The sequence below is a fragment of the Medicago sativa genome, chromosome 8 (assembly GCF_051527215.1).
Source record: "Medicago sativa cultivar Bolivia chromosome 8, Bolivia_mono, whole genome shotgun sequence".
NCBI lineage: Eukaryota > Viridiplantae > Streptophyta > Magnoliopsida > Fabales > Fabaceae > Medicago > Medicago sativa.
The window spans coordinates 53,418,686-53,490,774 of record NC_140756.1 but is presented as its reverse complement, the minus strand read 5'-3'; the positions used below and the strand labels follow the sequence as shown (position 1 = coordinate 53,490,774).

The window sequence follows — 72,089 nt, the reverse complement described above, 5'->3', positions numbered from 1 at the left end:
ACCATGTGTAACTAAATCTTTTTACGTTAGAGTTCTAAGACGAACCTCTGTTTATTTTTGTTGGATATTAATTTAATTTAATGTCGTTTATATTTTATTTATTTTTCGTTCGCTATTAAGTTTTATTTAGTTATTTATTTCAAAGGAGTGTAACCCTAGATTAGGTACTTAGGTTGTGACAGGGCCTAACATTGCTATTACTATCCTGCTGCTTATATCTTGATATTTATAGCATTATACTAGTAACTATCTGTCTAGGAAGTAATTAGTTAGTAACTAACGAAAGATACCGAAAGTGAGTTGACCCTGGTAGTAGAGCTGTCAAAACGGGCCGGGCCGGGCCGAAAAAGCCCGAAAAATGAAGGGCTTGGACATAAAATTTTTGGTCCGTTTAAAACCGGGCCTTTTTAGCCCGAGCCCGTTGCGGGCTAGCCCGACCGGGCCGAGGGTAGCCCGTTTATTTTATAATAATTTTTTAAGATTAATTTTCTACGGCCCAGCCCAGCTCATGCACCAGGAAAAAAAAATTATGTTTGGCTAAAGGCTAAAGCGGCCCAACCCAAAATCCCACAAACAAGGAAACCAATTAATTCACTTCATTCTCTCTCTCGTCTACCACGTACGATGACGTTCACAAAGAAAAGAAAAGAAAGAAAACCACGTTGAAGTTGAACCCTAGATCTGCTGTTACTCCTCCACCGCCGCCGCACATCACTCCTCCACCGTAGATCTGCTGTCGCGCCACCATCCTCAACCACCACACCACATCGCAAGTTTCATCATCTTCAGTTCTTTGGTGAGCCATCAGTTCTTTGGTTTATTCATGTTTGTTTTTAGAGGTCTAAACATGTTTTTTGATTGTTAGCTTTCTGATTTTAAATTGCATGTCCTTTTTCAAGTTTTTTCTTAGTAACCTTGTGAAGAAAAAAAACACGACAGTTTAATGTGAGTAGTATGATGATGTTTACTTTAAATTTAACATATCTGTGACTGTTGTCTTACAATCAATAAACTTGTAAACTCATGTTAGGTTTGACTTTTCACTTTAATCTAGAATATTTCAGATTGATATTAGATTCGATTATGTAGATTTACAAGTTTTTTTATCTGTTTGACTAAATAACTCAGAACATGTTAAGGATTAAGATGCAAGAATATGTGTAAGTTGTTCGCTCTTTTGTGAAATTTGCAGAAAGTAGCTTCTTTCAATATGAATGCTCGTGGTAATGGAAAACGTGTGGTGCCGGATGATGATGATGATGATCTTCAAATCCTTGAAACCCCTCCACTACAAGTTAATCAACCTCAACTACAAGTTAATCAACCTCAAGAGGCCAGCACAGAAGATAACACTAACACACCGGTGGAAAAGAAGACGAGGGCCTTAACATCTGATGTGTTGAACGACCTTGTAAAGATTGGTCTCGGTGCTGATGGAAAAGAGAAATGTAAATGCAAGGGTTGTGGGAAAGAATTGAGTTGTCGGTCTAGAGATGGAACTACACATTTACTTCGTCATACAAAAAGTTGTATGTTCCTTAAAGGTAAATTTGGTGATGTGGGTGATATGCACATTGTGAAGGTGAGAAAAACACAAGAAGGGGGGGTTGAATTGTGTTTTGAAAAATTCTTCGTTTCTCCTAAAAACTGAACACACTGATCAGAAGCTAAGTGAGACAGCTTCTGAAGTGATAATCAAAATCTAAATGCAGCGGAATAAAACAGAGAGAGAGAGAAGAAGAACGACACAAAGCAATTATACTGGTTCCTTCCACAATCCGGAAGTAGTCCAGTCCCCCTTGCACTTCCAAGGAGATTTCACTAAGAGTAATATCTGATTACAATTGCTCAAGCACACAAGCAAGAGACTTCCTTTGCTCAAGCACACAAGCTAGAGACTTCCTTTGCTCAAGAACACAATCAAGAGACTTCCTGCTCAAGCACAACTGCAAGAGACTTCCTAACTAAACAAAATTACACATAAAATTGTTTAAGGTTGACCACTTGATATACAATCAGAGGTGCTCACAATACAAATCAGATACAGACTCAATGGACTTAAGAATTTCTAAGATATGACTTTGAGACACAGAAATTCTAAGTGAATGCAGAACAATTTCAGTAGAGATTTGGCACTAGTAAAAGTATTGAGAGTCTGTTGTTCAGCATTACAAAATCTCTAGGTCTTCACTCCTTTATATAGAGGTGTGAAAGAGACGTTGTGAAATTGTCAGCACCCAAAGAGTCGTTGCTGAAGCTTGATCTTTCACCTTTGATCTTTTGCCTGATTTGGTTGTTGTCCTATGAAGAACTAATTTGAAATCCATTCCTTATCTAAAGGAACATCTATGCAGGCGAAGCCGTATTCTGGAGCTGTTTTCTTGTCTTGTAGCGTGGACACAAAACAGAGTAGTGGAGAACGTGGTTGTACAATTCGTACAAATGTCAACGCTTTCGTCCAAATTGCAAGCACATGCCTTCAAACACCTTTGAAATGACCGTTGCAAAATTCCACTAATCCTTTGTAGCATTTTCGAATCCAATAGACAGCTTTTGCAGTGATAATTCTTCAATTCTTGAATCTTTGCAAATCCAGTTGATATTCAGCTTCTGGTGAAATAGCTTCTGATGAGGCAGCTTCTGATGATGCAGCTTCTGATGATATGACTTCTGCAGCTTCTGATGATGCAGCTTCTGATGATATGACTTCTGGACCTCTTGTCTTCAGGAGCACTATTCTTACTTCAGAAGCGACTTAACTTCAGGAGCACGTTGCCTTCAGGAGCGTCCAAGCTTCAATTATGTTGTTTCCTTTGCTCTTTATTTGCTCATTCAGAACCAATGATGATGTAACTTTTTAATTATGGTCCTGTACACTTGAACAAATATTAGCTAGTCCAATTTACAATTTTTAATACCTTGTTATCATCAAAACTCTTTAAGGTTCATTGTTAAACACATTTTGTTCCAACAATCTCCCCCTTTTTAATGATGACAAACAAAAGTATTTAAAAATTGATCAATTGTTGTTAATCTAATTAACAAGTTGACTTTGGGGTTCTGAGGTTTGTAAGCTCAGAATCTGAGGTTTGTAAGCTCAAACTCCCCCTGAGTCTGATAGTCTTTAAGGTGAGGTTTGTAAGCTCCCCCTAAGTTCTATCCAGGTTAATTAAATTCATTTTTCGCACAATAAAATTATCAAAGCTTTAAAAAATGAATCATTGAAAGAATTAATTTAGAGATAAGAAGAATGGTTCAATTAATTTTACTTGAATTTTGATACTCCTTCTTTCGTTCATAGCTTATACCAATAAGGTAAAAAATGATAGAAGTTTTTCAAAAATTTCAAATGCCCTTAATGGGGCTCAGAGCCTTTAAATACTTGTCACATATACTCCCCCTTTTGTCATTATCAAAAAAATAGGCATAAAAGACAAAAAGATTTGAGAAAAAACTCAAACATGAAGAGAGTATAATAGGAAAATAACTAAGTCAATCAGAGCAATGTAAATGAACAAGAATATCCAGGCATTATACATAAATCAGAAGTAGCTAAGCAGTCAGAACCATTAAGCATTCAGAAGCATAGAGAAATAAAACAAGATGGTTTCAGAAGCAAGGACTAAGAATTTAAAACAAACAACAAACAAAAGATAACACTAAGGTGTGCAACTAAGGGTTGGTTTGTTGTTGTTTCTTCATCTTCTCCATTTCTTCAATTTTCTTCTGCAACTGTTCTTCAAGAAATTGTTGCCTTTGGAGAAGAGCCTGTTCCCTTTCTCTAGCCTCTTGCTGCTGTTGTGCCATCTGTTTCTTCAGAAGCTTACACAACCTTGCTTCTCTGGTCAAGTAGTCCATTTCTAAGAAGAAAGGCTGGTTTGCCAGGAGCAGTGTAGGATTTCTAACTCTGAGACTCTGATTCAGATTTTCCATAAGCCTTCTGACTGAAGCTTGCTTGACTCTGATGCACTTAGCCTTTATGTTTTCAATAAGCTCAGTTGCCCGGTTTTGAAGTGATGCCCAGGAGTCTTCATATGCGTTGGTGAGATCAATTGTCCTCCTTTGATCCACCAGATTATGCATTTGAGAGAGAATAGAGAGTAGCTCAGCATCAATATATTCAGATTCCATGGTGTTTGTGGGTGGTTGTTCAAGAATTTCAGGATCAGAATCACTAAGTTCAAGGTCTTGAACAGGGCTAGAAATTGGAATGGTGATGTGTTGAGTTGGGGTTGAGGTTGATGGCTGGTCAGAAGCAATGTGTGCGGTAGAGGTTAGGTCTTGGACATTGACTTGAGAGTTGTCAATATCCATGGGAGTTGGTTGGGGTTCAATGTGCTCTGGTTGGGTTTCAGTTTCAGTTGGTGGTTGTTGTGGTGAAGTTGATGTTTGAGTGTTGAGTTGGGGGTCAATGGTAGCTGTTGGTGATTGTGGGGGTGTTGTGGGTTTATGTGGTTCAGGTGTTTGTTGATGGGGGTTTTCTGAAACAACATTTTCAGAAGCAGCTGCTTCTGGAGTTGTTTCACAGGCTTTTTCTGAGGTAGATTTGTCTATAGGTAACTCACCTGAGTAGTGGAGAGCAAGACTGTCTAAGATAGAAGTGTCTTCTTCTTGCTCAGTTGCTTGTGGTGAAAGGGGTGAAATGGGGGTAGAGGTGACTGGAATCTGACATACCTTGACTGAAGAGCCAGCTACTGAAGTGGTAGCACTAGGTGCTTTCAGAACCGCTTCTGAAGCTTTAACAGCCACTTCCTTGACTTCTTCAGACTTCTTCTTGAAGAATTCATCACAATTCTCCAGTCCTGAAGCCTTGAGCCTTTGATCCCTTTCCAGATTGTGCTGAGCTTCTTTCCTTTTTATCTCAGCTAGCATCTGAACAGCTTGCTCATCAGCTTCTTTCTCCATATCAGAAGTCACTACAACCATTGGAGTGAAGGTTAGTTCAGATGCCTTCTCCTTATGCTCATTTCCCTTTATCCCATCAAAAGCTTTGTTCAGATGCTCTTCTGTGATGATGGACTTTGATCTGCCCTTACTTCTTTTCTCGGGAATAGAAGCAGCCCTAATTCTCTTCTTCTCCTGTAAATCTGCTAACTTAAAAGCAGCAATTTCCTTAGCCATTCTGGCCTTGGCAGGAGTCAGCTCAACCATAGAGCTTTTTATATCAACAGGTGTCTTTTTCTTCTTCAGCTTGGGCTCAGCTTCCTCTTTTTCTATTACATCCAAAGCTTCATCCAGTTTTTCCTTGTGATAAACTGTTTCAGCTTTCCCCCTCTTTCTTTTAACATCCTTCTTTTGCTTGCCATTATCAGTAGCTGCTTCTGATGCAGTAGCACTCTTAACCTTCTTCACTTTAGCAGGAACAGCTTCCTCCTGAGTGCTTGCATCTTCTTCCAAGACATACTCAGCTACTGATTTAGCCAAGATTTCAGGATTACTTTCCTCAAAGATTGAAGGAAAGTTCCTGATAATCTCAGTTTCTTCTGTGGTCATCTCCAACCACTTTTCATCTTCAGGAGCCTTCTTGATAAACTTCATAGAGAATAAGCTCCTGCTACTGATAGTCCTTTCAGCAGTAGACACTTCGAAGCAATTATCAGAAGCACTCCTTGTATTTCTCAAGAAATCCAGCACTCTTCCTTGATGAAAGATCTCAGACAATAATCTTCCATAAGGCACTTGCTTCCTTCCTCTGATAGTGCTTTCATTTATAGCCCAGCAGAGATGATCCATTACATATCTTGGGAAGTTTATCTTTTCCAGAATAGCCATGAAGTAAATTGCTAGCTTCTGTTGGTTGTTAGGTTGATCAGACCCTCCTGCTCTTTGAAAGAAGCAATCATTACTGAATTTCACCAACATCCTGTTGTGAATCTCCATTTCAGAAGGCTTGGCATCTTTCTTCCCACCCAGAAGAGTGTTGTAGTAACCTTGTAGTAGGACATCTTCCTTCTTGACTATTTCTTGGAATCTTCCCTCTGCATTCATTCTACAAGCTTTAGCTATAACGTCTTCAGTGATGGTTATAGGAATGCCCATCACTTCAGACCTTATTTCTAAGCTATCAAATGATGTAGGATTCATATCCATGGTCATTTTCCCTTTCTTTGACCCAGCTTGTCTGCTTACGACTTTTGCAGGCTTTTCATTGTACACTTCAGCTCTTAACCAAAAGTCCTTGACCAAGTTCACATACGTTGGCCCATTTAGCATCTTGAAATACTCAGACAGCTTCTGAGTTTCTATCAATCCTTCCATTTTCACTTCGTACTTCTTGAGTGAAGCAAAGTCCACCGGTGACTCTACTTGAACTATTAAGGATTTCCATGGAATATCCATAGTCTTTTCTTTGTAGACTGACCCAGATTCCGGTGCGCTTTGCATGTTTGATGTAGATTCTGAAACTTTTGAGCTTGATGATGCCATTTGATGATTGACGAAGATTTGAAGAAGATGAAGATTTTAGGGTTCTAAGGTTGAGAGAATGCACTTACTTCGCAAGAGGTTTGAGAGCAAATGTGTTTGTTGTGAGTGAGTAGTGTGTGAATTGACAAAGTGTTAAAAGTAAAACGATTGCAATTCAAAAGAGACAAACAAACATAACATTAATGACAAAATTGGGGGCGCGTGAAAAGTACTTTCAAAGCTATTAAATCATCATTGCCCTTTTAGTTATACACCAATACATACAGGCCGCGTCAGAAGTTCACAGAGTAACTACCAAGTTAGTGGGCCAGAAGTTACTTTTAAAAGGTAACTCCCAACGTTTCCACTAATTCAACTATTCAGAAGCAATAAATCCAGCTTCTGGACTTCAGATGCTGACGTCATCATCAGAAGCGAGTTTTCCTCAGAACCTCAATAAAGAGCTTCTGATGGACTACTGCTTCTGAACTAACTTCAGAACCTAAAATCCTATTCAGGAGCAAGCAAACATCTAATCAGACACGTAGTGCATGTTCAAATTTTTCTTTATAAAATCAAATCTTTCAACAGTTAAAGGCTTAGTAAATATATCAGCCCATTGATTTTCAGTATCAATGAATTGTATATCTAAAATTCCTTTTTGAACATAATCTCTGATAAAATGATGTTTGATTTCAATGTGCTTAGCTCTTGAATGCAAAATTGGATTTTTAGACAAACAAATAGCAGCAGTATTATCACAATAAATGGGAATACTGTTAGCAGTTATCTGATAATCTTCCAACTGATGTTTCATCCAAAGTAGTTGTGTACAACAACTTGCAGCCGAAATGTATTCTGCTTCAGCTGTAGACATAGCAATAGTTGTTTGTCTTTTGCTAGCCCAGGATATAAGATTATCACCCAGAAATTGACAATTGCCACTGGTTGACTTTCTTTCAATCCTATCACCAGCATAATCAGCATCACAGAATCCAATTAGCTTATAATCTAAGGATTTCCTATAAAGGAGTCCAAGATTGGTTGTTCCTTTCAAATACCTGAAGATTCTCTTGACAGCAGTCATATGAGATTCTCTAGGATCTGATTGGAATCTTGCACACAAGCATACACTGAATAAAATATCTGGCCTAGATGCAGTGAGGTATAACAAAGAACCAATCATACCTCTATACAGCTTCTGATCTACTTTAGCTCCTTCATCTTCTTTGCTTAAGGTGCAAGTAGGGTGCATTGGAGTGTTCATCACTTTACAATCTTCAAGTTTGAATTTCTTCAGAAGCTCCTTTGTATACTTAGACTGATGAACGTAGACTCCATCTTTGCATTGATTGATTTGAATGCCAAGGAAGAACTTCAGCTCTCCTATCATGCTCATTTCAAATTCATCCTGCATTAACTCAGAAAATTCCTTGCAAAGAGATGCATTAGTAGAACCAAATATTATATCATCAACATATATTTGCACAACAAGAATATCTTTCCCAAGGGTCCTTCTGAAGAGTGTAGTATCAACCTGTCCTCTTTTAAAATCATTCTTGATTAAGAAATTACTTAGTCTATCATACCAAGCTCTGGGAGCTTGTTTCAAGCCATATAGTGATTTCTTCAGTTTAAAAACATGGTCAGGATATTTAATATCCTCAAATCCAGGAGGTTGCTTGACATACACTTCTTCTTCTATGACACCATTTAGAAATGCACTCTTGACATCCATTTGATATAATATTATGCCATGATTAACTGCATAGGAAAGAAGTAACCTGATTGCTTCCAATCTTGCAACTGGAGCAAACGTTTCAGTGTAATCAATGCTTTCTTGTTGACTATACCCTTGTGCAACAAGTCTGGCTTTGTTTCTTGTTACTTCACCTTGCTCATTCAGCTTGTTTCTGAATACCCATTTTGTTCCTACAATGTTCTTGTGCTGAGGTTTGGGTACCAGATCCCACACATCATTTCTTTGAAATTGATTCAACTCTTCTTGCATAGCTAGGATCCATCCATCATCTGAAAGTGCTTCATCAACTGTTGTAGGTTCAATCATTGAGATTTGTCCAATCATTGACTCTACTTGTCTGAAATGTGATCTTGTCCTTCTTGGACTATCTTTGTTTCCAATGATTAGCTCCTCAGGATGTGAAGACTTGTGTTTGAAAATGTGTTTCTGGGAGGATCTTCTTGATGTGAGCCATCTTGTGCTTCATCAGAAGCAGCTTCATCCTGCGCTTCTGATGTGGGTTCAGCTTCTGGACTATCTTCAGATTCAGCTATCTGATCAGGTTCTGGAGTAACTTCAGGAACCTGTATCTCTGCAAAACTTTCATCTTGCTTTGAAGTTTTATCTTCAAGCTCCTTGTCATCAAATTTAACGTGCATAGATTCTTCAACACAGAGTGTTTCTGAATTATACACTCTGTATGCCTTTGACCTTTCAGAGTAACCTAAAAAGATTCCTCTTTGGGCCTTGGCATCAAATTTCTTTAGGTAGAGCTTGTTGTTCAGAATGTAACATGTACATCCAAATTGATGAAAGTAAGAGATATTGGGTTTTCTTCCTTTAAAGAGTTCATATGCTGTTTTCTCCAAAATAGGTCTGATATAGATCCTGTTTTGAACATAGCATGCCGTATTCACTGCTTCTGCCCAAAAATGTTTTGGTAAATTGTTTTCATGAATCATGGTTCTGGCCATTTCTTGTAAAGTTCTATTCTTTCTCTCTACAACCCTATTTTGTTGTGGTGTTCTAGGAGAAGAGAATTCATGGAAAATTCCATGTTTTTCACAAAAAGCTTCAAATGGCTCATTTTCAAATTCTCCACCATGATCACTTCTGACTTTCAAAATTTTTGATTCTTTTTCAGATTGAATTTGAGTGCAGAAGCTACTGAATACATCACACGCAACATCTTTACTCTTTATGAATTTCACCCAAGTCCATCTGCTGTAATCATCAACAATGACTAATCCATATTTACTTCCATATAAGGATGCAGTACTCACTGGTCCAAATAAATCAATATGGAGTAATTCTAAAGGTCTTGAGGTTGAAACGATGTCTTTGGTTTTAAAAGATGATTTCACAATTTTCCCTCTCTGACATGCACCACAGAGTGCATCTGAATGATAGTCAATGTCTGGTAGCCCTTTCACAAGTTGTAACTTACTAAGCTTAGAGATTAACCTCCAGTTAGCATGTCCCAACCTTCTGTGCCACATCCATTTCTTATCATTCACTGATAGTAGGCAAAACACCTTCTGATCAGCCAGTTCAGAAAAATTGATTTTATAGACATTGTCAACTCTCTTTCCTTTGAACACAATGCATTTGTCTTCCTTGTTGATTACTGTACAGTTGGGTTTTTCAAAAAGCACATCATAACCATTATCACAAAATTGACTAATGCTCAAAAGGTTATGTTCAAGACCATCTACCAACCATACATTATTAATTGAGGTAGAGGAATTACCAATAGTTCTTGTACCTATGATCTTGCCTGACTGGTTGCCTCCAAATTTCACATTTCCTCCCTCTTTCATTGTTAGGCTGAGGAACATGGACTTGTCTCCTGTCATGTGTCTTGAGCAATCGCTGTCTAGGTACCATGATCTTTGCTTTGGCACTGCTCTTAGACATACCTGCATCATTGACATTTTTAGATTTAGGTACCCATTGTTCTATGTGTCCTGGAAGGTTAGTACTTAAGGCTTTACTCTTCACTTCTTGTACCTTGTGCTGTGAGTTGGGTTGCTTCTGATTAACCATCACCTTAGGTTTTGGTACTTCAGAAGCAGTAACTGTCTTCTTCTGAAACTTAGACTTTAGAACCCCAGATTTTGGTTTCACCAGACTCTGAGGAATAGGTTCTGATCTTTTCAGGATCCTAACCTTTGAAGTCTTGGAATCAGATTTGATCATAGCCTTTGACTTAGAGTTCTTTGGCTTTGAAGTAATCTTAGCCTTAGAACTAGAAGCTTCAGGTTCTGATTGAACAACAGTTTCCAACTCAGCCCCTTCTGGTACAAAGAAGGTTTTCAGACCTTCCTTGATGCATTCACAACAAGATTTTAGATTGGTTTTCTCAAGTTTCACTTCTGGAAAACCAATTCCTCTGCCATTGTTCTTGTAAATGCTATAAATCATAGAAGCTACTCTGCTTCTGTCAATGCCAGATATAATAAAATCTTCAAGAGCAATTTCATGGTTACTTAAAGGTTTTTCATTACACTTTTCTTGTAGCTTCTGACATAAGAACCTGAGCTGATTTTCATATGTTTTACACATGAAGTCAAAGCCCCTAAGTCCTTGTTCAGAAGCTTTCAGATCCAATAGAGTTGATTTTTGCTGTTGTACCAACTCAGCATATTTTTCTTTTAAATCCTTCAACTCATTGGTTCTTACTTCAAAATGTGTAAGAAGTTCTTTAAGTGACTCAACAAGTTCATCTCTGGGAATTTTGGAATATACCTCGTTTTCATCTTCTGAGTCTGAATCTGATCCAGCTTCTGAAGTTGCTGTTGCTACCAACCCAACAGCAAACTTTGCATCTTCATCAGCTTCCTCTTTATCAGATCCAGATTCACTACCCAAATCATCCCAGGTTGCCATTAAACTCTGCTTAATCTGCTTCTTGAATTTGCTTGGTTTGAATGTAGACCTCTTTGACTTGTCCTTTGACTTTTCTCTTTGAAGATCAGGGCATTCAGCAATGAAGTGTCCCGGCTTCTTACAGTTGAAGCATCCCTTCTGATCTTCTTTCTTTGAGCTTCCGGAGTTACCCCTTCTGGAGAGAAACTTTCTGTTCTTCTTGGCCAGATATTGAAGTCTGTTTGAGAGCATGGCCATTTCAGCAGCATCTGGTTCAGAATCTGAACTTGACTGTTCTTCCTCTTCAGGTTCAACCACTTTGAGAGCTTTTGATGACTTGCCTTTGGATGGAAGAGCTATTGATTTACTCTTCTTAGTAGACTCATGTTCATTAAGACTTAACTCATGAACTTTGAGAGAACTAACAAGATCTTCAACACTTAAAGTGTTTAAATCTTTAGCTTCCTCAATGGCAGTCACCTTTGGTCTCCATCTGGCAGGTAAGCTTCTGAGTATCTTGCTTACATGATCAGAAGCAACATAGCTCTTCTTTAGAATCTGTAGCCCAGAAACTAAGGTTTGAAACCTTGAGTACATCTCCTCAATAGTTTCATCATCATTCATCTTGAATAACTCATACTGATGTACAAGCAGGAGAGCCTTTGCTTCTTTGACCTTCTTGCTCCCTTCATAATTTGAACAGAGAGAAGCAAACATAGCTTTAGCAGTGGATTTGTCACTCATCTTCATGTATTTTGCTTTGGGTATGGCAGTGACAAGGGCTCCTCTGATAATATGATGCTTCTTGTAGAGTGTCCTCAGTTCTGGAGTATGTTTCTTTCTATCCACAGCAGCTCCTTCTTCATCAAGGACTAAATCACCAACACCATCTTCCAGAATATCCCATAATTCTTCATCTAGGCTCATGATGTAACTGTAAAAGTTTCTCTTCCACCAAGAGAATTCTTCAGCATCTCCATTGAATTTTGGAATCTTTCCAACACTGGATTTCTTACTATCACTATAATCATGTGAGACATGTTTATAACTAGTATCACTAGAACCAGCAGGAGGAGGAGGAGTAGACATGTTTTTCTCAGATCTTTGACTGTTGCACGGTTAAGTGTTACACAACAGACCAAGGCTCTAGATACCAATTGAAGGTGAGAAAAACACAAGAAGGGGGGGTTGAATTGTGTTTTGAAAAATTCTTCGTTTCTCCTAAAAACTGAACACACTGATCAGAAGCTAAGTGAGACAGCTTCTGAAGTGATAATCAGAATCTAAATGCAGCGGAATAAAACAGAGAGAGAGAAGAAGAACGACACAAAGCAATTATACTGGTTCCTTCCACAATCCGGAAGTAGTCCAGTCCCCCTTGCACTTCCAAGGAGATTTCACTAAGAGTAATATCTGATTACAATTGCTCAAGCACACAAGCAAGAGACTTCCTTTGCTCAAGCACACAAGCTAGAGACTTCCTTTGCTCAAGAACACAATCAAGAGACTTCCTGCTCAAGCACAACTGCAAGAGACTTCCTAACTAAACAAAATTACACAGAAAATTGTTTAAGGTTGACCACTTGATATACAATCAGAGGTGCTCACAATACAAATCAGATACAGACTCAATGGACTTAAGAATTTCTAAGATATGACTTTGAGACACAGAAATTCTAAGTGAATGCAGAACAATTTCAGCAGAGATTTGGCACTAGTAAAAGTATTGAGAGTCTGTTGTTCAGCATTACAAAATCTCTAGGTCTTCACTCCTTTATATAGAGGTGTGAAAGAGACGTTGTGAAATTGTCAGCACCCAAAGAGTCGTTGCTGAAGCTTGATCTTTCACCTTTGATCTTTTGCCTGATTTGGTTGTTGTCCTATGAAGAACTAATTTGAAATCCATTCCTTATCTAAAGGAACATCTATGCAGGCGAAGCCGTATTCTGGAGCTGTTTTCTTGTCTTGTAGCGTGGACACAAAACAGAGTAGTGGAGAACGTGGTTGTACAATTCGTACAAATGTCAACGCTTTCGTCCAAATTGCAAGCACATGCCTTCAAACACCTTTGAAATGACCGTTGCAAAATTCCACTAATCCTTTGTAGCATTTTCGAATCCAATAGACAGCTTTTGCAGTGATAATTCTTCAATTCTTGAATCTTTGCAAATCCAGTTGATATTCAGCTTCTAGTGAAATAGCTTCTGATGAGGCAGCTTCTGATGATGCAGCTTCTGATGATATGACTTCTGCAGCTTCTGATGATGCAGCTTCTGATGATATGACTTCTGGACCTCTTGTCTTCAGGAGCACTATTCTTACTTCAGAAGCGACTTAACTTCAGGAGCACGTTGCCTTCAGGAGCGTCCAAGCTTCAATTATGTTGTTTCCTTTGCTCTTTATTTGCTCATTCAGAACCAATGATGATGTAACTTTTTAATTATGGTCCTGTACACTTGAACAAATATTAGCTAGTCCAATTTACAATTTTTAATACCTTGTTATCATCAAAACTCTTTAAGGTTCATTGTTAAACACATTTTGTTCCAACACATTGATGTTGAAGGAAAACTGAAAAGAAAAAAGTTTGATCAGAAGGCTAATCGTGAAATTATAGCCGAAATGATAATTACACATGGTGCACCATTTAATATAGTTGAGTGGAAGGTCTTCAGAAAATATCAGAAGTTTATGAACGAGGAATGTAAGTGGATTTCTAGAAATACCATTAAAGCTGATGTAATGGAAATTTACAAGGTTGAGAAAGAAAAGTTAAAGTCGCAATTGGCCCAAATTCCTGGGAGAGTATGTCTCACTTCTGATTGTTGGACTTCCTGCACAAATAATGGCTACATTTCTTTAACTGCTCACTTTGTTGATGTGAATTGGAAGTTGAATAGTAAGATTCTTGCATTTTCTCATTTAAAACCCCCACATTTGGGATCCCAACTAGCATTGAAGGTTATGGAACTTTTACGAGAATGGGGCATAGATAAAAAAGTTTTTTCTCTCACTTTGGATAATGCTTCTGCAAATGATAACATGCAAAACTATTTGAAAGAACACTTAGGACTGTCAAATAGTTTGTTGCTTAAGGGAGAGTTCTTTCATATCAGATGCTGCGCTCACATCTTGAACCTCATTGTTCAAGATGGATTGAAGTTAGCAAGTGATGCATTGCAAAAAATTAGGCAAAGTGTTAATTATGTGAGGGCATCAGAAAGTAGAACAATTCAATTTCTTAATTGTGTTAACAATGTTGAAGGGATTGATACATCAATTGGATTGAGGACGGATACACCAACTCGATGGAACTCAACATTTATAATGCTTGAGAGTGCTCTTAATTATCAACGGGCATTTTATAGCTTAAGTTTGTGTGATCCAAATTACAAGTTCTATCCAAGTAGTGTTGAGTGGGATAGAGCTGAAGTAATGTGTGACTTTTTGAGGCCATTCTACAATATTACAAACTTAATATCTGGTTCTTCCTACCCTACATCAAATTTGTATGTAAGAGAAATATGGAAGATAGAGGCTCTTTTGAGTTCAACTATGGCAAGTGAAGATGTTGTGATCCAGAAAATGGCCACAAAAATGAAAGACAAATATGACAAGTATTGGAGTGATTATAGCATGGTGTTGAAATTTGGGGCTGCACTAGATCCAACAAAGAAGCTCAATTTCTTGTCATTTGCGTATAAACAAACTGATCCATTGCACGTTGAAGAGAAGGTGAAAGTTGTGAGGGATAATTTGACCAGGTTGTATGGCGAGTATGTTAAAAATGGCAGTCATTCCGATTCTGATGCAAGACATTCAAATCAAGCACAATCTTCATTTAGAGGAGGCAAGGCAAAGATGACAAAGTCATTGTATGTATGCGATGTAAGTTGTGTTTAGTTTCATTTTTTCAATTTACAATGTTCTTAATTCATTTGCATTTTTATTTGTCAATTTACACGATTCTTAACTCAATTGCTTTTTTATTTGGTAAGAGTTTGAAGAGCATGAAAGCCAAGCGGTTACGGTTGCGGGAACATCTGAACTTGATATTTATTTATCCGAGCAAAGACTTCCACCATCAATTGGTTTTGATATATTAGCTTATTGGAAGGAGAGAAGTCGTAGATGCCTTGATCTTGCAAAGATGGCTTGTGATGTACTAAGCATTCCAATAACAACTGTGGCCTCTGAATCCGCTTTTAGCATTGGTGCTCGAGTTTTGAACAAATATAGAAGCTCTTTGAAAGATGAAATAGTTCAGGCTCTCATGTGTGCACGTAGTTGGCTGCATGGTTTTGATGGTATGGTTTTAATTCAAGAATAACTATTTGCAATTAAATAATTATTTATATTACAAGTTATGATATACTACCATTTTTTTTTTGTAGAATATGATAGTGATAGTGATGAAGAAGAAGATAAGGAGGAAGTCATCATACAAGAAAATATGGATTTTTCACAAGAAGGAACAAGCCATTAGCTCCCTGTTATGAATTTTGATGGTATGTTGTGTAAATTCATATATTTTGTTCCACTTTTAGAAGCCTGTTGCGGTGCTGTTTTGTTTCTGTCAATTGTGGTCTGTTGTGTGACTGTGAGGTGCGGCTGGTGCCTTCTGGTGTGTTTAGCAGCTTCTGCCTTCTGCTGTGTTCTGGTGTGTTTAGCAGCTTTTGCTGTGTTCTGGTGTGTTTAGCTTCTGCCTGTTTTTTAGCAGCTTCTGGAGACAATTTATGTTGCACTTTATAGCAGTTTTTTAGCTTCTGCCTGTTTTAAACTTTATGTTGCACTTTTGATTGTATTATTGTGGATTTGAATGTAATTTGCTGACAATGTCTACTTTAATATGTAATATTTGGCACCTGACAAATTAACATTGGTAAATTGGGAAAGTTTAGCATTGATTTGTATTTTTTAGTGTAATTTTTTAATTAAACGATTTAAGTAACCGGCTGGCCCGAAAGCCCGTTGCCCGTAAAGGGCCGGGCTTGGACAAATATTTTTGAGCCCGATTATCTTCCGGGCCTTTTTGGCCCGGCCCGTCAAAGCCCGAGCCCGTCATGGACAGGCCCGACGCGGGCCGGGCAGCCCGTTTTGACAGCTCTACCTGGTAGTAAGTACTTAGGAGGTGACATTACTAGGACTGAGTAGTAACTCTGTTGAACCTAAAATGTAACTGGTTAGTAATTAAGGAAACAAGCGTCTTCGGGAAATAAACCTAGATAGAACGATTCTCTTAAGAACCTTAGTAAGGTAGACGAGATATGGATGCCCGTTTGTAGAACTACTAAGAGCGGAGAGATTGTGTGCTATGAGTGTCATAAGATTCATAAATGAACACTCCGTGTCCGTCTTTCCGCTCTTTTTTATTGCGTTAACGTTTGAAAATTATGAACGCTGTTTTTTTATGAAATTTTAATTTAGATTAAAAGTAAAAATATAAATGTTTTTTGTTTTCAAAGTACAGCAAATCAAACTAACTATGATTTTCTATTTCAATGAAACAACAATATAACAAAAAATATATAATCTAAATGTTTTTTTTTAATGACACGAACAACAATCTCTATCATAAAAAAAGTTGTTGTTTAAGGGTATAATTGGGATAATGAAAAAATAAGTATAGATACAATCATATAGTTTGTTACACTTTTTAAATGATAAAGGAAAAAACTGGACATTTGTGTTTGTTACACTTCTATTTTAATATTTAAATATTTAAATTTATTCTTATCTATTTGTTAGTGTTTGTATTAAAAATCAAGGGCATTTTTTAAAAGAAAAAATCCAACGCAAAAGTGCTGAAAGGTGTAGTTTTCTTTATATATAGTATAGATATAAGAGTTTGTTGACATAAACCACGAGAATTAAAAAAGTTGATAACAATATTAAATCTGTTAACAATTTTTGTTGATATAATTATGGGTATACTAGTAAAACAAAATAACAAGTTTGAAAATTTAAAAATGGTTTTATAGTAAAAAGTTTGAGCGAGAAAAAAAAAAAAAAAGAGATCTTATATTTAAGAACAGAGAGTATTGCATAAACTTTGGTAAAAAAAAAATTGCTTACACTCTGATATGAACTTTTAAACAATAAAGTAATTATTCAAAAAAAAAAAAACAATAAAATAATTGAATGGCTGTGACTACTTTTCTGTTTTCTGTAACTGAAAAAATTAACAAAAGCATAATGCCAAAAAAAGAGAGGGATGACAAAATGGTCAGAATCAATGACTGCGTTTAAAACATGGAACCCCTGCCAAAGTAACTGCCAAGCAACGCTCTTATGATCAAAAGGACCACATTTTTGTAACATACTTGGTAATGTCACCCTTATAAAAGCCACTCCCACTACTATGATTTGCAACATAAATTGATCAACACAAATATCTTGTGAACATTCGATAGATATAGGCAACAACAAATGAAAATGGCATTGAAATCGACAATCTCATTCACATTTTTCTCTTTACTCGTGTTAGCACTAGCGAATGGTTCTAATGCAGGCAAAATTGCAATCTACTGGGGCCAGAACGGAAACGAGGGCACGTTAGCTGAGGCTTGTGCCACAGGCAACTATGAATATGTGATCATAGCCTTCTTACCGACTTTCGGAGACGGCCAAACTCCAATGATTAATCTAGCTGGCCATTGTGATCCATACAGTAATGGATGCACTGGCTTAAGCTCAGACATCAAGTCATGTCAATCCAAAGGCATCAAAGTATTGTTGTCAATAGGAGGAGGTGCTGGAAGCTACTCAATTGCATCCACAAAAGATGCAAACAGTGTAGCAACTTACCTTTGGAATAACTTCTTGGGTGGAAAATCTTCGTCTCGCCCTCTTGGTCCTGCTGTTCTTGATGGCATTGATTTTGATATTGAAGGAGGATCAAGCCAACATTGGGGTGATCTGGCCAGGTACCTTAAAGGGTACAACAAGAAAGTTTACATAACTGCAGCTCCTCAATGTCCATTTCCTGATGCTTGGATAGGAAATGCACTTACAACAGGACTTTTTGATTATGTTTGGGTACAATTCTACATCAACCCTCCTTGTCAATACAACCCTGATGCATTTACGAACTTCGAAGATGCGTGGAAGCAGTGGACATCAGGTATCCCTGCAAACAAGATATTCTTGGGGTTACCTGCTTCTCCAACGGCTGCAGGAAGTGGCTTTATTTCTGCAGATGATCTTACTTCTACTGTACTTCCAGTTATTAAAGGTTCTTCCAAATATGGTGGTGTTATGTTGTGGTCTAGGTATGATGATGTTCAGAGTGGTTATAGCTCCTCCATCAAGAGCCATGTGTGAAATCTAAATTTATGTGGTAGTTATGTATATGTAATACGTGATATTTATTTGTGTCCTGGTTGGTGTATGTTCAAATATCTATGTCTATATAATATGAAGATGTTTTGTTAAAATGAATTCTAATGTTGAACCAAGTTCTGGTCATCTACACGATTTTAACAACTATTTTGAAGGACTGGAAACTCAAACAATAATAATTATAAAAAAATATGTCATTAATATTTTCCAATTCAATTGCTATGAATCAAAGTAGTTAATTTCTTTGATAGGGGACAAGTTACAAAAGGAAAATTCCTCATTGACCAAAAACTTACAGCACTAAGCCACTAACCAATAACCTCTACTTTTGACTGAGCGAATGGAGGACCTGTTACATCTTACGTGAATAGGAAAGGTAAACTAACCTCACATGTTATCAAAATCATATTCTCCTCCATACTTAACGCAAAAAACGAGGAAGCTGAACAAACTAAAACATTGATCAACTTGCCCTTCGCTCACAAGGTCTTCCATTGAACCCCATAACAGAGTTAAATTCTTCGTGACAATATTGCACAGGCAATTACATTTTAACCAAAGACACAAGATCCGGAAACCGCCTTTGCTACAGTTGTGTTTGTCTCTCTTTGGACCAGCTAGTCAAGCCAGAAGTGATGTCAAATAAGGATTACCTCTCCCTTCCCTGTACATCCCTCCACGTATCATGTTATGTCAAGTCAGGAGCTTGGAACTGTTTAAGCAGTCCCTGGCGGAGATGGAACTGCCCTGTGCCGGAATAGCTTCACCAATGCTCTACGTTCACAATCCTGCATAGATTGAAGACGGACATTTTTCGTTAAATACCAATATATTCATTCAGCGATAAGGTAGTTTATTAGTGATTAATACGCCTTTTGATGGAGATCACATAAAACATGAAGAATAGTATATATGCATGATATTAACACACACAGCACGCGCACACAGAGCGAGGGAGAGAGATGGTGTAAAAATTCACCTTGAACATATATAGCTGTAATGGTCTATCGGGATTCATTCTCCTGAGTTTCAAATAAGTATAAGCAAAGCTTAGTTGATCACGGGATGTAAATCGATCAACTTCATTGAACCAAAGACATGAAAATAAATTTGACATTGGTGTGTGTGCCCTGACTATAAAGGAACCCTCGGGAACATCTGCAACATGAAAGACTCAGTAGTTGGAATCGGAATCGTATTATGCACAAGTAGAGCCAACAAAAATCCATAATGAACAAAGAAGTGAAGGATACACACAGCTCGGAAGAGGATTGTGGTTTGATGGTTCAAACTTGGGGAGGCCATCAGACTCGTAAAAGTTAAACTGTTCATCAATTGCTGTGTGGTTGTACTTATTTAACCGCTTATTCTGAAGTACCTCCTCCCAGACACTGTGACGATCATAATGATTTGAAATGGCATATTCTGCCTTCCTTCGCCACAAAAAATATTCAATAATTAGCATAGGGTCAGAATTGAGTCGCATCTTGCTGTCAAGCCAAATTGAATACCTGCCAAACAAGTATTTTCAAACAATATTAAAGTTGAGAACAGAATTGAAGAAATTTGGATGCTAGAACAAATTGTTAGACCTACCTAGAATTTGGGAAGAGGCGGTGTGATAAAAATTTTGGCACCTTGCCAGTTCTTCGCATGTCCTCATACGGCAAATTTTCTACAACAACTACTTTCCACAGGCCAATGTAACCTCTTTCATCAGGAGGGTTTCCTTCTGATGAAAGTTTGGACAGTGTTTGATCATCCAAGAACATAACAAAACAAACATTGTCCTTTGAATATTGACTGATCTGTGGCAAAGAGGCATACATTAAATTTTATATATAATATAATTAAAATATGCTTTATTTATAAATTAAAGATGTAATGCATCAATGATTAATCTTCCAATTAAGTATTATAATCACATAATCCAAGTGGATATTTAAGTTCCACTACAACATTTTTATGACAGGAAGATCCACTACAGCATAGCATGTAATAATATTGTAAAGTTGCTGTCATGTGACTACGGGTTCAAGCCCTAGAAACAGCCTCTTGTGTAAAAAAATCAGGGTAAGGCTTCGTACAATACACCAAATGGTGGGACCCCTTCCCGGACCCTGCGTATGCGGGAGCTTTGTGCACCGTGCTTCCGTTTATATGTAATCAAAACTTAATAGTAAAACTTGCAAACAAATATATTTTATGAAAACTAAATCTATTGAAATGGAAATTTTTTGAAGTGAATATTTGTTTGAGAGATTAAAATCTGCATTCTGCAAGATTCTCCTCTTTCTTATTAGTTTCTTGTAACATAGATAATCTGACTCAATATCTTCTACATGCATATTACTTTTCTGACTCTAATAATTGGAAGATTTGTAACTAATAGGACTTTTTGATTCCATTTCAGCATCTTAATCTCAAACAAAGCCTTGACTTAAACTTTTGCTTTTTGTATCGATAATGCAAAAAACAGAAACGAAAAAAAAAATAGCTGAGTTACCAGTCTACTTGTAGGCCTCCGAAGAAAATCAGAGCTTCCAAAAATGCATGAAGAAACTGCAACCTTACAGCTCGACATGTATGCTCTATCTTTTTCATCTAAATCAAATCCAGTGCTTGGATATCCCGGTGGCCCCTTGACAAAACCACAATGAATTGTCTGGTTTTTCACATAAAATGAATTTTCTCTTTCCTCTAGAGTTGGATGCCCTCCAAATCGAGGTTCAAATAAATCATTTTCCATTGTTTTTTCTTCACGGTCAACATAGTCTAGAGAAAACCATGTGAAGTTTATATAATTTTTAGGTTCAACAAGGCCATCGACTGATTGCAGAAGTCCAACTTCACAAGGAAAATCTGAAAGAATTGAGTTTAAGGAAATTATTGGAGGCAAGGAATATAGTTAATACTGAGCCAGCTTAGTTAGGAACATAAATTCAAATAATCAGGATAGATTATAGACAATGTTGATTTACTCAACAAAACTCTAGAATCAGAAGTGATGTAACCATGAAGTTAAAAATCTCAGGTTTTAGCTTTGTTCATTTTCATTTGGAAAACACCACTTGCGATTAACATATACTAGTAATCAACATATACAGAAGCACACATCATTATCAAAATGCTAAAAATTATGATGTCAAGGAAAGTATCAAGGACAGATGCATAATCATGTTTTGTCGGCATCATGTGATTATGTAACACAGTATTTTGCATTTTGTCTTGACTATAAGAGAAGTATAACTATCACAGTCCTAAAAGTGCTCCACTGTCTGAATGGTTATTTTTTTTCCAATTTTTTGTTTTTATAGTTGCAACAGTTTGATAGCTTCTCATTTATTTATGACTTTGAAAATAATGCAAATAACTCATCTATTATCCAATGTTTCAGTACTTTCTTTCACAAACATTTTTCGTACAATGGATATCTCAATAAATCATCATTTTAGGAAGAAACCAGGGAAGTGGAAACTACATTTGGTGGCAAAGATAGGATACATATAAATAGGACAAGAGAGTTCAAAAAGACTGAGATAGGATATGAGCCGGATAAGCTTTAATCGTATCCAATATTTGATAAGCATCAGATAATTTATAAACAGTATTATGTTATCATATTCGCACATTTGAGGTGGAACGCAAACGACAAAATTATCCTTTCGACTAGTAGGCAAAGATGGGGGTGAAGTATCGGGAAAACAGAATCAGGAAAGTGTCGGATGGTGGCGGCGGTGATGTAGGATGTCAGGTGGCAACGAGCGAGGTCTTGGGTGGAGGTGGGTGAGGATGTCGGGAGGCAGAGGTGGTGGTAGAGGCTGGAGAGTATAGGTTGATAGGTGGTGCCATGGGGAAAGAGAAAGAACAAGAAAGAACAGAGGATCACAGATAAGGGTGGAAAAAAATCACTATTCTATCTTGTTTATTCTAACCCAGCTACCATTTAGGATAAAATTTACACTAATGAGTAGTATAGAATAAGCCTACATGATAAGCTTATCATTTTCCATTGCCTCAACAAACCCTAGATGATAATAGGATAAAATAGGCGTTCGTTCAACTTTAAATTCACAAAACATAATATAATGATAAATAAGTTGCAAAGCATGGCTCTTACGCTTCCGACGCTTGCTTTTAGGTGGCTTTTCAAAGTTGTCTAAAATATTATCCTCTTGTAGGTTACGTTCTCCCGGAAGATCACGTGATATTGAGAATCTAGATTCAATTTTAGCTGCAACAAAACCATTGGAAGAAACACAAGTGAAAATTCAGCTAGTTGAATTTTTCAAACACATATCTGACAGTATTTGTATATAAGCTTACAAAATATCAGGAAGAAATTCCCATGTCTCTGTCCTCACCTTGTACAAATTTTTTCAGTCCATAAATAGTTAAAAATATTGAAAAGAGTGCCAGGAGGAGGAAAATCCATCGCAAAAGTCGGTGTTTAGTGATGATCCTTCCAAACCTTCTACCACGACGTGAAACTTTAGAGCCATGATCACTTTTACCAAAAGAATTGAAAGCTGCGTCAATGATGATTCTTCTCTCTGGAAATAATTCACCATAATTTCTCAGAAGAGCCATGCCAGAGCATATTCCAAAATTCAGACATAGACCAAAATATCTGCGAAACAAGCAAACAAAAAAAAAAAAAAGCTTAAAATTCAACAAAAAAAATGATAACAAACAACAATCAATCACCTATGTTGACCATCCATAATCAGTGTATACTAAACTCATACAATACAACAACACAAATCTATGTAGCACTGACACTTCAAATGTGATTACATCAATTAATTCATTTTTTTCAAATTTTTACTTGTGTCACATGCTATGAAGCATATATACGGACACGGACACCAGATACGACACAGACACCGACACGCCAACAACGCTAATAATTTGGAATCACATAATTCAGTGTAATTATATGTGTCCGGTGTCGTGTCAGTGTCAGGACACGTGTCCGACACGTCTCATTCGAAGAGTGTCCATGCTTCATAGGTCACATGTCAATGTTGTTGGTATTTAACACCTAGAACACAATACCCTCTAACAACACAACGAGAGGTCTACAATAAAATCAATGTATCTATGAAGCTCAAAATTTCTAAACCAACAACCATCCTGATCCTTCTAGCCCTTCAAAGCAGGTAACAATGGCATGAAATTAAAAACATCAATGCAAAATGCCACTAACTCATATCAAAACCAAATTAAAAAATGAAACTTTTGCAATAACTATCACAAAAATTCCATTTTTTTTCATTAATACACACAAATTTTCATCCATTCCGCAAGAATCACTGGATTATACATTGAAATTATAAAATAAAATAAAATAAAACATCACATTTTAAAAATAAAAAAATAGCATTCATTCCCTCACATTAGATAAAAAAAAACAGAATGATAAAGACAAAGAAAAAGGTTAAATTGAATGAGTAAAAAAAGAAGGAAGAAAAACTTACCAATGCAGAACATTGAAAATCATCCGAATGAAGAAGGTGTATGATGGGGTGATGTAGCGGCAGAACATAGAATAAAAATGAGGGTGAATCGAATAATAATATCACGATCCCAACTTTATTAAAAAAAAAGTTTATAATTTTTGGTTTTTTTTCGCAGATGTTGATCTTTTACGGAGCTTTTTATTTGATTTGGTTTCTGACACCGACAGTGGAAAGCAGCGTTAATTGTGGGTTGGGTAGTTACTCACTGTCGACGCGTCGGTGATTTCTTTTTGGGTAAAATATGTTTTTCGTCCCTGCAATTATAGGTCATTTGAATTTTCGTCCCTGAGCTTACTAATCCTCCCATTTCGTCCCTGTAAAAGTTAATCACTTGAAATTTCGTCCCTCTCCCCTTTTAATCACTGCCACGTCAGCAAATTACCAAAATGGCATGTGAATTGACGAAAATACCCCTGGCTTATTTTTTTTGTTTTTTTCCTTCAAAAATTTTTTTCCCAGCTTTTTCCCGAATTTTTTTTACGATTTTTTCTCCGAAAAATTTCAGTTTTTTCAGTTTTAATTTTAATATTTTTTTCCGAATTTTTTAATTATTTTTTCAGATTTTTTTAATTTAAAAAAAGAATTTTCAAAATTTTGAAATTTTTTTTAAGGAAAAAAATAAGCCAGGGGTATTTTCGTCAATTATCATGCCATTTTGGTAGTTTGCTGACGTGGCAGTGATTAAAATGGGAGAGGGACGAAATTTCAAGTGATTAACTTTTACATGGACGAAATGGGAGGATTAGTAAGCTCAGGGACGAAAATTCAAATGGCCTATAATTGCAGGGACGAAAAGCATATTTTACCCTTTCTTTTTTTACGATTCTGTGCTCAAAATTTGTACCCTCGTCCTCTTGGTTGTTTGGTTTGTCTTTTGATTATGATTCTGTCTCAGTTTCACCCTGCCTTAATTAATCGCCTTTTACACTTACTAGACAATCGACTCGTGCTGTCGCACGGGTCATATCGACTATAATATACAAAAATAAAATATATCATTTTATAGATTTGAAAAGACAATCAAGGGTACGAAAACTATGTCGCCGATATTACTTTCAGATATCGCATTTCCCTTAGGCGTATATTTCTCCATCCTTGCTATAATCAGTCGTGTTCCACTATTTGGTCATTCTATTTGATCTATATTACTTAATACATAGCATCACGGACAATCCAACTCTTAATCTTAATTTATGATTTGAAAGTCTCAAAGTAGTAATTATCTTGAGATGCATGGATCTAACATATCTATATAATTTTATGGTTTGATTTACTACTTATTTTTTTACCTAATATAGCCCTATTATAAGACCGAAAAAAATCCACTTCGACCCCCAATTATAAGAATAAGAAAAAACTCACTATTGACCAATTAAAAGAAGTTATTTTTGCAAAAAAAAAAAAAAAACTTAAGTATTTATCGGATTTATATTTTCTAAAGCACTTGGAACCATGACATTGTTTAGTTAAAAGGACTACCACTAAGTTATTCAATTTCAAGTGTAATCTAGGAAAATCGAAGATTATGTTTTTTTGTCAACCAGAGTGAGTATCACAAACATCATACCAATATTTGTGAAATTTGGAAGAATGTGCAAATTCTGAACATGAGAATATTGTTTATAGATATTTAAGTTTCGAATTCAATTTATGGAAATATTTGTCCAATATTAAATAGATAAAATCAACATGAAGCTTTAATATTTTTATGTTTCAACCATAACATTGACATTAGTGTAGTCATCGTGTAAGAATTCGAAAGTGTAAATTTCAGGTAAATCAAGCAATTCCTAATGCTCTATATTTTTATCATTACCAAAACAAATGTGTAAAACATAATACATGTATGAACATCAAATTGCAAGGGTGAAGCCTCATGTTTGCAATTAACTTACGATCAAAAGTCAAGAAGAAAAAAATAAAAACACTAATTAAAATGACATGGGTTAAAAAGCAGGTTTTTTTTTTTTGGACTGTAGATGACTGGTATATAACTTTTGAGAAGTAGGTTGCTTTCAAGATTTCTTATGTTGAAGCTTAATTTGTTCTCCTTTCCATAGCCACACTTTCAGATCTGAAAGAATATATATTAGAAAGTTTTGTGAAGATGTAATAATATTTAACAGATGATCAAAATCTATGATACTATAACATGATGATTTGAAATAAATAATTAAAACTCGAAAGAATCCTCCATGGAAATATCCGCTGACACTTAAAATCATAGAAAGTAGAAACACAAAAATTACAAACACCTATGAAATGAAATGATATAACATGATGATTTGAAATAAATAATTAAAACTCGAAAGAATGCTCCATGGAAATATCCGCTGACACTTAAAATCATAGAAAGTAGAAACACAAAAATTACATACACCTATGAAATGAAATGATCAGCAAGGTGGACAGCAAAACCATACAACAATGTTCCTGCTAATTCTTTTTAATTTATAAGCTCTTGAATACCTTGACATAAAAAATAACCTCTTTTATTATGTTGTAAACACCAACTTGATTTTTGAATCTCTTGTACATCAACAAACACTTTTTTTAATCAAATAGAACAGGACATGAGTAAACCAAATTCTGATGCTGATGTTTATGCATATAGTCAACTTAGAATAAAAAAGTACTGAACAATAAAGCTTACTGTCCAACTTCCCAACACATTAAGTTCAGTTCATGAATTGGATTTCTTAATTATATCTCCACCTGATTAATAGTGTTAAAGCATGTGAAACATTGCCTTTTAAAACCAATGCATCAAACAAAACTTTTATTCAAAAAGAAAACTTTACTTAGATTGTTGTGACATAGATTAGCTAATTGAGATGATAGGATTTTAGCTACTTTATAAGTTACAACCTCATAACTATAGCCTATTAAAAATTATGACTCATTTGGTTGAATCTTGATAATCATATACTATTGCATGGATTTACAAAAAAAAAAAAAAATAATCAAGAACTTATAGGGTAGATTGTTTAGAATAACCATCTTCAAATTCTACAAACATCTCAATATAGAGAATGGACAAATAAGTTACTTGAAATAATAAAATTAGATCTGAAATCATGATGGTTATTCACACTCTTGCCAGTTCTAATATATATAGTTAATTTTCTAGCATGTGAAACAAAAACCTACTGTCCATGAAAACCAAACCTACGGTAATGACATTATATGAAAAGCCACATGTAAAAGAAGAGAATCTTATACCTCAAATTATAAATTTGATCTGATGGACAAAGAAAGCAAATCCCATGCATATAAGGATCGATTGGCAAATTTCAACGTTTATATGATAAAGAACATTAGAGCATACAGGGATTCCGAAAGGTAGTTGCCGTAAACAAAATCCATCAGCATAAACAAACATGAATAATGCCAAGTAAATTAAAGAATTAAAGCAATTTGAAAATCATAAATTTGCAGAAATAAACCTTTAAAAAATTATAATTCACGATACCAAAATTTGTTGCTGACACTGTCACTGAAAATCAGAGTTTCCTATTCTGGACTGCATTTCTCTCTTTTGTCGCTATAGATAGTAGATATAACTACACTCCTAAGTGTGATTATGTAGATAAATGCATATTATGGAAAAGAATTAATGGACTATAATAAGATAAACAAAACACAACGATTCAAGATTAAACCAACAAACTACACCATGTTAACAACAAATCACTCAGTAAATTGAAACAAAATCAATAGGAAGGAGGGTTTCAAAAACATTAGTCAGACCTTTATATGAAAATCCTTAAATTAACAATTCCAAAATATTCCTTGCCATTGCTTCATAAAATTAAAATGATCTCATTAAAATTATTTCATGATATATTGATTTTGTCAAAAACTCAAAAGGCAGAAATAATTAAAAAAAAATTGATTCATACAATTTTATGAGAGAAAACGTACTGGGTTTGAGTAGCGGTCAAGGATTGAAATATCGTTAACAGACTTGGATGAATCTCTTTTCTTCACCCATAACAGTTTTTTAGTGTTTTGGGCCAAGATGTTGACAGATCCGGTCTTCTCTCATCTACTCGCAGCAACAATCTTCAGAGGAAGGTGGATTGCAGTGGAGGCGAAGAGGGTGGAAAGAATGGAAATTCAATTTTAAAATGTGCCATCAGCATACCATGCAGTCTCATCCCCTCGCTGATACTCTCTGTGTAGTCAAATAACATATGAAATCAAAATTGATATCAAATAATTTTCTAATGTCAAAACTAAACAAAATTCAATGATTTAGTTGCTGTCAATTTTATAGTGAATGATATGATACCATTATAGAAGCAAATCTAAGCATTACCTAAACTGTTGAAATCGAATCGTCTCCAAAATGTTATCCTTGTCCATTGGAGAAGAACAAACTTGCCATCACAATAGGTTGTTTGCTGTGAAAAAGGAAGACGCAGAAGAAGAAAAATAAGCCTAGGAATAGGGATCTTGATATTAACATTATGTATGTGAAGGAAGAATTAAAGAAAGAAACAGAGGAGCAAGGAGAAGATCAATAAGATAGGTGGTGAGAATTCATGAGGGAAGAGTATAAAGATCTTTTTTTAAGGAAGCCCATCAGGACATGAAAGAGCTTTAGCTTTGAAATTTGAAAACGTGTAGAGAGGATGGACTGCCCAACAAAACCTGTGCATGGGAAAACCACTAAACATTCATTGTTAATCTCAACACTAATGACTTGACGTTGGAAACTTGCAAGTTGTTGGAAGGGAAAAATTCAAATTCAAACATGAATGGTACTGGATGAAATTGTGGGGTAATTATTAGAGAGAAGATTTGAATTTCAAATTGATGTGATGATTAGGAGTAAGAGTCAGCAGCATTTATTATACGTGTAAGGCTTGCTAAAGAAGCCAAGTTAAGATGCTTAGGAGGGAAATTAGCATAGCAATTAGGGTTAAGCAATTGCTTGACCTAATTAGCTTTTAGAGTAAGTATGATTTATCATTTACTTATACTATTGAGAAATGCTAGCAACACACATTCTAACACACACTTTTCAATACACTCTCTTTGATTGGTTAAAATTTACGTTGAACCTACCAAACTTATACGAGACCCATATGATTTGATGGACCCATGTGAATTTAAACCAATCAAAAGGAGTGTGTTGAAAAGTGTGTGTTAGAATGTGTGTTGCTAGCATTCCTCTATATTATTTCCTTGTAAAATTATAGAAAGGATAATACTCATTCCGTCTCTAAATAAAAATTAGTTTGTGCACGATTACTAAGAAAATGATTAATTGTGTGGATTTCAATAGTAAAATTAGTACATCCTTCGGTCACTATTATAAGCAAAATTTCACTTTTTAGGTTAATTCAATAAATGATGTATATGGTATATTTAATGGACCACATACATTATCTATTGAATGAACCTAAAAAGTAGATTTTCGCTTATAATAGTGATCGGAGGGTGTATCATTTACTAAAATACATTTATTAATTGTAGTTAGTGGAGTAGTTAAGTTAGATGAAACTTAACAAATAAGGGTATAATAATAAAAAAATAATAAATGCTGCACTGGTATTCTAAAGTGACAATTATTTTGAGAAAAATATAAAATGCTAAAGTGACAATTATTTAGAGACAGATGGAGTAGTGATTTATCTTTGTAATATAAATCATTTTCGATTTTTTTTATTTAGATTTTGTACCTGTAAAATAAAGATTCTCCAAAATACTCATTTGATTGTATAATTAATTTTATTTTTCATTATTTTTATTAATACACGTGGCATTTATGGCAATTTTTTAAAAAAATTAAAATTAAAATTGAAATTCATTTTTTTTTTAATTTAGAACTAAAAAATAATTTAAGTTCCAGAATTTTGGATCTTAATTTTCAAGGTAAAAAAAATTATGAACTTTTTTACTAACTTTTTTTATGTTGAAAATTAAGTTCCAGAATTTTTATTTTTGCTAATTTTGAAAAATAAAATATGAATTTTTTTCCGAACTTTTTTTTTTCAAAAATTAATTTTCAGATTTTTAAAATTATTTTTTATTTCTAAATAAAAAATGAATTTATATTATTTTTTAAAAAAAATAGCAACAAATACCACATGTATCAATGAAAAACAAAATTAATTATATAGTCAGTGCGCCACGTCATCAGAAAAAGGTAATTCAACATGCCACATCATCATTTTTGCACAGCCAGATGGAACATGGGGGTATTTTGGAGAATCTTTATTTTGCAAGGACGGAATCTAAACAAAAAAATTTATAGGGGAAAAACTGGAAATGACCTATATTGTAGGGGGTAAAACACTATTAACCCTTATTGAAATTAAGAAAATTGATATTTGTATTAAAGTTGTTTGTAACCATTATTGTTTTTATACTTTATCTTTTTAAGATAGATAGTTATTTTATGTTTAACATGTTATTTATTGTTGATTTAATAAAAAAGATGTATAATAAATAGGGGTTTGTAGGTTCTTTCAAAAAAAAATAGGGGTTTGCAGGTAAAAATAATAATTAATGTAGTTGAAAATAACAAATGGGTATTATAAAAAGCGACGAAAAAAATACTCAAATGGTCTTTTTTATGTATTTTGTTCAAATCAAATACATCAACTTTTATTGACCTAACTTTCTTTTATATATATGATCGGATAAAGTATTAATTTGAACAAAGGGGGAGTATTAATTTGTTATTTTTCATTCAAGTTATAAATTTGTCATGTTTCATGTGAATATAATATCGTCACTGTGAAACTACAAACTAATCACTTGAATCATGTAAAACCGTGTTAACAATGTTCATTATCTAAGAGTTGAATTCGAACTAGTATTTCTAATTAAGTTAGAGAATATGTAACACCCATACTAGACGTATCTAGAAAGCCTAGCATGTGTGTTAAATTGATACTGGATACATTAAAAATATACAACATAAAATTTTACCGAATGAATAATATTTACATCAAGTCACGTTCGTATAAATCATAATACAATACAACTCATCCATACATAAAAATACATCCTCGATGTCCATAACGTCCTGCAGCTTTACGAACGAACCCCTGAAGTAATATTCATCCGGCTACGAACATGCATAATCATCCAGCTTATCTGAAACAAATAAGGATTGGGATGAGACATAATGTCTCAGTGAGTTCCCCTAAATCCTAGGCTATAGGCAACCTCAAGGGAAACCTACGGTCACCACGTGTCTACATTACTACCTGGCGGTTGATTATACGTGTGTGGGGACTTGCATGCTTAGACGGTAGTGCATACTATAGCCGTCATAATCTTATCTTACTTGTTATAGGCTTCTCATCTATACATGTCATGGCGGTTGAGGGAACCTAGACCGCATTGCCAAGTGTACGCTTACATAACAAGGCCTAAACATAAAATAACATAGCATATTCATGACATGATTCTAAATCGGACGATAAGGGGAAACCTAAGATCGTCACCGGTATCATATTCTTTACTTGCTCTATTCCATGCCTTATACTTGTCCTATAACATCTAATACTCTTGTTCTAGAACTTATTCATGCATGGAAATCATTCTTGCATTTCATATCATTATCATATTCATGAGAAACATAATCGTAGCTAAGTTCATTCATTAGGTTAGCATTGAACAAACAATTATTATCTTGATTCATTTTACGGATAGTCCCGGGTGGAGTAACCCGAGATCAATCCCATACATGACCGATGTACGTACATCGGACTCCCTCGGTGTCGTGCGGGTCCCTTGCGGCTTGAACTGTTCCCCTTAGGTCGAGAACCTCCCATATCCCCCTGGCGTGGATAACAAGAGACACGAGCACCTACGTCTTGTTTACTCAGTGACATGCGGGTCCCTTACGGCTTGAATCGTTCTCATTACGAGAACCCCTTGTATCCCCCTGATGTGGATAACAAGAGACATGTCACCTACACTTATTAAGTCATAGTCTTGTCGTTCGTATAGGTTAAACTTAATCATGCATACATGTTTACCTCAGAACCTTGATCGATCCGATTAATGGTAAAGTCCTACTTGTTCATGCTTGTACATACTTATTCATGGTGGAGAGATAAACTATCCTATCCACATCTTAACATACTTGTTCTATCATTCTTAATCATGTGCGAATATAATATACTTCGCGTCTTAACATCCTAGGATTTCTTGCTTAACTTGCTAGTTCTCGACTACTATGTCGAGGCTCTAGTTCTTCCCCTTTCTTAGTGCTTACTACCCGAAAGAATCGGCTTAAACTCTCTTGTGCCTATCTTGATGTACATGTTAAGATCACCATGATTCTTGATTCGATGATTGCTTGATGTTATGTGCATTGATTAGATGTTGTTTTGGGGTTACAAAGTTATAAAACGTTGAAAGAAAAGCTTCGGAATGCACCACGGACCCTAGAATGGACCAACAGGCCAAAAGCACATGGCCAAGGGCAGAGAGCTGCGCTAATAGCTCAGCTGGGGCGTAGATTTCGCTATTAGCGTAGATTTCGCTAATAGCGTGGTTCTTCGGGTCTGTGGTACAAATATTGCAATTTTTGACCCAAAACTCATCCTAATGGTTCCTGCAATGCACCAAAACATCCAGCAACATATATATACATAATAAAACATCTTTCATAGCAATATTAACATGTACAAATCAAGATTAAGGCAAGGGTATAAAATTCTCATATTTCCTAATCTTAACATAATTCATGTTTTCTTGCAAAATAAGCACATAATCCCAAGGGAGGGTTCTATCTAAGAACTCACATGATGTTTGCAGCACCTAACAAGCTTTGATCCATCTTGTTCAAGCTCAACCCTAACGAGGGAGGCGCAAATCTAGAGAGAAGGAGGAGAGAAATGTTTTTCCAAAACCTAGAGAGAGAAGTGAAATGGGAAAATGAATATTTTGGAACCAAACTTGCTTATATACTCCCTTGTGTGCAAATACCCAAAATACCCTTCGCCTTAGTCGCGTTTACCTGACACTGATACATAAGTCCATGCTTAACTGATATCACATAATATTAGCTTCCCTCGTACTTAACATTTTCGTCATCCTCGCTTTCCATGAATCTTAGTCCTCTGATACATTTAACAGATAAAATTTCCATTAACCGACGAACGGGATATTACAGAATATCTCTTATCAATAGACATGACATCGAGGTAGGGCGATGGCAGATTTTGCCTTCTATGAACATGTTGGGATTCATGTATCACCATACCCGTAACCATTTATAATAGGGGTAAAAAATATAACTCTTACCCATACCGTGACCGGTTTTGGGTATCCCGTTTCCGTACTTGGGCTGTATTTTATACTCTTTTTTTTATATCTTTCAAGTAGTTTTTCTAGATTAACCAAACAATTATCAAAACTAGAATCATACACAGAAAAATTATCCATGAAAACTTCCATTATATCTTCAATAAGATCAGAAAAGATAGACATCATGCAACACTGAAAAATAATGGGTCCATTACACAAAACTAAAATGCATTCTCCTATAGGCACAAAACCAAAATGCATCCTCATATAGGCATAAATGGCATAGGGGGGCAAGTAAGTGTAGTTTTATTTTCCTGACAAGGGCCCACATGTCACCGAACAATTACAACACCTTCTTTGATAACCTAAAGGTCGACAACATGACCTTCAATCCCTAAGATGAACGTCGCCAGATGCGTCCGTTGAACGACGTATGTTGGTACTCCAGTTGGATAAAATGATGCCAACAGATAGTTTATCGCCACTTGTAAGGGCATGTGATGAGGCGGTACAAATGTATTCAAACATGTTTATCTTTTTGAATTTGTATGGGTATTTTAACTTTTGAATGTTGAATGAAATACACATAGATTTTACGTTTTTTTGAATGTTTTAAGTGTATGCGAGTGGGTTGTGTCAATACATTGTGTTACATGCCCCTTTTTGTGTTTTGTATTTTGCTTTTGTCTTCAAGCCAGTTGGCTTCATATGTTTCGATCGAAGGATCACTTACTAGGTCTCGAACATTGGATCGTTTCAACCCACTTGGGTTGACTTGATGGTATTGACTTAGGACCTGAGAGTGCGCTCCTCCTCGAGGTCTCAAGTTCGATTCTCTTCGGTATCAATTTGGGTGAACTAATTTAACTTATTCAAAATAACATTGGATTGTTTCCCAGGTCCGAAAAGGTTCCGGGATCCAAATTCCCTGCTGTTATAAAAGCACACAATTGGACACTTTTTAAATCTTAGCCATTGATTTCAAATCAGACAGTTGAGATTAGACAATCATATATCAACTATAATCAATCTCAGACATTAGTTTTAGATCGGACGAACAGGATGAATAACCGTGTGGCATAATTGCATCGTTAAATCCAAATCTAAGGTACCAACCTATGAAGCCCGGATACTCCAAAACGAAGACGTACCCGTACCGGATACGTATCAGATACCGATACTCCACGGATACTCGCGGATACGCACCCACGAAGTATCCGAATTAATTATTTAAATTTAAAAAAAATATTTTAACGGATACTTATACGATACTCCGCAGATACACAAGGATACTTATAAGATACTTCACAGATACGTATCCTAGAAATAGATGAAGAGTAAAAAAGTGAGACAATGTTGTAAACATTCGGTGGAGATATATATGATTCAATTTTAGATATGCATCACTAGAATTGTTTCTCATGAACCGCTTAAAATTATACTTCTTATGAATGAAGGTAACGAGAGAGAGATGATTCAGTTAATCAACATTAGATAAAATTTGTGTTGAGTTCTTTTAATCAATGTTTATTTTCTTCAAGTATTTTACATACATATAAGTTTTAGTATAAAAAATTTGTTGGCGTATCCTAGCCGTATCGTATCCTAAATTTTAAAAAATTTGCGTATTCGCGTACCCGTATCGTACCCGTACCGGTATCCGTATCTGGGCTTCATAGGTACCAACCCCTTGGTAAGTTCCAAGAGGAGCATTTATGAGTTTCTGGGGGCCTATGAGCAATTGAACATATAGGGCGTTTTGAGCAACTTTTCCATCTTGGTAGCAACAAGTAAAAACGGTGTCGTATCAATCCAAACAAAAAGGCTTTTGTAAAACAGTTACGGCGAGGGAGGGAGAGTAGTAAGAAAGAATGGCGACGGAGCTTGAAGAACTAGTGAGCTTCTTATCTTCTCCATCACCACAGGTAATCAATCAAACTAACTTCTCCTTTTTTAATTCCACTTCAATTTTACACCTTCACAGTTGTTTTTAAACTGTATTTTTGTTTACTGGTACAGATCACGAAGGCTGCCGTTGACATAGTTCGCGGATTAACCGGCTCCGAGGAAGGCATACATTCTTTAGCTAACCAATCAAAAAGCTTGATTTCGGCTTTGTCCCGTCTCTTAACTGCGCCCAAGGTAACCAAAAACACGATTATAGAATTACACTGCGCCACTAGGCCTTTTTGGATGGCAGAACCAATACTCGTAAACACAACTTCACGGAGAAAGAGCATACGAAAAGGGGTGTGAAAAACCTACATCTTTAAAAACACTGTCTTTGAGAGAGAAAAAGTGAGAACAGTACTATGTGTCTACTTGGATTGACATATTTGAGTTTATCTTTTGATATAAACTTTTGCGAGATTGTTTGGTAGAACTTGTGAAAACAGCGTATGACATGTTGATAAGTTGGTTTCAGCTTATTTTTATAAGCCTCTAAGATAACTCATGAAACAACTTATAGCTTATACGAGAACAATTTAGGGCCTGTTTGGTTTGGCATATTTTTGAGTTTATGCAAATAAACAAGCTTTTACGTATTCATAAGCTTGTCAATGTAGTTTATGAAAAAACAGTTTATGAGAAGATATAGTTTTCGTTAGTAAGAACTTATGAATTAACATAAAAGCTTATTTATTTACATAAACTCAAAAATAAGTGAATCCAAATAGACCTTTAATTTAATTTTATATTTTGTTATATAAATAGCTTACACATAAGTGCTTATGATATAAGTTGCAAATTAAGTTTTTTTTTTTTTTTTAATAGAAGTTGCAAATTAAGTTGTTTATCCAAAGAGGACCTATATGCACTTTGGCTAAGTTTAGTGCTTTAGTTATTTGGTTGAGTATAGATGGATAAAATTGTAGACAAAATAGTTTAAATTAAGAGTAAAATTAGAAGGAAAAAAAAAAAGGATATACAAAAATATGGTATCATTTTTTTTTATGGGTATTGATTATTGATTGTTTTGGAGTTGATGATGATGGGGCGTGTTGTTTCAGGAAGTTTCTGAGGCTGCTGCTGAAGCTCTTGTGAACCTTTCGCAAAATTCGAATCTTGCGGAGGAGATGGTTCAGATGAGACTTGTTGAAACAACAATGGATGTTTTGTATAAGCCTGAGTGTTGTGTCACTCGTTTGCTTGTTATGCTTTTGGTTAATCTCACTCAACTTGATGCTGGTACTGATTCCTTGCTTCAGGTGTGCTTTTGTTTTTTATTTTCATTTGAAAGTTATTTAGACCGTTCCTTCAATTCAATTGGGAAAAACAAAATGGGTGAAGTTTTGGAAGTTGTCAAAATAATTTTTTGCTGTAATTATAATTACATATAACGGTCATGGTAACATTAAAAAAAAAAAGGGATTTGGCTCTTTTGAACTGGTTAATTGACCAGTATAATGAAGTAAGTAGTATCAATATGAATGAATGGACAAATCAACGGGTTGTATTTCAATGTATACTTGATTTGTCTTACATGTACACGTAATACCAATAATTGATATGTTCATCAACAATCAATGTAATTTACTTCTATCCTTTGAACCGAATTACTCATTTTAGAGGAGCTAAATATAAAAAATTACAAAACTATAGAATTTTACAAAGTTAAAGAAGGTAGACAGGGTAATCTTATTTGTTGTATTAGAGAAAAAAAAGGATTGGTTGTTTTTCCCTTGCTTGCTGTCAATTAACCATTCTCTTTTGGTTGTCAGATTGATGATGAGAAGGTGCGTGGATTATATGTTATGAAGCTTGTGAGGTCATTTTGTAGAACCACTCATGAGAAGGATGGTATGTCCCGATGAACTCATGTAACTAATTGTTTCGTCAGCATCGTCAAAGTTCTATTTTTTTTTTGTTTTTTTAATATTTTACTTTTTCCTTATTTTTTAAACCTTGTTCATAGACTAATGTCTACTGATTGTGGCCTGTTGGATCTCGTGGTATGTTATTGAATTATGAACACTTTTCTCTAGGCCGAGCAGATGAGGCACCTGTTACTTGAGGATTAATATTCAAATGTGTTTAAAATACAAAGATAATGATTGTAGAGAAACATATAACTTGGGTGTTCAATAGTTTGCGTATAGTATTACCTGAAAATATGTCATTTTAAGTTGTACTGTTGACGATGTTGAGAATTCTTCAGTAATTGCCGTGCTGATTCAACAAATTGTTTTTTACCAGATGATTCTTTTGAACATGTCGGTTCCATACTTGTTAACATCACAAAGCAGCGGGCAGGGAGGGAGCTTCTACTCGACCCAAAACGGGGTCTCTTGAAACAGATAATTAGACAGTTCGATTCAAACAGTTCATTGAGAAAGAAAGGGGTATATGCTAAATAACTGCGTCCTCATTGCTTTCAGTTTCCTAGTATGGAAAAATGTTTGAATAGTTTACTTTGAATTCTGGTGTGGTGTTTTAGAAGTATGCTATATTTAATTGATCTGATTTACAACTAGCTTTGAAAGAAGTGGTCATACGATGATTTACTATGTAGCACCGACACTTCAGATTGTCAGTGTGCATAAGTGTCCGACACTAACACTTGTGAGCTATAAAGCACGGACACGGACACTGACACGCCGACACAACTAATAATTTGAAAAAATCACATAATTCAGTGTAATTACAAGTGTCGATGTCGTGTCGGTGTTGGACGTGTGTCGTGTCCGACACCGGAACACGCCTAATCTGAGCAGTGTCCGTGCTTCATAGATGATTTATTGTATTCTCAGATTTCCTTGCTCATGGTCTGATGCTTGGCTAAGTCAAACATTGTGGCCCCTAAAAGGATTAATATCTTGTTTTTTTTAAAGCAAAACTAGAGTGCAAAAGCATCAAATGAGATAATAGAAATCCCTACTATATTGTCACCCCTTTTCTGCCACCTATCATTTGTAACAAGGATTATTTAAACTGACTATATAATGTGCAACTAATACATGGTCTTGAGTCTTGACTCTTGTTTGGTTCCTGGTGAATTTAAACTTGATGGATTTGCTTGAGTTGTGGCTTTATGTTAATTACTGGTTTCCTCGTACTATAGCATTGATTTTTGTGATTACATTCAGATATTATTACCAAGGGCTAAGCTTACAGTGGTAGTTATATTTTCGTTAATGTTAAAAATTGTATGGGCTAAACTTACCGAGGACCAATTTTTAATAGCTTGGATCATTGCTGATCTAAAAACTGTTGTGATATTGCTATCAGGTCTCTGGAACTATTCGCAACTGTTGTTTTGAAGCTGAGAATCAGCTACAGAATTTGCTTTTGGTATCTGAGTTTCTCTGGCCTGCATTACTTCTTCCGGTAGCCGGCAACAAGGTTATACACTCTACTTTTTCTGACCTCAAAGCATTATCGTTTGCATATTGAGGAATAGATTTTGTTCAACCGTGCCTGAAAGATATTTAAGTTCTCAAGATATTGAACTTAACCACTTTCCGCTTGATAATGCCTGTAGTTTGCTTTATGTCTATCTGATTTTCTTAGGATCCTTTCTTTGAGCTAGGCAGAATTTCTAGAATAATGGTATAAAAATAGATTCAAATGAATGAAGATTGCAAACAAATGAAGGATTTATTATTGGTGTAGGGAGATTGAAAGAGTCGATACAAAAGGTTTACAATGAAGATGATAACCTTGCACACAAGGCTACCCCAAAGGAGCACCCTCCTTTCACACTTGATAATTCTCTAGTCGCAAAATTTAATTATTCAAAGCTATCTTTCCCCTACCAATTGAGGATTATTTAAAGACTTTATAAGAATAACCAAAATAACAACCGTTAGCAACCACCTAACAAACTTATCAACTTACTAATTAACTTCTACCAACTAAATCTTAACTACTCTAATTATCCAATATTCTATATCCTAATGGATTATCTCCCGTGTCCATTTGGGTTTGTCCTTGTTTTGTTATGAGGTTAAAAAATCTTCACTGTGAATGTAATCTTGAGTACTTAAGTTTGTTTACTGTTTCATGTCTCATGTCACTTGCATTGATATAGTTATTTTTACGCAGATCTACAGTGAGGAGGACAGAAAAAAAATGCCACTTGAACTTGGGACTGCACTATCGATCGAACGTGAACCTGTTAATGATCCAGAAATTCGCACTCAAGTATTGGAAGCCATATACTTGATCTTATTGCAGGTAAATTTGAAAAAGTTTACTCTTTTTTCCCTTAAATTGTTCTATCTTCTTTGCTACATACTAGATTTGAAGACAAAATGGTTTCCTCTAATACGTGCTTATGGCCATTATACACCGAAACAATAGTCTCTCTCAGAATCTCAATCGAAAAATTGCTTTTTTTGTCCTTTGGATATTAGCTAGAACTTCTTATGTACTTAAAATTTGATAACCCCTACTTCATAAGTTTAGTATAAGAACTCTCATGTTAACTCAGAATTGTCCGAGTTTATGACTCCAAATATCGTGATGTAGTTAACTTGCTCAAAAATCATGTGTATAAAATGGAGTAAACTCATTCAAGTAGATTCATGTAGACTCACCTGGAATGAGAGCTCAAGGACAATTAAATGAGTCGTGGTATAATTACACATTTGGTCCCTGTAGTTTGAGCCATGTGCGACTTTGGTCCCTCTATTATTTCCGAGCGATTTTAGTCGCGCTAAAATTAATGAAATACGGTCCTACCATCAACTGTTTTAAATGGGTAAAGATGTTGGATCTGTGGGATCTTAAAAATGATTGAAAAAGAAGCCCCAAGTTCTTTTGTCCTTGTTTCTTGATGTGAATCATGGGGCAGGCAGGGGTATGGTTAATTGGTTCTAAGGAAGCATAAGTTTAATTTGTTTATGTGATTCTGGGTTTATGGAATTGAGTATGATAGGAGATGGAAAAAATTGGTATTTTTGTGTTTTTTTGTATTTCTTTGGATTTGTATTTTGAAAGAAAAAAAAATTCTGAAAAAATGTTGATATAGATTGAGGAAGAAGAAGAGAGAAGATGATGAAAAATAAAAAAAAATTAGGTGTTGACGGTTTACTATAGATACAATGGACATTCAATCGAATGGTTAAAATCAAATCAAAAAACGACACAGTTACTTATTTGACGGAAAGGACGTTTTTGAAATTTGTTTCAGAAGTTGAGGGACTAAAATGATGATTTTAAGACTTATGGGACCAAAATGAAAACTGAGAATTAGTTGAGGGACCATTGGATTAATTTAGCCTAAAATTTATTATTAGGATTTTTTCCTTTATTTTACCATTGGCCTAGTGGCCAACACATACTCAAATAAACACACAGGGAGGGGGAATGTGGTGACCCGAGTTCGAACCCGGGATTCGTCATAAAATGTTATCACAGCCTAACCACTGGGCTGTAATAGTGGGGATGTGATATTAGGGTTTTAAGAACTTTGGGATTTTTAATTTTAGTTCAATTTGACATTTTCATTTGTAAATTTTAATTAAATAAATGAAAAGGGATGAAAGGACTTGATTGAAACAATTAAAATGTGAGCGACTAAAATTGCTCGAAAAAATCTAGAGACCAAAGTTACAGCAAACTTGAGGGACCAAAATTATTATTAAGCCACGAGTTTTCAGCGGAATGTTTATTTTTCCCCAGATGTCTAGAATGACAGTGGTTCAGTTCTTATTAAAAAACCCAAAATGTAACGGATGAATGACAAGGTACCGAAGTGCACGAAACATAAGCCTCAGCTGCGAGGTCGAGCATCACAGGTTGTGACACCCACTCCCCCCAAATGCAAACGTGAACCCATCTGCAAAGGAGGTGGACATTGTTGCCCATATTCTCCAAGCATAAACAAAGTCGCAAACCAGAAAACATGAACAAAGATACCGTTTCAAGTTTGCGATTAACCCAACAGACTGATGAACCGGAAATTAGTTCCAGTGGGCTGAATCCAGCTCCAACGAGGTGAACAATCCCAACCAACTCTATAAACTGAAAGCTCTCCCTACGAGCTGAATCTAGTCCCATCATCCTTCACCTTTTAGTAATTTTGAGCTTCATGATTTGTCATTTTGTCTATCGATGTTGAGATGGTTTGTTATTTTTGTGAGCCGAGTTGTGTTATTATTTTTTAATTGGGAGTTGTGATGCCATGTTTACGACTTATGCATTTTGATTAGGTCTATGGTCTGGAGCTATGAACCATGCCTAGTTTATTAGTTGTTTACAGAATACTTATATTTTGTTTTGTTTTTCAACATAACTTTATTACTAAATTAGAATGTATATTTACTATGCACGTAGTAAATTGTGTTTTGATATGGATGCTATTATTATCTTGTATCACGGAAACTGTTACAACTTTACAAGTCTATGGATACTTCACGTAGTTCGATAACCTTGGGTGTTGGAAGTGGTTACTTTGGCAATGGAAATTTAAACCTCAGTCTGGCTTGATTAAATGATTGCTCCCACTCTTAATTTAAATACTCCCTCCGTTTCAAAATGAGTGTCGCTTTAGCCAAAAAAAATTGTTTCAAAATGAATGTCACTTTCAGTTTCCAATGCAATAATAACTTTTTCTTTTCAATTGTACCCTCCAATTAATACTCTGCACACTACTTCCAAAGTATTACTTTTAAAACTAGGGTTAATTATGTTTCTAGTCCCTATAAAATAGCGACCTTGTAAGTTTAGTCCCTACTTAATTTTAATAGCATTTTTAGTCCCTATAAAAAAAAATTTACTTATAATTTTAGTCCCTGCTAAAACAAAGTTTGATTAATTATCTTTAAACTCTTAAATTTTTGAACGATTTTTTGAACTGCCATTGTTTTGCAGGAGGCAGGTCGAAGAGCCTTTTGGTCTGTAAATGGGCCTAGAATAGTACAAGTCGGTTATGAAGACGAGGAAGATCCAAAAGTGATGGGAGCGTATGAGCAACTAGGATCCTTGGTAAATACTAGATATTCTATTTTATCAACAGAAAAATTATTGAACCTCCCCCACAATCCCCATCTTTATGTTGCTTTTCTAATTAATCATCTGCGTGTTACTGACTCTATTTTTTTGATCCAGTTGGTTAACGGCAGCGGTATGGAGGAACCATCCACTGAGACGACAGAGTAGTTACTTTATTTTTGTTTTATGTACTCAACACATATCTCCATAAGAACTCTAGTGTTGTAAAGGTCATTCAAGTCAAATTTTCCATTTTAAATTTGGAATTACCATATCTTTTAGGATACGTAAATTATGTGACTTAGAATAGCTTGTCAAAATTATTATACACACCGCAGAGTGAGCGGTAAATGCTCTTGATGTTACTAAAGTTTAGTTTGAGCTTTCAGTTGTATTTAGATTCTCCTCCATTGTTGCTAAACTTAGGAGGGAGTCCTCACCCATCTTCTTTCTGATGATTTCTCCATTGCCCGTGCCAAAGACTTTCCGTGTCAGTATCTCATAGGTGGTTACGACCACACGTAAGATGAGGCAAAGAAAATTGCTAACATGAAGACAAAAATACCTAAGGTCAGACATGGAAACTGCTGTGAAGCATAAAAGAAACCATGTGTTTTGTATTATAGGATTAATCTCATGAATCCTCAGCTCATTGCAAACAGGAATTCAAATGCTGGGGCTGTTACTACCGCTGATTACATCGAAGTGTGGTGTAGGCGGCAGAATGAGAGTGTTTGATGGTGGCAGTGGAGAAGTAACAAATACTCCTCTAGGATATTTGGTGTTGTTTTGTCGGGATCCTGATTTTAAAGGTTTCGATAGAATTTTGAAAGGGGTGTGTGAGGAGTTGAGAGGGAGTGGAATGTTGGAACGCGAGACCGAGAGGTTTGTTTTTTTTTTAATCTAAGTTACTAGCTCAACCTATACTTAGGATAAAAATTGAACAGGCAAATATGATATGATTAGTAATGTGATTTGTTTATCATACCAGTACATTGAATAGCAAATTTGAGGAGGATATGACAACCTTATATCATCTATGCTTACCCTAGCCATTAGTCTATTGGCCACATAATAGTGTCTCGTATAAACTCAACATCTTATTTTCAACTGCCTCAACACCAGAATAAAGGGTTGATGGTTGAGAGGGAGTGGAGAGAATAAAAGAAATGGTTTTAGAGATCAGTTAAATCCTCATTTTTTTTTCTTCTTCTAGAGTTGTTAATCTACATGATAATAAGTGTAACTCTATTAACCACATTTAAACCTTAATTACCTTGGAAGCTAAATACTCCATCCATTTCAAAATGAGTGTCGTTTTAGGTGTTTACACAGATATTAAGAAATGCAATGATTAAAAGAAAAAGAATGGTTATTTTACCAAATTATCCTTATTAACTATTGGTTGGTTTTAAAAGTAATACTTTGAAAGTAGTGTGCATAGTATTAATTGGAGGGTACAATTGAAAAGAAAAAGTTATTATTGCATTGGAAACTGAAAGTGACATTCATTTTAAAACAATTTTTTTTGGCTAAAGCGACACTTATTTTAAAACGGAGGGAGTACAACCTAGATCCATGTCATCGTTGAGCATGTCATATGTCAAGTGCTCTTGTAATTTCTTCTGTAACATTTTTTGGAGTTGTCATTTCTTTGACATTATTGATAGATTCCACACTATTGAACATTATGACATCCATCTAAACTTTAACCCACATTCCCTTTTAATTTATGACTTCATCTACACTATAACATTATGCCATTCATCTAAACCTTTGACCCACAAACTAAAATTCCCTTTTAATGCATATCAAGAATATGTGGTTAAAATTTCAAATCGGGAATAGGTCGCATTCGTCCTCTATCTAGGAACATAAATACCTTGATTATTTTCTTGGCTATTAATGAAGATATTGTACTCTAGAATGTGACCCTAGACAAACATTTATTGCCGACAATTGAACTTTTGACAATTTAGAGGCTAACTTTGGCTCCACGACTTGTCAAATCTAAAAGCCTCAATGCTATCTGGCAATAAATTCAATTATCCTATTTATTTAACTTAAATCCTTTATTTTTTTAAAGGATAAAGTTCTTTTAATGTTTATTCTCCTATTATAGCATATGGTTTCTTTTAAGTCAAACATGTTGCCTTTCAATTATTATTATTATTTTTATCTCTCAAAAAAAATTATTATTATTTTTAATTAATTTTAAAGGTAACACTTAACCCAAAAAAAAAAAAAAAACTTAACCAAATAGTTAGGTTCAAGTAGGGATGTCAATATGACGGGGTGGGGGTGGGGAGTACTTCTCTACTTCCCATCCCACAACTCAAATTGTCCCCATCCCCATTTCCTTCCACATCAAGTTTTTCCTCCCGTCCCCACACCAAAAAAACATCATCTCGTATTAACCCTTCCATGGTCCCTGCGGATTGTCATCAGTATGACAAATTGACAATTAACTATTTTTTTTTTAATTTTTAATCAATTAGTTGGTAAAAAGTCGAGCCTAATATGACCGAAATAGGATGCAAAACACTCCTTCAAGATATTTAACATTGCTGCATTTTCTGGCATGAATTTAAACCCATGACCTTTGATTAAACTAGAAGAGATCACCTACCAACACATGAAAGTGCTCTTGGGTTCGATTCATATCAATTTGACTGTGAGGACTTGAGTTTAATTTCAGATTTCATTTTCTAACTTGGACAATCCTATATGAAAAGTGAATTATTATTTGTTTATTAATTACTCACTTTTTATATGTTAGAAAAGGAGCGTTGAGTAGTTTGGCAATCTTTCTTATAAGTATTCTATGATGCTTAAAGACTAGTTGAGTAGTTGGGATCATGCTTTCATGTAGTTGTTATTCCAACCATTTATGTATTTGTAATACAAGTGATTGTTTGATTAAGATCAAACAAATCCAAATTCAAACAAACCCTAAACCCTATTTCACTATCTGTGTATATGCATGCACCAAAAAGAACTGGGACCAGGTAGACATGAAGTCAAGTAGTAACCCCGACGACAATTATCATTGCCTTCGCCACTACCTACTCGTACTCCCATACTGGTAACACCAACAAGAAGATTCTTTCCGGCTTAAGATCTTTGGTCCAAAGGTGTTGGTGGGTTAAAGACTTGAACGTTGTTCTGTAACTCCACGTTTTGGATGGTTTACTTGCAAGCACTCTGACAATCAATTAAGCAAGTTTGTAGGTGTGAGATTTTAGGGTTAGAATATAGTGCACCTAGTCCGGAGTTAGGCTTTATTGCAGGAGGATCAGGGTTTTACGATCCCAAAACCATGATTGGACCATTTTCTTAGAGGCCATGGTTGAGTGTGCCTATAGGGCAAGCCTATGTTGTGGTCCTTACGAGCAAGTAACTTAGGATAACCCGGTATGTTAGTGGATTCGGTATTGACCCATTCCAAAACACTCGATATTTTGAATTATATAATTTAAATTAAAATATGCATCTTTGAACTTACTAATCGTGATTGAACGATCATCGAAGTTTCAAATACGTGGATTTATATAGAATTGCCATAACTTATAAGAAATGCATTCGAGTAGTTGCGACTAGATAAATTTGAAGGCAGTCTAGGCATCAAGTCTTGTGACTACCATTCTTTTTCAACCGATAAAAGGGTTACCGATCAATGGCAAAAGAAATGTATTATTAGCTAAAAGGACCACCATATTTAAGAGGTGGTTTGAAATTTAATGCATCCGGAAAAAATTCCTTGGTGCTAATGTCTGGTGTCACTATAGTTAGTTGTGTGTCACTGTAAAGACATTCTATCCTTTTGAGGCTTGAAGGTTTCCTATTGGACAGCTGTGTGACCTATAATCTCATCATTAGTATTCTTCATCTTATCAGTAGAAGAATGATTGTAACACTTAATTATATTGGATTTAAGTTCTCACTGTCAGTTTTGTTAAAAGAGAGATAGATACAACTTGGTGAAGCAGGAAGGAGAGAATGAGAGGAAGGAGAAGATCCAAATTCAAAAAAACAAGGTGTACTTTTCGGATCGGTGGTATGACCCAGTGGCTTGTATGAGTTACAATTGATTTTTTTTCCACTGTTCCCTTTATATTTGTTGATGGGGTTGAAGTACTCCTTGTACCTCCCTTTGATAAAATTTTGCTTATAAAAAAATTTACTAGTTACACCTTTTACGTGGGATTTAAGTTGTTTTTGTTCTTCTTTTACATCTTGATTTTTTAAACAAACTAATTTTTACATCTTGGTTTTTTATATTTTTCAAATATATAAAGTTATAGAAATCCAAGTTTTTTTTTCTTCAACTAGCAGAATATCCCTACAGGAGCACGGGGTCGCGCGTTGCACTCCATTTTTGGGATATGACGTAATAGTGTAAAATGTTGGAAAATCACAAGATTTCATAGGTTTGTATGCCCCATAAATTACCAACAAAATTAAGTCCTCTTATTAATATATGAGTAAAAATAGACATGTATGTAAATTAAAAAAAGACCCTCATATCAATATATGCGTAAAAATATAAGCATATGTATAAATTACAAAAAGTCCTCTTATCAATACATGTGTAACTATGTGAGATTTTGTGATTCTGCTACATCAGCAAATCCGAATCACAAAAACAAGTTAAGAGTGAGGGGAAAAAAGTGAATGGATCGGAAAGAAGTGATAAAAAGGAAATGTGAATAGTACAAAATCTAAAAAGTACATTTCAATAGATGAATTGTGTTTTCCTTAAAAAAAAAAAAAGATGAAATGTGTTTTAAAAGCTAAACCAAATAGTATTTTGGTGAAAGTACATTTACATTGATGAAGTGTATTTGAAAAGTTAAATCATATACTTTCTCCGTCCTAAATTATAAGCCGCATTGCAAATTTTTTTAAAAACGAACTACCTAAAACAAAAATATGCAGTATGTGACTCTTCCCAACCAATGTTTTCATTATAATTATGTGTGGTGTTTATGATGGTACACAACTAAAGTACTCTGTAGCGACGGCACGACAATTTTTTTTTTTTAAGAAGTCAAACTATCCCACTAAAATTGATACCAAGAAGAATCGAACTTGAGACATAACACCGCAATCACTACTATGAAGATGTATTATTCTCTCTATCCACAAGGCTCTTTATATCGGGAGTGGATTTCCTCCAGTGTATTTTCCCCTTTATATCTTCCACCATTACTATAATACCATACACCAACACCCTTTTCTTATTTCGGATAACCTCTGCTCTATTTTTGTGAAATTATTGTTAATAAATTGATTGAATAATCGGCAACAATCAAGTGGTTCACCTCGAGGTCAACCACTGAGTGTTTTTTTCACTCATCCTACCACCATAACTTTAGTTTCCGATCAAATGCCACCTTATATATGTAGGATTGAAATCACTGTTTCAAATACCCCACAACACAATCAAATGTAGTAAGAAACACCATTTGTAATAGTGAAAATTTTCCTTAAAAGTCTGTATGCTAAATGAATGTTCCTAATTGGTGTTATTCTCATGAGAAATGCTAGGGTCACACCCAGTAACACTCTCTTTTACCACACCCAATAAAAATCAGCCATGTGTCCCATTTTTTTAATTCAATTTACTTGTTACCTCCTCATCCTGTTTCTAAAAGAAAAAGAACAGACAATTTTTAGCAGTTTCATTGCGATCCATGTAACATTATTTAAGGTAGAGTAGATTTCCTTTGGATTGCTGTTTTTTGAAATTTTATGATATTGTGGATGATTTTCTGTACATTTTTTGGATCGGAATCCTAGATCCCGCCACCACCGCCGTTCATTGTTTCTGTGAAACGAGAGAGAGAGCACTGCATCTAGGTTTTTATATATTCTGTAAAGTGCCTCAAGTGTTAAATTGAATCAAACTGCAATACATAGATATTGCTGGCAATTGAGCAATAATTTTTGCGATTCAGATCCAAACTGCAATACACTTCTTCTTTTTCTTTTTCTTTTTTCTCTCAAAAAAAAAAAAATCAAACAACAGGATGAGTAAGTAACAGGTAAATTGAATTAAAAAAATGGGACACATGGCTTATTTTTATTGGGTGTGTTAAAAGAGAGTGTTAGTGGGTGTGACCCTAGCATTTCTCTATTCTCATTTCAATACCAAATACCCAACAAAGTGCATAAAAACAAAACTATACAATAGAAGCAAGCAATCTTTTGCTTAAGGGGTCATTCGAAAAGACACCTTCCCATGTTTTCACAATTTGAGGCCATCTTTTACTTCCATTTCTTTATAAGAGAACAAAAGCATGACTACAAACCATTCATTTTCATCAACTTTTTAACCATAAACTGCCATTACTAAAAGCAAACATGATATTATATAAAATTCAACTGAAAAATACATCAACATTATTACTAAACAAAAAAACACACTTACTTTTGAAGCCATACCTCTTTGCCTTTTGCACTATACTACTTCATAATGCAAATATTCCAAAACAACAAAAAAATGTCTAAAATTTTTATGAAACACTGACACAGACACCAGGCACGACACCAACATATTTGATAAAAGAACATTATTAAATATAACCACATGTGTCTCGGACACCAGACACTAATAGTCACGTCTTCAAATCTGAAGTGTTCGTGTTACATACTATACTATCGCTAAATGTATAGCAACTTTGAAGCATGTGGCGAGTTAGAGGCCTGCAATGGTGGTGTGGTATAACCATGTTGTTGTCCATGCCTTTTTGAACCATAATTTGTCTCTCCTGGAAACCTTGCCACTTGAGAATTAGTATTGTTTTTGTTTCTGCTACTAATTTTTGGACTTAAACTTTGTTTCTCATAAGTTATAAAGGCATCACCAGAAACTCTAACAGCTTTGTGGCTCTTGCATCCCAACAACATGCCAGGCCGCCGCCTCGGTGTCTCCTTAGCAACCTTTGGTTTCATTGGTGTCCTTATTGGACTTCTTATTGTAAACTCAGACATTTGATCTTCACAATCTGACATAACTGCAGCACTTGCAGTCACCACACTCCATTCTATGCTTGCTTCACTAGGCGCGTAACAATTCGGGCTAAGGCAACTTGAAGCAGCATCTGATGTCTGTCTAGTAAGAAAATTGTTGTTGGAGGGTTTTCCTTTGAGACTCTCAATCTCAAATAAATCTGAACTTGCATCACTTGCAGCATCATCATCATCACCATAGTTTGCATTATCAATTTCTTCCATTTTTGGAAATATCAACCTCTTATCATTGGTCAATGAACTTCTTTTGTTATTGATCAATATTGGATTTGGTGATCCAAATACTTCAAGTGATTTTCTTGGTGTCTTTTCTTCATCTAATGGATTTTGCATTTGAACAAGATGATTTCTTGAGTTAGAAGCCAAACTATTCATTTCATTGTTTAATCCTACCCTTAACTTCTCTTGCTTTTGAAAGTAAACATCTTTATTGATCAAGATTTCTGAGCTAGGCTTTCTTATTCTGACTGAAAGATCATCATCAAGACCAAGATTGAACACTTTTTTCGGCGTTGTTTTACCTTGAACTGCACCATACTTAGAAGTTTTGTTATTAAAACTGATTTCACTTGCATGGTCATTGATATCAACAGAATTCTTATCAGAACAAGAGCATTTGAGACGAAGACTCGATAGAACACTCTTGCCATGCTCTTTTTCTTTGCTATTCCCTATAGAATTTCTCACTCCACTCTTTAAGAGTGCATTTTGGCTATTCCATGTTGACACAGAGCTAATACTTGGAGTTCCATACTCAACTTGGTACTTTCTAGTTTCTATAGCCATTGTTTCCTTTCTCTGAGGAAGGTACTTTGTAGAAGGTCTTGGAGTATCAACTTCTCCTCTATTGAAGTATTTTTCAGCTCCAAATACTCCAATTTCTTCTGCCTTTTCCACTTGATGAAGAGGGGAGTTTCTATGGTTGATAAAGGGATTGATTGTTTGGCTTGATTCACCAATTTTTGGTATAAACTTTCCTTCTTTCATATTCAAGTATGGAGAGAAAACAGCATCATGGAGGTGGTTTTTATTGTTACTGTTTTCAGTGTTGAAAGTTTGCATTTGATGAAGGTTGGTTTTGGTAGTGGAAGTTAAAGTAAACATTGTTGATGGAAATTATGTTGAGTACACAAACAAAAAGAGAAAATGGCCCAAAACAACTTGTTTCAAGAAAGATTAATAATAGAAAAACAAGAAAGAGGAACAGAATCAGAGAATAGAAAAATAGTATTATTATTATGGCAAGTTTAAGAACAAAGAGATAGAAAAGTACGGAACAATTGTTTATCTAGTTAAGGAAAAAACTTGAAAGGAAAACTAATCATATGTGATGAAAAGGCTAAAGTTGGAGAGAGGAAAGGAAAATGGACAAGAGAGAATGTAAAGTGAAGGGATGATTGGTTTGGTTGAGTAGTGTGTTAAGGAGTAGCACTATATGTAGGCTAGTGGAGTATGCAAGTGTCAAAGCAGGTAGGGGCCATGACACATGGTCATATTTTTCAGGTGGATTTATTGCTCATAAACTATATTTTTTATAAATTTTTATTTGTTTTCATAATAACATGAATTAGAGATACATTTGGTGGAGAAATGTTATTTAAACAATCAAAGTTTGACAATGTATTTTATAATTAGGGTTTTGTTTTTTTAAGGATAATTAAGGTTTTGTTAACGAGTGTTCTAAGAGCATTGTTTAAGAATTCTATTAAAAAAAAATCTTAAAAATACAAGTTGTTTCTTTAATCAATGCAACGATTACACAATTTTTTTTATACAAACTTTATACTTTTAGTACTTTAGCTAATACTCTAAAGCCACTCGGTAACATTCCCTTTATAATTATTCATTTGATTCAAGAAGAATGAAAAAACTAATAAAAAAACAAAATTGCATCTATATATAAATAGGTTGTTGGACAAACAAAATGTTTGTCTAAATAATATTTCTCTATTTGGTGAGTAATATGGATAACAAGTTTAGATGCTAAAATTAATAATTCTATTATATTGGAAACCATATGAGTTGTCTCCTTTCTGAGAGAGGGTAGCAATTACCAGAGAGAAACATTCTACTAGGTACAATTTTGTTCGAAACCGACAAAACAAAAATGATACGATGTTTGTCCTAGACCTAGAATGGAAGCAGAACCTCCCTCAATATAGTATAGTACCCCTGTTCATATGTTCCTAATTTAAGTCTAACTTGTTTTGACTCTCATTGTTAACTCTACTCTATTTTTTATTTTTTTATTTTACAAGTCTACCCTAGTTAAATACTACACTTTTTGTTTATACTTAAAAATAAAAAGTAAGCTTAGTTGAGAACCGAAAACACACAAATCCCACTTAGCCAAATGAAGGTTAGCGGAATGAAAAAATTGTTGAACACTAAACAACCGAGTCTTTCTCAAATCCACATAATTTCATCATGAAAGTTACGGAAGTGTTAGAAATAGTCTAAATCAAGTGGAACTTAACACTTTAGTGTTTTACTTTGTATTCCATGTTTCCATTAACTAAAACATTTATTTTAATGGAAACAATGTTCCAAGGAAGTGAAGTACATGTGGATAGAGGAAATGAAAAACTCGGCAAAGAGGATATCAAGCTAAACATGGGGCGCCACTTACTCCCACCAACGGAAAGAATCACACATTAAAATGGCGGAGCAAAGGGTAAATTCAGTAGGCCATGATATTTTCACTAATAGGACTAGTGTTGCCTATAAATACCACACTTATACATTTAATTGAACACACTCAATCAATTATTTCTCCATCTTAAATTATAAGTCGTTTTACAATACTAATAAAATATTAAATGTGTTATAAATATTTTATTATGGATGCCCCACCAACCATGTCCCACCAACCATTTGTATACTCCCACCAACCCATTTCTATGCTTATAAATAGGGAGCATTGCAATACAAATGAAGAAGTAAGAAACGAATCTTTCTCTCATTTTTCTCTCTTTCTTTCATTTATATTTTCATAACAGTCATCAATCTATATTTTTATAACACGTTATCAGCACGATAGTTTCTACCAAAAGTTTACACTACTACTAGGTATATTACCTTTACTCATCACTTTAATATCATTACTTAATATTACTATGTATATCATTTATCTTTATCATCTTAATATTATTATTATCTGCCCCGGTTATAGAAAACTGGCAATCCGTCAAGTGATTTATAACTAGAGTGGCTATTATTGTTATTATTACTTTACCTCTTATTATAGAAAACTGGCAACTCGTCAACTGATCTATAATAAGTATGGATATTATTATTTTAAGTGGTGATCTAAAATCTCATATATACTATATTATCACGAAAGATAATTTCGAGTAGTGATACTAACTTTTATATTTAATGGAGGTCTAAAACCTCATATATACTATATTATCACGAAAGATAATTTCGAGTAGTGATACTAACTTTTATATTTAATGGAGGTCTAAAACCCCATTTATAATATTGATTCATGAGACAGATAAATAAAATTTAATGTGATTATCATATATATTCATTTACCATATATGTTGTCTTGTGATTTTCTATACTACTCATGTGTCCGAACTTATATGATATTTAACACTTAAAATATTTTTCTCATTATCCAACAGTCATGAACAGTGAAATCAACTGTCATGAACAGTGAAATCAACGGTCATGAACAGTGATTTCAACGGGCATGAACAGTGTTTTAACGGCTATGAACAGTGAAATTAACGGTAACAATAACAGTCATTTTTACAAAATTCACTCTATAAATACCTCACCTTCATTCATTATTTTCACATCTCATAATATTTACTCATACTTACAAAATGGCTAAAATCTTTTTCCTATGCATCACACTACTTATGATTATTGTGTTCTTCATCTTTTTCACCCATATTGAAGAATTAGGAAAAGATTTTGTGGAATTAGCTATAATTTGCGTTTTACCATTATTTGGCTTAGCTTGTGTGGTTACTTTTTGTTTTGATAGAGACTTAGATTAAATACTATTATGTTTTGTAATCATTATATTTTGTAATCGTTGCTATTAATTAAAATGGAATTTTTATTTTCGTCATATATATATATATATATATATATATATATATTGAACGTTAATTATGCTCTTCTGTATTATAGATAAGAATCATGTCGAACCTTGCAAAACTTGATTTTGAGGCTCTTAATATTTCGGGAAAAAATTATCTGGCTTGGGCCCTTGATGCCGAAATTCATTTAAATGCCGAAGGTCATGGAAATACTATTAAAGAAGGAAACAAAACAACTGATCAACAAAAGGCTAAGGCCATGATATTCCTTCGTCACCACCTTCATCAGGATCTAAAAAATGAATACCTTACCGTAAAAGATCCAGAAATTCTTTGGAACAATCTAAAAGAAAGGTTTGACCATCAAAAAACTGTCATTCTTCCTAAAGCTCGTTACGAATGGATGCATTTATGTTTACAAGACTTTAAGTCTGTAACCGAATATAACTCAGCTGCATTTAAAATTACTTCTCTATTGACATTGTGTGGAGAAAAAGTGACTGATGCGGATATGTTAGAGAAAATGTTCTCCACTTTTCATGCATCTAATGTGCTCCTGCAGCAGCAATACCGCGAAAAGGGTATTAAAAAGTATTCTGACTTGATATCTTGCCTGCTTGTGGCAGAACAAAATAACGAGCTTTTGATGAAAAATCACGCGGCCTGTCCCACTGGTAGTGCTCCATTCCCAGAAGTGAATTTTGCAACGCATGATCACTATGGACAAACTCGTGGTCGTGGTCGTGGCCATGATCGTGGACGTGGACGTGGATGTGGTCGTAGTCTTAATCGTAATTACAATGGAGATTACAAAACCCTTAATCGTAATTACAATGGAGGTAACAAAAACACATTTTCTCACCAGAAGATGAAAAATGTTGGAAAGAATGAGATTGGTCAAAGAAGCAAAAATAATGAGAGTATTTGCTATCGTTGTGGAGGCAAAGGCCATTGGAGTCGTACCTGTCGTACGCCAAAACATCTTGTTGATCTTTACTGTAACACCCCGTTTTCCCAACATAAAAATTTCATTTTAAAATCAGAGTATTTCGATCACAACGGAATGTCACATACTTCATTTAAATCATAAAATGGATAATAATAATAATCCTTCAAATTCAACATCATGAAAAATCTTAAACTATTGCAGCGGAAATTAGTTCAACGTTTAAAAGTCTTGGCACGCAGGCCTTATTGAAAAATCTCATAAATTAGTTCATGAAAGAGACACGTAAGGAATAGAAGTAAATGCAAGCCCCCATCCCGTTACGTATCAGAGCACCTAGACACCAACTAAGAGTCCACTCATGAACGCCTCTAATCTTTATTACCTGCACATTACCCACGGTCGAGGCAACATATACGCAGAAGGGGTGAGATTTCATAATCAATACATTAAGCATATAATCCAATAAAATGCATTTAACAACTTAAACATTAATAACATGTCAACAATTAACAATCAGTATATTTTTCATGTCATAACAAATACAATCATCAAAAATCATTACTAATTTTCATCACAAATCATAATCAACTTAACACTCAACCTGACGACACAACTCATCTTTGACCATGCAACTCTATCAACTCAACAACAACTTGACAACACGACTCATCCTTGACCATGCAACTCTATCAACTCGACAACAACTCGACAACTTAGACATCATGAACTTCTTGATATGCAAATGCATGTGGTACTAATCAGCAACAAAATGAGCATAATAGGCTCTTCAACGTGTGAGCACAAAGGCTGCCGGGCCTAAAGCCCCCAACTTTAATGAGCACAAAGGCTGCTGGGCCTAAAGCCCCCAACTTTAATGAGTATGCAATGAACTCAACTCCCAACGACTTAGACAACGACGTGTACAACTCATATGACTCATAATCTTGGACAACTTCTTAAATTCCAACAACATAGACCGACTCATGCAACCTCAAGACACTAACAGTCGATAACAGAAAACAGCAACAACATACAACAATTAACAACGCTTGAATGTGTTAACATTCACGTAAAGAATTATTTACATCAATATAAATATCATAAAACATCATTATAGCATTCATGCAGCAACACTTCTAATTTCAGTCACCATAACAGACTTCCGGAGCTTATGAAAGCATCCTAAACAGCTCTCTAACTTACTTCTAAGGTCATCTCAAGACTACACGTGCGAAAGGATCGCATCGGGACAATTTTGGGCAACTAACAGCCTAACTCGCAGTGGCGAGTAACTTCACTCGCAATGGCGAGCAAAGTGTGCATTCTGGGTGCCTACGTATTTACTCGCAGTGGCGAGTTATTCTGCTCGCGGTTGCGAGCTCACAGGTCACTCGCAGTTGCGAGTGCATTGCTCGCAGTTGCGAGTTCTGGGTTCTAGCTCGCAGAGGCGAGTGTTCTTGCTCGCAGGTGCGAGCGATGAATGTCAGTACGGCCAGAAACCTAAAAATTCCAACTTTTCACTTAATCTCCTAATTCTAACCTCAATTTAACATCTAATTATCATCTTATGGTATAACTAAGTTCTGTACACTAATTTAGCATCAACCTAACATCTTTTCATGATTCAATCATCAAATTCGGTCTTAAACCTAATTCCCAATTCTCACCAAAACTTAACCTAATCATGCTAAATTCATCCTATAGAATCATACCCTTACCTTGTATTTGCAGAATCGATAGCCTCTCCCTCTGGTTCTCCTATTCTGACTTTTCTCCCTTTTCTCCAAAAGCGTTTCACGTAAAAACGTTTCCCACTTATGTCTGTATTATTTATTTACTCTTATTACTCATCTCACCTATAAACTTACTCTTTCCACCTCACAGCCTAACTTCTAATATTTTTATTTTATTTCTAATATCTTATTTTATTTAATAATAAAATAAGTCACACCAACATAACAACTTCACAACATCCTATACTCCACATAATTTCTTCATAAATCGTATAACTTACTCAAATCATAAATCACATAAATTACTCAAATTATAAATCATATAAGCATATATTTATAAATATATTCTAAACTTCATTGAATTAATTAAATAGTTAAGACGGGCGTTACAACTCTCCCCAACTTATAGAATTTTCGTCCTCGAAAATTTACCTCAAGAAAACAACTCTGGATAAGACTCCATCATCTTACTATCTAGCTCCCATGTCAGGCTTTCACCAGTCGCTCCACCCCAAACAACTCTCACTAGAGGAATCTCCTTGCCTCTCAACGTCTTCATCTTGCGATCATCAATCCTCAAGGGTAAGGTCTCTACCGTAAGGTTGTCTCTAACTTGCACATCATCACTCTGAATCACATGGGACGGGTCTGGAACATACTTCCTCAATTGCGACACATGAAACACATCATGCAAATTCGATAAATGAGGTGGTAAGCCAACTCTATAAGCCACCGTGCCAATTCTCTCGGATATCTGATAAGGACCAATAAACTTTGGAGTCAACTTCTTTGACTTCAATGCACGACCGACACCGGTCGTTGGAGTAACTCTCAAGAACACATGGTCTCCCTCTTGAAACTCAAGGTCTTTCTTACGCTTATCATGGTAGCTCTTCTGTCGACTCTGCGACGCTTTCATCTTCTCTTGAATCATCTTCACCTTCTCAGTAGTCTGTTGAACAATTTCTGGTCCTAGAACCACACTTTCACCGGTCTCAAACCAACACAACGGAGTCCTACACCTCCGACCATACAAAGCCTCGAAGGGTGCCATCCCAATACTTGAATGATAGCTGTTATTATAAGTGAACTCTATCAACGGAAGATGACTATCCCAAGTTCCACCTTGCTCAAGTACACAAACTCTCAACAAGTCTTCGAGTGACTGAATCGTTCTTTCCGACTGACCATCTGTTTGAGGATGATAAGCCGAACTCAATCTCAACTTAGAGCCTAAAGCCTCTTGCAAACTCTTCCAAAATCTAGAAGTAAATCTTGGATCTCTATCTGATACGATGCTTGAAGGAACACCATGCAATTTCACTATGTCTCGAATATAAATCTCTGCCAACTGAGCCACAGGAAAACTAATATTAATCGGAAGGAAATGTGCCGACTTCGTCAATCTGTCAACAATCACCCAAATAGCGTCATTTCCCTTAGGAGTATTCGGTAAACTTGTCACAAAATCCATGGATATACTATCCCATTTCCATTCTGGTACATCTAACGGTGTCATCAACCCAGCAGGTTTCTGATGCTCTACCTTCGACTTCTGACAAATCAAACAAGAGTACACAAATTGTGCCACATCACGTTTCAATCCTGACCACCAAAACAGCTTCTTTAAATCATGATACATCTTTGTAGCTCCCGGATGAATGCTCAAGCTACTCCTATGACTCTCTTCCAGAATCATCCTTTTTATCTCATCATTGTCTGGAATACAAATCCTACCTCGGAACCTCAACACACCTCGATCATCGACTTTAAAGTCACCATCTTCAGTTTGATTACTAGCAACCAACAAGTCCACAAACTTAACATCACCCTTCTGTGCATCTCTAATACTTTTCAAGAAATCGTTATCAATTTTCAGCATTCCTAACTTAACGCTCCGAGACGACATTTCACAAACTAAGCTCATATCTCTAAACTGTTCAAGTAGTTCAAATTCCTTCACCATCATAGCAGACATATGTAAACTCTTCCTACTTAAGGCATCCGCAACAACATTAGCCTTACCCGGATGGTAATTCAAACTAAAGTCATAATCCTTCAACAATTCGAGCCACCGCCGCTGTCGCATATTCAGTTCTTTCTGATCAAACAAATACTTCAAGCTCTTGTGATCACTAAACACCTCAAATCTCGAACCATGCAAGTAATGTCTCCAAATCTTAAGGACAAATACGACTGCAGCTAACTCAAGGTCATGAGTAGGATAGTTTCGTTCATGAGTTCTCAACTGTCTTGATGCATAAGCAACAACTTTACCATCTTGCATAAGCACTCCGCCTAAGCCCAATTTGGACGCATCACAATACACCGCAAAAGGTTCATCAGGTTTTGGCAAAATCAAAACTGGAGCCGTCGTCAAACGCTTCTTCAATTCATTAAAACTATTCTCACAATGAACATCCCACACAAGGTTTTACCTTTACACGTCAACTGTGTTAACGGAAGTGCCAACTTAGAAAATCCTTCTATAAATCTTCGATAGTATCCTGCCAAACCCAAAAAGCTTCTAATCTCTGTAACTGACTTAGGAGTCTCCCATTGTGATACTGCTTCAACTTTAGATGGATCGACTGCAATACCACTACCAGAAATAACATGGCCCAGAAAACTTACCTCGTTCAACCAGAATTCACACTTAGACAATTTAGCATACAACTTCTTCTCTTTCAGCACTTGCAAAACGACTTTCAAATGTTCTGCATGTTCTTCTTCTGTCTTAGAGTAAATCAAAATATCATCGATGAACACAACCACAAAGCGATCCAAAAATGCATGGAAAATGCGATTCATATAATCCATAAACACGCCAGGCGCATTACTCACACCAAAAGGCATCACCTTATATTCATAATGACCATATCGCGTCCTAAAGGCCGTCTTCTGCATATCTTCATCTTTTACTTTAATCTGATGATAACCCGACCTTAAATCAATCTTGCTGAACACACGTGCACCCACCAGCTGGTCCATCAAATCATCAATTCTAGGAAGTGGATATCTATTCTTTATAGTTACTTTATTTAGTTGTCGATAATCAATGCACAACCTCATACTTCCATCTTTCTTCTTAACCAACAATACCGGCGCTCCCCAAGGTGAAACACTCGGTCTAATGAACTTCTTATCTAGCAAATCCTCCAACTGTTTCTTCAACTCAGCCAACTCAGAAGCTGACATACGGTAAGGTGTCATAGACACAGGCTTCGTTCCCGGAACAAGGTCAATAGAAAATTCAACTTCTCTTTCCGGTGGTACATCAGGGATTTCATCAGGGAAGACTTCAGGAAAATCACACATCACTTGCAACTTATCAATCACTGCTTGATTCTCCAATGATAAGGATGCCATCAAGGAAAACATCAAGATCCCATCGCGTTCTAATTGCTTCAGCTGCTTAGTAGACAAAAATTCTGCTCCACTTTCCTCTTCAGCAGAAGAGAAACGCACCGACTTACTAAAACAATTAATGAGAACATGGTTGTACTCTAACCAGTTCATACCAAGGATTACATCCATTCCACTCAGAGGCAGACAAACTAAATCAATCTTAAAATCACGATCAAACATAGACAAAGGACATCGTAAACAAACAAGAGAAGTAGTCACCGAACCCTTAGCTGGAGTTTCGACGACCATCTCTCCACTCATATCAGACACAGCAAGACCCAACTTAGAAGCACAATCAAAAGCAACAAAACAATGTGTAGCACCAGTATCAATAATAGCAACTAAAGGAGTATTGTTAATATAACAAGTACCTCTGATCAAACGATCCTCATTTTCAGTCTGAGTACCAGTCAAAGCAAACACTTTCCCTCTAGTCTGAGTCTTCTTCGGATTCGTACACTGAGACCCAATATGACCCTCTTCCTTGCAGTTAAAACACACAATGTCCGCATGCTTACACTCTACAAGTGTATGTCCTTTACTGCCACAACGAAAGCACCGTTTAATATCCTTAGTACAAGCAGTACTCTTATGGCCTTTCTCGCCACAAGTGTAACAAACAACCTCAGCACCAGCATCCTTCTTATTAGACCTCCTCTCATCATTAGCTCTTCCTCTTCCTTTGTCAGCAGGAGCACTGTAAGGCTTTGGGCGACTTTGTTGGCCCTTACCCCGCTTCTCACTCATAATCTTATAATGAGCTTTGCTGTCATCTTCATAGATTCTACATCTGCTCACCAAAGCAGAAAAGTCACGGATCTGTTGGTAACCAATGGCTCGCTTAATATCAGCACGCAAACCATTCTCAAACTTGATACACTTGGAGAACTCAGCATTGTCTCCCGTGTAGTGTGGATAGAACTGAGCCAGCTCCACAAACTTTGCTGCATACTCTGTCACCGACATGTTTCCTTGCTTAAGCTCAAGGAACTCAATCTCTTTTCTCCCGCGAACATCCTCAGGAAAATATCTGTTTAGGAATTCTCTCTTAAACACAGCCCAAGTAACAACTGCATCATCCTGCTCTAGGGTAGGTTGGAGGCTCACCCACCAGTCATCAGCTTCCTCAGCCAGCATATGCGTTCCAAAACGCACCTTCTGATCATCAGTACATTGCATAACTCTGAAAATTCTCTCAACCTCCTTGAGCCACGTCTGTGCTCCATCAGGGTCGTACCTTCCTTTGAAGGTAGGAGGATGATTTCTCAGAAAGGTCTCCAACATTCTCACATCAGCATTCGCACCAGCACCAGCATTTGGATGTTGTCCCACAGCTTGGGCTACAGCTTCCAAAGCAGCAGCAATCGCAGCATCATTTCTTCCAGCCATTCTAGTCCTCTTATAGCAATTAAGATTCGCAGCCTCCAGGTCTCTTCTCTGCACAACACACGACATTTAGAATATCATAATAGTGGTATTCCAACTCCTAAAGACACAACTCGACTCACTACTTGGCCGGACGGACCGACCTGCTCTGATACCAATTGTAACACCCCGTTTTCCCAACATAAAAATTTCATTTTAAAATCAGAGTATTTCGATCACAACGGAATGTCACATACTTCATTTAAATCATAAAATGGATAATAATAATAATCCTTCAAATTCAACATCATGAAAAATCTTAAACTATTGCAGCGGAAATTAGTTCAACGTTTAAAAGTCTTGGCACGCAGGCCTTATTGAAAAATCTCATAAATTAGTTCATGAAAGAGACACGTAAGGAATAGAAGTAAATGCAAGCCCCCATCCCGTTACGTATCAGAGCACCTAGACACCAACTGAGAGTCCACTCATGAACGCCTCTAATCTTTATTACCTGCACATTACCCACGGTCGAGGCAACATATACGCAGAAGGGGTGAGATTTCATAATCAATACATTAAGCATATAATCCAATAAAATGCATTTAACAACTTAAACATTAATAACATGTCAACAATTAACAATCAGTATATTTTTCATGTCATAACAAATACAATCATCAAAAATCATTACTAATTTTCATCACAAATCATAATCAACTTAACACTCAACCTGACGACACAACTCATCTTTGACCATGCAACTCTATCAACTCAACAACAACTTGACAACACGACTCATCCTTGACCATGCAACTCTATCAACTCGACAACAACTCGACAACTTAGACATCATGAACTTCTTGATATGCAAATGCATGTGGTACCAATCAGCAACAAAATGAGCATAATAGGCTCTTCAACGTGTGAGCACAAAGGCTGCCGGGCCTAAAGCCCCCAACTTTAATGAGCACAAAGGCTGCCGGGCCTAAAGCCCCTAACTTTAATGAGCACAAAGGCTGCCGGGCCTAAAGCCCCCAACTTTAATGAGCACAAAGGCTGCCGGGCCTAAAGCCCCCAACTTTAATGAGTATGCAATGAACTCAACTCCCAACGACTTAGACAACGACGTGTACAACTCATATGACTCATAATCTTGGACAACTTCTTAAATTCCAACAACATAGACCGACTCATGCAACCTCAAGACACTAACAGTCGATAACAGAAAACAGCAACAACATACAACAATTAACAACGCTTGAATGTGTTAACATTCATGTAAAGAATTATTTACATCAATATAAATATCATAAAACATCATTATAGCATTCATGCAGCAACACTTCTAATTTCAGTCACCATAACAGACTTCCGGAGCTTATGAAAGCATCCTAAACAGCTCTCTAACTTACTTCTAAGGTCATCTCAAGACTACACGTGCGAAAGGATCGCATCGGGACAATTTTGGGCAACTAACAGCCTAACTCGCAGTGGCGAGTAACTTCACTCGCAATGGCGAGCAAAGTGTGCATTATGGGTGCCTACGTATTTACTCGCAGGGGCGAGTTATTCTGCTCGCGGTTGCGAGCTCACAGGTCACTCGCAGTTGCGAGTGCATTGCTCGCAGTTGCGAGTTCTGGGTTCTAGCTCGCAGAGGCGAGTGTTCTTGCTCGCAGGTGCGAGCGATGAATGTCAGTACGGCCAGAAACCTAAAAATTCCAACTTTTCACTTAATCTCCTAATTCTAACCTCAATTTAACATCTAATTATCATCTTATGGTATAACTAAGTTCTGTACACTAATTTAGCATCAACCTAACATCTTTTCATGATTCAATCATCAAATTCGGTCTTAAACCTAATTCCCAATTCTCACCAAAACTTAACCTAATCATGCTAAATTCATCCTATAGAATCATACCCTTAATAGTAATGAAAATTAGTCTCACCCTTACCTTGTAATTGCAGAATCGATAGCCTCTCCCTCTGGTTCTCCTATTCTGACTTTTCTCCCTTTTCTCCAAAAGCGTTTCACGTAAAAACGTTTCCCACTTATGTCTGTATTATTTATTTACTCTTATTACTCATCTCACCTATAAACTTACTCTTTCCACCTCACAGCCTAACTTCTAATATTTTTATTTTATTTCTAATATCTTATTTTATTTAATAATAAAATAAGTCACACCAACATAACAACTTCACAACATCCTATACTCCACATAATTTCTTCATAAATCGTATAACTTACTCAAATCATAAATCACATAAATTACTCAAATTATAAATCATATAAGCATATATTTATAAATATATTCTAAACTTCATTGAATTAATTAAATAGTTAAGACGGGCGTTACATTTACCAACAATCACTTAAAAATAAAGACAAAAAGGCTAAAACTTTTTTGCATGTGAAGATGATAACCATGATTATGGTAATATGGATGTTACCCACTTAGATACTGTTGATTTCTTTGCTGATCCTGATGAAAAGATTGATCATCTCATTGGAGATGGAAGTGTCTAGAAATAGAACCCCACTAATAAATAAATAAATAATCATGTTTAAAGAGTGTCTTTTATTATCCTATGACAAAGGATTTTATGTTATGTTTTTATCTTTCTTATGCTAATGATAATAAAGTTTTATTTCTAAGTGTGTTTTCAACCTTCATTGCTAGTCATTACGCTTATCTAATTTTCACATTTATGCTTATTCCTTATTTGTTCATTTTTTTTTAGATAGAATGAGTATTAACATTAACCTCAATAATAGAGATATGTGTGTCTCGCTGATAGTGGAACAACTCATACAATTTTCAAGGATAAAAAATATTTCTCTTATTTACTAAAGCGACAAACCGATGTTAGTACTATATCTGGAAGTTCAAAAATAATTAAGGTTCCGGAAGAGCTAATGTAATATTGTGTGGAGGAACAAATTTAAACATTGATAATGCATTATATTCTCCCAAGTCTAAAAGAAATTTATTAAGTTTCAGAGATATTCGCCTAAATGGATATCATCTTGAAACAAGAAATGAAGAAAGTATTGAATATCTTTGTATTACAAGACATGAATTGGATAAAACATGTGTATTAGAAAAGCTGCCTACCTTTTCTTGTAGTTTGTACTACACTTACATTAGTACAATTGAAGCACATGCAATTGTAAACCAAAAGTTTACAAATCATGATAAATTTGAGGTTTGGCATGACCGGTTGGGCCATCCCGGGTATATAATGATGCGAAAATAATTGATAATTCTTGTGGTCATCAATTGAAGAACCAGGAGATTCTTCAATCTAATAAATTCTCATGTACCTCTTGTTCACAAGGGAAGATGATAATTCGACCATCACAAATGAAAATCAAAAACGAATCTCTAAATTTTTTAGAGCGTATACATGGTGATATTTGTGGGCCAATACACCCACCATGCGGACCAATTAGATATTTTATGGTTTTAATTGATGCATCGACTAGATGGTCACATGTTTGTTTATTATCAACTCACAACCAGGCATTTGCAAGATTGCTAGCTCAACTAATTCGAATAAGAGCTCACTTCCCTGATTATCCTGTCAAGAAAATACGACTTGATAATGCCCTCACTATGAGCTCCTTAAACTCTGTTCGTGGTCCTGCACCCAAGATGTAACACAAGGTCCGTCCATGCCCTCACTAGTTTGTCCTTAAAAGGCTTCAAAATGGTAGTTTCAACATAGTGAAGAAACTTTGGATAATCCTTACAAGAATCTTGGAATTCCAATAGATTACCTGCATATAACTCTTGAGTAGGTGATTCAACCAATTTTTCCCATGCATCAAATATGGTATCAACTAACTTACTATGCTTCTCCTCGTCGACAATCTTCTTTTGCCCATCCACCACAACAACATTTTGTTTAACTTTACAATCGGTAATGATTCTTGATCTAACATTTTTGCCAACATGGAAATAACAAAGTATTGCACTACTATCGGGGAGAACATTTTCTACAGAATTCATCATACCCGTGTCCCTGTCGGTCACTACCACCTTAGGCATATCATTATTTGGTCCAAGAAGTTTAAGCAACATTTGCAAAGCCCAAGTATAGTTATCCTCCTTCTCCGACGTCATAAATGCAAAACCAACCGAATATGTCAAATAAGTTGAGGTGACTCCAACTATTTCAAACAATGGCATCCTATACAAGTTGGTTTTGTACGTGGAATCCATTATTAAAACCGTCAGAAAATTGTTAAACAACTTTACCGATGTTGGATGAGTCCAAAATATGTCTTGAACGGTTTGACTTTCCTTTTTTTCTCTTACGTAATGAACATATCCATTCTCTTCCAACTTTGAGATTAGATATTGCATCTCCGTCAAGTCACCCCTTTTTACCTTTTTGAATTTATGACGTTCATTGTAGACTTGCTTGATATTTGTCATGGACTCTTTCCTTTTCTTCTTCAAATTTGTCAAAATATTTTTTGGTTTCACCGAAGAATCGGTCAAGTCATGTACAATCTTCTTGTCGTCCTCCGTTAATCTTCCGGCAAGAAGGTGCCCTGCTACATACGACACCATCTCATGGTTGTGAACGCCATTAAGAATAGCCAATTTCCAAGCATTGTCTTCCCTGACGACATATCCACGCACCTTGAACAAACATACACATTTTCTTGATCCCATTGCTTCATGCTTCACTTTTCTATTTGGTACTTTGTGCTCGCCGCTCCGTTCACAAACCAACTCCAACATAACATTTCTACCTTCACAAGATCTTCTAATGATAACAGTAAATCCATCCCTATTTGCTTGTCGACGGGCACAACCGATCAATTCCTTTTTATCTTTCCATGTATCTCATGTCGAAAAGAAATGAGCCGTGTCCACTTCGTTGTCACGAAGTTTCCATACATCGGAATTGACGCTTGAATTTTCTACTTTGACGAAAGCTTCAACCTTCACAGAAGCTTCGACCTTTAATAGGAGCTTCAACCTTAACGGAATCGACAACACTGTGTTTTCGATCACCCGGATCATCATCCACATTCTCAACCATATCTATAAATAAACAACATATAATTTGTAAACTAATTAATAAACATGTATCTAATATCATATAATAACATAAACAAACCACAAAAACAAAATTAAAAAAATTGTGAATTTTTTTTTTTAGACAGTAGCACTGCCAAATGAAGTTTTGAAAAAATTTCTAAGTTACCAGCGGCAGTTAACAGCCGATGATACCCAGCGGTAGTTAACTGCCGCTCATTCTCGTGACAGTACAAAAAAAAACAGAAAAAAGCAATCAAATGTAATGGAGTTTAACGTTGTAATACCTGTTCTTTGATGCATATTGTGTGTAGAAACATCCTAGCAATCGATCAGCAATGATTTGGAACCAAGATTTTGACACAACATTTTTGAAATGAGGATTTTTTGAGTTTAGGTAATGGTGAGGTAAGGTGATGAGTGAATAGGAGCTAGGGGTTTACTGGTTTTGGGGGGGAAAAATCAGCGGCAGTTAACTACCTTTGGAGCCAACGGCAGTTAACTGTTGTCGGTTAGCCCGACGGTAGTTAACTACCGCTGGGGGTTATTTCGTCATTTACTTGTGTTGTTAGGAAACATTTGATGTCAAAAAAGCAATTTTCTTACATTGATGAAGTGTATTTGGAAAGGTCTCTCCGAAATTATAAGCCACTAAAAGAAAAAAAAATTAAAATGAACTACCTAAAACAAAAATGTGTTGGGTGTGTACTCTTTCTAACTGGTGTTTCCATTATAATTAGGTGTGGCATTTATGGTACACAACTAAAGTTTTGTGCAGCAACGGCACCCCAATCACTCTTTTTTTTAAAGAAGTCAAACTACCCCTTAAAAATCGATACCGGGAATAATCAAACCTAAGACGCAACACCTCAATCACTATTATGAAGATGTATTGTTCTATCTATCCGTCGACCTCTTTATATCTTGCACCATTAATATAATACCATACGCCAACACTCTTTTCTTATTTCGGATCACCGCTGCTCTTTGTAAAATTATTGTTAATATTATGTGGACCGTCAATATCCTCCTAAGAACTTAGAAGCCTTTCCAAAAGGCCTAAAGACCCTCCTAAAGGCCTCAACGCCCTCCAAAAGGGCTCCAAGACCCAAGGCGCGCCATTCCCAGGGCGCCGCCTCAGCCAGCTTCTAGAAGCCTCTAGAGCTCGGCCTAAATACCCTCATTACTTATAGCTTAAGTAACCATAAATCAGGCCCATAGAGGGTTATAAATACAACCCTTGAGAGCCTTCCAAGGCATGACCAATGAAATAATAAACCCTAATATCGATTATTGTACTTTTGCAAGTACATTATGCTTGATTAATCTGCAACACAATCAAGTGGTTCACCTCGAGGTCAACCACTTATTGTTTTTTTCTCTCATCCTATATATATGTAGGATTGAATTCACAGTTTCAAATGCCCCACAACACAATCAAATGTAGTAAGACACACTGTCATACCCCAATTTTTGACCTAACGTCCCACTGACACATGTCTTTTGACTAGGAATATTCCTTGTTTTTTTTCAGACCTCCTCTCACTTTTTTTAAAATTTTTATTATTATTTATTAGTCTTTTTTTTTAATTTCCATCTTTTAATTTTTCTTTTAATTTTAATTTTAATTTCCATTTTTTTAATTTCAATTTTAATTTTAAATTTTATATAGATTAATTTAGTCATTTAGTCTTATTTATTTTGTTACTTCCTATTTTAGTTTTTTTTACGTGTTGTCCAAAGTGTCCAAAAGCAAAAGTGTCAAATAGGTCCAAAATAATAACATGTCCATGTCCAAAAAATTTGCTCTTCACCACGCCTCATTACAGGCACAATCTCAGGGTCAGCTCTTTTTCATCCCATTTTTCATCAGGAACGCGTTTCATCATCAATACCTCTTCTCACTTTTTTTATTTATTAGTCTTTTTTTTTAACTTTTATTTTTTATTTTTATCTTTCATTTTTATTCAGTCTTGATTTTTATATTTTTTTATTTTCCATTTTACCATTTTATTTTTATTTTTATTTTTTCGTTTAATTACTTCTTTAGGTTTTTATTAACTTTTTTTAATGAGTCCAAAAATTGTCAAAAAATATAGTGTCAAGGTCCAATTTTTTTTTTCTTTCTCAAGTGTGCCACCAATCATGTCATTCTTACATGTCAATTCTTCCATTTGAAAAATCATTCAAATCACATTCCAAAACCATCAATCTCATTCAAATCCCCATCAAAGTGCATTAAACCAATTTTCCATTTTTCATCAACCTTAGAACCTATAAATAGAGCTCTCATCCTTCACAATTTGACACACCAAAAAGTTCTCTTGAGTTGTCAAAGAACTTTTCTCTCTTCTCCCTCATTTAGCTTGTGTTGACGAGCTATTCTTTTCTTCTCTCTTTTTTTCTGTCCCTTCGGAATAAGTCCCTTCGGAATTTTGTCCCTTGGGTAATTTTTGTCCCTTCGGTTGTCCCTTCCTTTTATTTTCTTGAATTTTATTTCTTTTTAGCATTTTATTTTATTTCTATTTAGCATTTTAATTATTGTCATTTATTTTCCAGCAAATAGAATGTATTTAGGTCCAATGTAAATATAAATGAGAAAAGTGTGTGTGTGTGTCTTTTATTTCTTTACCGCTTTATATATATCAAAAAAATAGAAAAAAATTAGATTAGGGATTTTGTGGTGATCCAACGTCACTACAAAAATCCACGCGCTTTTAATTTTATTGCTTCGTTAGCTTAATTTTCATTAATTATTCAAAAATAACAAAAACATGCAAATAACCAAAAATTCAAAAATATTTTCATAATAAACCTTGATTTTCAATCAAGTGATCGTTCTTTTTATTTTCTTTCTTAATCAAATATCAAATCAATTTTAATCATACTTTGAGTCCACTTTTCCTTCAATTAAAAAACACAAACCAAATTATTTGCCACTTGGCTTTTCCTTTAAAAACCCTTTTCAAAAACTAATAAAAAACACAAAACAAACAAAAAACAATTTCTACCCCGAACTATGTGATTTTGATCCTTCACGGGTACGTAGGCAAAGGATTCGTCCTCTCAAATCAAATTAAAATCAACTTTTTTTCTTTTCTTTATTTTATTCACCATTTATGTACATCTCATTATTTTCTTTCAAAGCAAGTTTAAAGCTCAAAACGTTAAATAAAACCAAAAGGTTCTCGTAGAGTACTACGAATATTTAGGGTGCTAATACCTTCCCTAAATATAACCAACCCCCGGACCCCCCAATTTAAATAAATTTTTTTCAAAGTCGTGAAATAAAAAGTGAGTCAAAAGATAATCAAATAGTCTTGATCTCCGAAAAATGACGCGACAGAAATGGCGACTTCACTGGGGACACCTTAAGGGGGTTAAGCCTAACTTGGTTTAGTTTAAAATTCTGTGCTTTAAACTTGCTTAAAAAAATCAAAATAAATAAAAGATGGAAATTCGTGTATATACGCGTTCCTCCTTCCTCTTTCTCCCTTCTTAAACGTGAGTGGTGAGATAAGTCCTACACCCGGACTTGAGGGAAACATAAGATAGGATGGTGGTATAATCAAAGTCCCATACCGAGAGTAAGTTTCGGGATATGGTACATGTGATAACCCCACTCAACGGAGGTCTCTTGGAAGTAATTTATGTCGACATGAGTAGTCGTGATTGGCATTGCTATTTTCAAGTGATTGTTAATGTTGAGGACCTTTAGTTACCTTTAACCCATCTTGGCCTTTTAGGACGTAGTGCGGTGGCTAATCAAGAGTAGTCTTGAATTGGTTGATACACGATACTACACTCAAACGAGACCTTCCTACGAATGTTATTGGACCGGGAGTAGTCTCGTAATCCGATAATATTCGGAAGTGGTTGAAAACTTTGAGAACTTGGTAGAACCTTTGTTACGAAGCACAAATGAAACCATAGTCCTTACCATGTGGGGTTTTACCCTTGACTCCATCATCAAGGACCTTGAACCTCACCATGTTTTCACCATTCTTGTTGCATAATCATGCATACATTCATAAACTTTTTTTTCATTAAATACTGAAGGACTTCGATAAGTTTTTATAAACACCAGATGTATGTACCTTGTAAAAGGAACACCGAGAAATACATTTTCAAAAGTCTTAACTAGACCTTATCCTTTGTTGGGGTCTTCTTCCTTGATTTTGCTTCTTAAGGAAGTTGCAATCAATATTTCAAATTATCAAAAGAAACAATGTTCCTTATAATGTTTACAATTACTTTGACAAGTCCTTCAATAAAAAAAAATGTGTCTATTTTTGCATAAGCATCATGCATCATTTGCATTTCATAGTTTCAAATCCGAGTCTCACACAATTTGTCTTTCCATTAAAGGGTTAAGCCATCTCAATAGTGGCCCGACGCATCCGTTACCAGTCAACTATCTCATACGACACTCGAGCAAATATTAAGAAGAAAATGGAACGTCTGGAGCAAGAGAATCTGGCACTCCGTGAAGAGATGACATCCGTGAATACCAAGTTGGACGAGTTGGCAGCTATGAAGACAAAGATGGAAGAGTTAACTAACCTGGTAAAGTTGTTGGCAGTTGCACAAGCTCCACCACCTCCTCCTCCTCCTCCTGTCAGCTTCGAGGTCGAAGCATTAGTTTCTACTGGACCTGAATGGACATTTTATGTCGACACTTCAAAGTACTCTGCACCACAACGCTCCATGCCCTGGGGCATGCCATCTTCTGCCGGTGAAATACCCCGCCCTACTACTTGTGAAAGTCTAATGCCTACTTTTCAACGTACAACTCCTGTTCCTCAGCAAGTTACGTCGATTCCTCCAGCTGCCATAACCTACTCAGCACATGCTGTCCATACTATCCCACAAGAAGAGGAACCCATCTTCCATTCTGGGAGTGTGGGGGCCTATGACAGGGTTGATGACCTACAAGAGAAGTATGATGAGTTGCAGCGGGAAATGAGAGCTCTCAGTGGGAAAGAAACTTTCGGGAAGACCGTTTATAACCTCTGCTTGGTACCAAACGTCCGGATACCCCACAAATTCAAGGTGCCAGATTTTGAAAAGTATAAAGGGAGCTCATGCCCTAAAGACCACCTGACAATGTATGTAAGGAAGATGTCCGTATATGCTAAAGATGATGAGGTCCTTATCTTCTTCTTTCAAGAAAGCTTGGTTAATCCCGCCTTGAAGTGGTATATGAACCTGGACAAGACTAGCATCCAAAATTTCCAGGATTTGTGTGATGCTTTTGTGCAACAAAATAACTACAATGTAGACATGGCTCCAGACCGGAGTGATCTTCAGTCTATGACTCAGGGAGACAAAGAAACATTCAAGGAATACGCTCAGCGGTGGAGAAATGTCGCTGCCCAAGTCAGCCCACGTATAGAAGAGAAGGAAATGACCAAACTTTTCTTAAAGACCCTCAATCAGTTCTACTACGTGAAGATGGTCGGAAGTGCGCCCAAGGACTTTGCAGAGATGGTCGGTATAGGTGTACAGTTAGAAGAAGGAGTCTGAGAAGGACGATTGGTCAAAGAAAGTGTCCCCGCTAGTAGTTCGAAAAAGAAAGAGCAGGAGGTTAGTATGGTGAAAGGGCATCCTCAGCAAAAATATATGGCCTACCAACAAGTGGCTGCTATTACACCCGCTACCAATGCCATTCAACTACCGCTTTATCAGCCTGAACAACTGTATCAGCAGCAACAGCCTCGACAACAGGCTCCGAGGACACGATTTGATTCGATTCCCATGAAGTACGCTGAGTTGCTCCCATCTTTACTCAAAGGGAAGTATGTCCAGACCAGGCCGCCTCCTCCGATGCCCAAGAAATTGCCAGCAGGGTTTAGAGCCGACCTCTCATGTGTCTTCCATCAAGGGGCGCCAGGTCACGATGTTGAGCGCTGTTATGCTTTGAGGAATTCAGTTCAAGATTTAGTCGAAGCCAAGATCCTGTCCTTCACAGACTTGAATCCAAATGTGCAAAGCTAATCTGATACCGAATCCCCGTACCTAGTATTGTGTCACATGGAGTGATTAGCCATAATTGCGTCGATGTTGACGTTCCTTCCGCTGCTTTTCATTCAATTAATTTTTGTTTGTTGCTTTTCGCTTTTCAAAAATATCCTTTCGTCCTGCCCGAGACGAAAGTGAATTTGTGTAGGGCTCTTTTTGCTTTAAGTATTGTCATCATTAATAAAAAGGTCGTTTTGATCCCGACTTTGTTTTATTTTGTGTTTTTTCTGGAAAAATGGTAATACAAAGAACCTTAAATGAATAATCTTTTCCAAATGTCTACATACAATCATTCACTTTCTAAAATCAAACATAAATGCAGATTAAACATTGATAAGCCCGTTGAACACATTAACTGTGTACTCTC

General features: G+C 35.7%; 5 protein-coding genes, 1 long non-coding RNA gene and 2 pseudogenes across 8 annotated transcripts; 4 read left to right on the top strand and 4 right to left on the bottom strand.

Annotated features, from left to right (window-relative positions):
- Window positions 1-17,378: 17,378 nt before the first annotated feature.
- On the top strand, window positions 17,379-18,481 carry LOC146899518 (acidic endochitinase-like). The gene has a single exon (XM_085733497.1). The coding sequence runs from the start codon at window positions 17,444-17,446 to the stop codon at window positions 18,335-18,337; it is 894 nt and encodes a 297-aa protein (XP_085589623.1). The 5' UTR covers window positions 17,379-17,443; the 3' UTR covers window positions 18,338-18,481.
- A 53-nt stretch (window positions 18,482-18,534) lies between these two features.
- LOC146899517 (transmembrane protein (DUF616)) lies at window positions 18,535-23,920 on the bottom strand. Of its 3 annotated transcripts, none has more exons than XM_085733494.1 (8): window positions 23,836-23,920; window positions 22,720-22,985; window positions 22,476-22,589; window positions 20,862-21,217; window positions 19,952-20,163; window positions 19,613-19,866; window positions 19,335-19,513; window positions 18,535-19,143 (listed from the first exon to the last, which is right to left on the bottom strand). In XM_085733494.1, exons 2-8 carry the CDS (start codon window positions 22,943-22,945, stop codon window positions 19,072-19,074), a joined length of 1,413 nt encoding a protein of 470 aa, XP_085589620.1. In that variant the 5' UTR covers window positions 22,946-22,985; window positions 23,836-23,920; the 3' UTR covers window positions 18,535-19,071. The 3 variants fall into 3 exon arrangements, with proteins under 3 accessions (XP_085589620.1, XP_085589622.1, XP_085589621.1); XM_085733496.1 differs by having other exon boundaries at window positions 19,613-19,788; XM_085733495.1 differs by having other exon boundaries at window positions 22,720-22,908.
- Window positions 23,921-25,578: 1,658 nt separating this feature from the next.
- On the bottom strand, window positions 25,579-28,657 carry LOC146899516 (uncharacterized). Its single transcript, XR_015022231.1, has 3 exons — window positions 28,199-28,657; window positions 27,100-28,054; window positions 25,579-25,951 (listed from the first exon to the last, which is right to left on the bottom strand). It is a non-coding gene; the product is annotated as an uncharacterized LOC146899516 (long non-coding RNA).
- A 6,243-nt stretch (window positions 28,658-34,900) lies between these two features.
- On the top strand, window positions 34,901-42,491 carry LOC146899515 (ARM repeat superfamily protein). Its single transcript, XM_085731249.1, has 9 exons — window positions 34,901-35,081; window positions 35,176-35,298; window positions 36,168-36,365; window positions 36,879-36,957; window positions 37,354-37,499; window positions 38,386-38,499; window positions 39,202-39,333; window positions 41,974-42,087; window positions 42,211-42,491. Exons 1-9 carry the CDS (start codon window positions 35,028-35,030, stop codon window positions 42,259-42,261), a joined length of 1,011 nt encoding a protein of 336 aa, XP_085587375.1. The 5' UTR covers window positions 34,901-35,027; the 3' UTR covers window positions 42,262-42,491.
- A 5,956-nt stretch (window positions 42,492-48,447) lies between these two features.
- Window positions 48,448-50,536, bottom strand: LOC146899514 (protein PHYTOCHROME KINASE SUBSTRATE 1-like). The gene has a single exon (XM_085736060.1). It carries the CDS (start codon window positions 50,230-50,232, stop codon window positions 48,760-48,762), a length of 1,473 nt encoding a protein of 490 aa, XP_085592186.1. The 5' UTR covers window positions 50,233-50,536; the 3' UTR covers window positions 48,448-48,759.
- A 2,750-nt stretch (window positions 50,537-53,286) lies between these two features.
- LOC146899513 (uncharacterized) lies at window positions 53,287-63,174 on the top strand. Its single transcript, XM_085736800.1, has 2 exons — window positions 53,287-54,184; window positions 63,107-63,174. Exons 1-2 carry the CDS (start codon window positions 53,287-53,289, stop codon window positions 63,172-63,174), a joined length of 966 nt encoding a protein of 321 aa, XP_085592926.1.
- Window positions 63,175-64,273: 1,099 nt separating this feature from the next.
- Window positions 64,274-65,695, bottom strand: LOC146899512 (protein FAR1-RELATED SEQUENCE 5-like; annotated as a pseudogene).
- Window positions 65,696-70,153: 4,458 nt separating this feature from the next.
- Window positions 70,154-71,698, top strand: LOC146899511 (uncharacterized; annotated as a pseudogene).
- The last annotated feature ends 391 nt before the right edge of the window (window positions 71,699-72,089 follow it).

Bases quoted from the DNA above. Each gene is read 5' to 3' on its own strand.
- LOC146899515 (XM_085731249.1), top strand. From the start codon at position 35,028: ATGGCGACGGAGCTTGAAGAACTAGTGAGCTTCTTATCTTCTCCATCA. The intron at 36,366-36,878 runs GTGTGCTTTTGT...TTTGGTTGTCAG, and splicing joins GTACTGATTCCTTGCTTCAG to ATTGATGATGAGAAGGTGCG. The intron at 36,958-37,353 runs GTATGTCCCGAT...GTTTTTTACCAG, and splicing joins AACCACTCATGAGAAGGATG to ATGATTCTTTTGAACATGTC.
- LOC146899513 (XM_085736800.1), top strand. From the start codon at position 53,287: ATGTCGAACCTTGCAAAACTTGATTTTGAGGCTCTTAATATTTCGGGA. The intron at 54,185-63,106 runs GTAACACCCCGT...TTACCCACTTAG, and splicing joins ACATCTTGTTGATCTTTACT to ATACTGTTGATTTCTTTGCT.
- LOC146899518 (XM_085733497.1), top strand. From the start codon at position 17,444: ATGAAAATGGCATTGAAATCGACAATCTCATTCACATTTTTCTCTTTA.
- LOC146899517 (XM_085733494.1), bottom strand. From the start codon at position 22,945: ATGGCTCTTCTGAGAAATTATGGTGAATTATTTCCAGAGAGAAGAATC. The intron at 19,867-19,951 runs GTAGGTCTAACA...CTTGTTTGGCAG, and splicing joins CGCCTCTTCCCAAATTCTAG to GTATTCAATTTGGCTTGACA. The intron at 19,144-19,334 runs GTGAATTTTTAC...CAATCTATGCAG, and splicing joins TACAGCTATATATGTTCAAG to GATTGTGAACGTAGAGCATT.
- LOC146899514 (XM_085736060.1), bottom strand. From the start codon at position 50,232: ATGTTTACTTTAACTTCCACTACCAAAACCAACCTTCATCAAATGCAA.